General features: G+C 42.6%; 2 protein-coding genes across 5 annotated transcripts; one reads left to right on the top strand and one right to left on the bottom strand.

Moving 5' to 3' along the window:
- Positions 1-12,098: 12,098 nt before the first annotated feature.
- On the bottom strand, positions 12,099-39,866 carry URB2 (URB2 ribosome biogenesis homolog). 3 transcript variants are annotated; one of them, XM_055308787.1, is made up of 10 exons: positions 39,766-39,865; positions 37,127-37,265; positions 35,479-35,655; positions 30,005-33,326; positions 26,474-26,634; positions 24,497-24,607; positions 22,668-22,910; positions 19,672-19,759; positions 16,199-16,338; positions 12,099-12,574 (listed from the first exon to the last, which is right to left on the bottom strand). In XM_055308787.1, exons 2-10 carry the CDS (start codon positions 37,250-37,252, stop codon positions 12,377-12,379), a joined length of 4,566 nt encoding a protein of 1,521 aa, XP_055164762.1. In that variant the 5' UTR covers positions 37,253-37,265; positions 39,766-39,865; the 3' UTR covers positions 12,099-12,376. The 3 variants fall into 3 exon arrangements, with proteins under 3 accessions (XP_055164762.1, XP_055164763.1, XP_055164764.1); XM_055308788.1 differs by having other exon boundaries at positions 39,637-39,768; XM_055308789.1 differs by lacking the exon at positions 19,672-19,759 and having other exon boundaries at positions 12,424-12,574; positions 39,766-39,866.
- A 114-nt stretch (positions 39,867-39,980) lies between these two features.
- On the top strand, positions 39,981-68,329 carry TAF5L (TATA-box binding protein associated factor 5 like). Of its 2 annotated transcripts, none has more exons than XM_055308790.1 (5): positions 39,981-40,189; positions 50,790-50,934; positions 54,304-54,408; positions 59,449-60,173; positions 66,770-68,329. In XM_055308790.1, the coding sequence occupies exons 2-5, from the start codon at positions 50,793-50,795 to the stop codon at positions 67,565-67,567; spliced, it is 1,770 nt and encodes a 589-aa protein (XP_055164765.1). In that variant the 5' UTR covers positions 39,981-40,189; positions 50,790-50,792; the 3' UTR covers positions 67,568-68,329. The 2 variants fall into 2 exon arrangements, with proteins under 2 accessions (XP_055164765.1, XP_055164766.1); XM_055308791.1 differs by lacking the exon at positions 39,981-40,189 and adding an exon at positions 40,487-40,581.
- Positions 68,330-71,774: the final 3,445 nt, after the last annotated feature.

The raw sequence follows: 71,774 nt of genomic DNA, 5'->3' as shown, positions 1-71,774 counted from the left end.
CCATCACCCCATCACTGTATCCCCCCATTCCCTTCTGCAGCACTTAGGAGTTAGGAGTCTCTCATGGTTTGTCTTCTCTAATTTTTCCCCACTCAGTTTCCCTCCTGTCCCTTATAGTCCCTTTCACTTTTTCTTATATTCTGCATGTGAGTGAAACCATATGATGATTGTCCTTCTCCAATTGACTTAATTTCACTCAGCATAATACCCTCCAGTTCCATCCATGTCAAGGCAAATGGTAGATATTCATCCTTTCTGATGGCTGAGTAAGATTCCATTGCATATATATATACCATATCTTCTTTATCCATTCATCTGTCGATGGACACCGAGGCTCCTTCCACAGTTTGGCTATTGTGGACATTGCTGCTATGAACACTGGGGTGCAGATGTCTCCGCATTTCACTACATCAGTGTATTTGGGGTAAATACCTAGTAGTGCAATTTCTGGGTCATAGAGTAGTTCTATTTTTAGCTTCTTGAGGAACCTCCACACGGTTTTCCAGAGTGGCTGCACCAGTTTGCATTCCCACCAACAGTGTAAGAGGGTTCCTCCATCCCCACATCCTCTCCAGCATTTGTTGTTTCCTGTCTTGTTAATTTTAATTTAGCCTTACTGGTGTGAGGTGGTATCTCATTGTGGTTTTGATTTGTATTTCCCTGATGGCCAGTGATGTGGAACATTTTTTTAAGTACTTGTTGTAGGTCATGACACTGACTTTTTGAAGAATTTTACAAAATGCCCCAAAGACAGATGTCTCCATTCCTTGATTTTCTGGAAGTTAGGTCTAGAACAATGCTATCCAAGAGAAATATGATGTGTGTCACATATGTAATTTAAAAATTTTAGTGGCCACGTTTTAAAAACTTTTTTAAAAGTTAATTTTAATAACATATTTTATTTAACTCACTGTATCTAAAATCTTATTTCAATACTTAATCTGTATTTTAAATTATCGATGAAACATTTTACGTTATTTCTTCATAATAAGTCTTCTAAATGCGGAACATGTTTTTTATGTAGAACGCATCTCAGTGGGGACTAGTCACATTTCAAGTGTTCAGTAGCCACAAATAGCTAGCTAATGGCCATCACATTGAACAGTACAAATCTAGACACTTGATTAGATCACATGTAAGAATTTTGGTGGCAATATCTCTTAAGTGATGGTATGTGAGCAGACCACCACATAATGATGTTGATTATTAACATGGCCAGATCTTTCTATGATAAAGATACCTTCCTCCTTCTTTGTCTTCAGTAAGCAATCCTTGAGTTGATACTTTGGCATCAAACAAATATTCTTCTTGGGACAATTGGGAAATTTGCATGTAGACTAGACATAAGATGACTTTATAGAATTATTTTTATTTTTCTTAAGTATGATAAGGACATTGTGACTATGTAGGATAATGCCTTTATTACTAGGATCAGGATGAAGTTTTTAGGAATGAAGCATCATGATGTTGGCAACTTATTTTCACACTGTATTAGCAAAAATTTTATGTATATAAATGCAGATAAAAATCGGTATGTTTAAAAAGAGATAAAACAAATATATCAAATATTTACAATTTTTAAAAATCTAAGTACAGCATATATGGATATCTATCATGTTACATTTTCAATCTTTCTCCAATTTTGAAATTTCTTAAAATAAAAAGCTGAGGGCAAAATTTTTGAACTAATAAATACCAGCACTTTTTTTGTTCCAGGGACTATACAAAAAAAGTACTAAAGTCTTTCCTACATTATCATATTTAAACCCTGAAACAACCATATCATCCCACTTCTTCTGACAGAGAAAATAAGGAACAAAGAGGTTAGGTGATTTGCAAAAAGTTCCACAGAGTTTAATGAATGACAAGACTAAATTGAGTATGTGTGACTTGGAATCCAAATTTTGAATCATAAAGTATATTGCCCCCTTAGCATTCAAAAGAAAGAATTACAGTTCAAGAAAGTCATTTTTCTAGGTCTTTCCAAGCTCCATCTTTATTCTATTTTTTTAAAGATTTTATTTATTTATTTATTTGAGAGAATGAGAGAGAGAGAGAGAGAGAGAGAGAGAAAGCATGAGCAGGGGAAAGGGGAAGGGCAAAAGGAGAGGAAGAAGCAGACTTCCCACTAAGCAGGGAGCCCCATGTGAGGCTGGATGCTAGGACCTGAGACCATGACCTGAGCCGAAGGCAGACACTTAACCAACTAAGCCACCCAGGTGCCCCTCCATCTTTATTCTAAAAAGCCAGAAGCAATGGAATGTGAACTTAGAGAAACTATAATCTTGATTCAGGACCCTGCTAGTGAGGTCACCCACAATGACTTCAGCAAGGGGACTGATCTATTCCCAGGACCAGACCCACCGTGTCTTCTCACTTACGCAACAAACTTTTGCTCAGCCTAATGTCTCTAATAACCGTGATGATTTTCTCTAACCACCCACAGACAAGGGGCCCATGCAAGTCATTTCAAATACTACTGGCAAGGTTGGATTTCCACCTACTCCTCTCTAGTGGGGTACAGAATAGCAATGAGGGGAACTATAAGCTACTATGTATTGAACACCTGCTGTGTGCCAGACACTGTTCTGAGTGCTCTATACACCTAACTAAATTCTCCCACCAACTCTGTGAGGCATATTCTAGAAGGAAAATGAAGCACAGTAGCCATAGGTATTAAGTATAGCCTAGATAACATAATTCCTGATGGTAGGTGGCCTCCCCAGAGTTTGTTACGCTGGAACAGGGGTACAGGCAGGCCTGCCATGAGAAGCAGCAGCCACTATACCATACTACCCTCCAGGAGAGGGAGGGGAGGATTGGCAGAGAGAGCATTTATACCTGTTGAACTCTATGTGCTAGTATTGGGTGAAGCCCTTTAAAATCCATTATCTTGTTTAAAAGTACATGAACACTCTAGGGGTAATTAATGATTATCTCCATTTCGCAGATGAGAAAACAGAACTCAGGAAATTAAGTCACTTCCCCAGAGTCTCATAATTAAGAAGTGGTTCCTGCCACATAGTAAAAGTTAACAAATGTTTGCTAAATGAAAGCACAAATAGCTGCATGAGCTAAAAAAAATAAAAATACAGAGACTGTCATACATGCCATAAGCTAGATGTAGTTGCTTCTCAAAAGGAAAACTATGGCTCAGTGCCTGAGGTCCCACGTCATAAAGAGGCAGCCTTGACACTGGGGCATGCTGGGAGTTCCTGGCTGGAAGAAGGGACTGAGCTAAGGGAAGCAACGGAAAAAGAACCTAGGGCCAAATCCTCACATATGACCAGGCCCAAGAAACCCAAGGCAGCACCAACTACCTCCAAAAAATAAGACTCTGGAACAAATCTTGGGGGCAGATGGGGAAGGAAAGGGTCTGGTCCCATGAGCAGTGACTGCTCACAAGGAGGTATCTGAGCTGTACTTCAAGTGGCATAGGCGACCCCTGGCCACTTGGAAAAGCAGGTAAGCACAATTCCCCCAGAACTAAGAGAAAAAAGGTGCCTGCTCTGCGTGGACACAGGATCTGGGGTAGAGGGCTCTGCTAACAGAAGTCAGGCCAGATTCCAGCCCTGACTTATTCACTCAGCCAGGGACTTCTGGACATGATGCAAACTGCACAGCTGTACACACCAGCCAGGAAGTTAACCAGGTTTAATACAAGAATCTGACCAGATAGATACCCCTTTGTCCAACCACAGAGCTCTGTGTAGACTTCCCACTCTAGAAATTTTGAACTCTTGCAGACATGGCCTTGCCTCCTATGCCGCCCCTTCCCTTGATGGAGGCCTCCTCCTCATCCCCTACTTGATGCCCACAATGCAGATGTAGGCCAGAGGCCAAGAGGGGAACATGTCGTCCCATGAGCTCTCTCTCCTCTGCTTCAGGGCCTGGACCCTCACTCCTGCTCCCTGGGGTTGGGCTCCATAAGAAAATGAGATCACACACGTCTGCTTTCTGGGAAGCCCAGGCTAAGACAGAATAAATAGAAGCCACAGACCTACTCCTGAGAAAACTTAACATACGAACTGAGGCATGAAGGCTCAGTGGGTCTGGGCACCCCTGAAGGTCAGCTTAAGAACGTGACCTTACGGAGGAAAGTAGAGGTTATGGTTTCTAAATAGAAGCACATTTTCTTTTTCTTATTCTAGGACACACCCCAGGATTTCAGACTCTGGGAAAATTCAGGAGTTGGTCATGAAGAGGGAGCTCAACAGAGCCCTCAGCAGCCTCATAACATTCACCAGAAGCTAAAGTCAAGCAGGAGTGAAGCAGCTGTCAAAAATTACCAAAGAACTGGATGAGGGTTTAAAATGGATTTTGAGTCAGGAGAGGGTGCTTCTCTCCCACTGCTCTGGCTCTTGACCAGTATCCCAATCTCAGCATCCATAGTCTTTTCCCCAAACGCCCTTTGTGTTTTTAGCAAGAAATATCAAAACCGTTCAGTAAGATAAAAGGTTCATTATAAACCTTCCATAGTCCAGAAGCCCACAGGCAGAAAGAGCAACTCACCCAGATCAGAGCTCCTCCAGCCCTGCATGCAACCATCTGAACATCACACATGCTCTCCCAACCTCCCCCCACCCCCCACACAGAAGGAAAATGCCTCTGGGGATTTGGGGGGATTTCTATAAGGTATCCTGAAAGGAGAAACATTTGCTCTTCTAAAGACTTTGAAAGGAACCTTTACAGTTCTCCCTCCAATCCTTTAAGGAGGGAAGGAGAAGCCCCCTGGCCGCATGCCACATCTGTGATGAATATGCATTTAAGGGGCTAGAGGAAACCATTAGTGATCGCTGAATGCACAGCTAATGCAACAGTCTTGGACATGCATGCTAATCATTTTGACAACCTGTCAGCTGAAAAACAACAGCGGCATCCAAACGCCACCTAGAGAATCCTGAGAGACCAGTAGGCCTTTGGGTCCATCCCGTGCCCAGGCTCCATGCAAAGGCACGGCAGAGAGAGGGGAGGGCTGCTTTATATGCGCTCCAGCTCCTCTGAATACTCCTCCTCTCTTCAGGGCTCCTCTTGCAAAGGGAGCCACCGGTCCCCTCATTTCCAGCACCCCGCGCCAGAGCAGCAGAGGGACATGTTGCCCGAAGCCCCGTCAGAATATCAAATCTGGCGGAACTGTCTTCCACCTGCTCTCAAATCTGAGTGACAACCAAACAAGGTGCCTAGCAAACAGGTTCCAAAAAGCTCAGCCTCTGGGACTGAAAGCCGCCCTCCTGACATGTGCCAAATTAGGGATGATGCATCTGGAAATTGTGACAACCAGGAAACTAAAACACGAAGCAAAATGAAACACAATGCTAGTGCATTTCCCTGATTTTATCACGATGTAAGGTGTGGGTGTTGAGGGGAATGAGGACACAATTCAGTGTCAAGCTTCAGTCACATCCCCTGCAGTAATCAGCACCCGGAGGCCTCTGCAGATCCTGGCCGTGAGACTGCACACAAGGGATGCAAAACCTCCTTGGCCCCTTCACTTGTTCTTTCAAATATTTATTCTACAAAGATGCATTCGTTTGCACCCAGGTGGGTGCTGAGATACAGCAATGAGCAGCACAAACAATCCAGATTAAGACTCATGTGGATCTTAACTTCTAATGGGAGAGAGGACATCAGACAAATGTAACACGTGAAATACATAGTAAATTGGAAAGTAATAGTAATAATCAGCAGTAGTGATAATAATAGGAAAAAGCAATAAAGCAGAGAAAGGAGACAGAGTGGTCAAAGCAGAGAGGTTGGAACTTTATTTAGATTGGGTTCCTAGGGAAAGCTTCACAGAGAGACTTTTGAGTAAAGCTCTGAAAGAAAAGGAGACCCTGGTAAGTCCAGCAAAGCCAGGGAGGGAGGGAGGGGAGCAAAGGGGAAGGCAGAGCCAGGGAAGTGGGGGGGGGGGGGGGCCCGAGTGGGAGGAGGTAGGAGGTGGGGTAGGGAAGGCAGATCAGTGGGAGGACCCAGAGTGCTGTGCCAGGTGACCCATTTTTTTCAACTATGGTAGTCCTACTTTCATCCGTTCAAAACGCTGAGGTTCTACATTGATTTTTGTTTTAGAAAATCATCCACTGCTAAAAAGAGTAGGGGGTAGGAGGAGGGTTGAAAACAACCCACGTGGTGTACAAAGCCTTTGGAATAAGACAGTGCTGGGTTCAATTCCCAGGTTGGTCCCTTGTAGCCTGAGTTTTCTAGAGTCTCCCTTCTCACCCTGTGTGCTCCCAGCCTGGGGAGCCTTGGAGAATGAGCAGTTGGCATAAGGGTTTGGAACTTAGCAGAGGGCAGTGGATGGCTTCCCTGTCCCCACTATAGTTGGGGCTGCTCATGAGGGAAGTGCAGACGTGGGTGGGGTCTGCCTTTGAGGAACACACCAGCCAGTAAGAAAGCTGAGATGATGCACACGAAGGCAGCATCGGCCACAGCGAGCTCCACAGTTCATCTCCAAAAACCATTATTTTCAGCTACAGGGACCATGAGAAGGCAACCTCAGAATGAGGCCTGCGAGCAAGGGCAGCTTTTTAACATAGGATATGAGTCAAGGAACACACCGCAGGTGGGAGGGGACAGCACACACAAGGCATAGATTTAACAAGCAGGATGTGTTTGAGGGATGACAGAGAGACCACCTTGGTGAAGGTCCCTCCAGATGACACCTGGGAAGATTGTAGGTAGACTGCAGTGATCACAGTGCCGAGATGAAGGGTATGTCTTTAGAAGACAAAGCATCCCTGGGTCCTTGAAGATTTCCTAGCAAGGTGGAACCACAACCATTAAGGTGATTTGGAACAATACATGGGATGACCAGAGGCAGCAAGAAAAAGGAGGAAAGATGGGGGTTGGTGGAGCAACAGAGATGCTGGTAATGAGAGCTCAAACCAAAGAAATTAGATAGGAGTCTAGAGGACCAAATGTGAGAAATCTACTCTGTCCTCTCAGGCTGTCAACTCAAGAAATAAAGCAGGGTGATTCAGTGTAGAATTTGGGCAATGTGAGAGGGTCTTGCACAGAGGCAACTGGTGATATCAGAGGAATGGAGAGGGTGGAGGGGAAGGTCAACAGGGGACTGCCCAGAACTGATCCTGGGGGACACCAGCGTTTCAGGGTAGGAGAGAAAAAGGAGCCAGTGAAAGTAAGAACGCATCAGTGATACACGAGTCCCTAAAAACAGAAGAAGCCGATGGGGAGCCCAACAGGCCAAAGGTGCCTCAAGACCAACAAGATCAAGGACCAACCAAACAGCCATGACGTTGGATGGTTAAAATCGATCCCATTACCTTCCAGAAGGCAGTTTCAATGGGGAGGATTATCAAGATAAAAGGGTAGCAAGGTATAAACAATAAACGTAGGCTACTCCTTATATTTGTTTGGCAGTCAAGACTGTGATGGGGAGAATAACAGGAAAAATATTCAAAAATTTTAGATTGAGGGTATTCTATGTATGTCTATTAAACAGAAAGGAAAATGATAAGAGTTTCAAGAGACAGAAGGGATATGGCTAGAAGACTGGAAAAAGATTGTTTGGCTCATTTCATCAGTGATAAAAGCTCAAAGAGGGCTTAGAAAAATGCCAGCACACACACTGCATGTCCACAGAATACTGGACATTGAATACTGTGGGCATCTATACTCATGCATACAAGAGTAATCACCTCAGTCTTTAAAAGTGGCCACAGTTGATAAAAGTGAGTGTGGCCGGGCAGCCCCCGTGGCTTAGCAGTTTGGTGCCACCGTCAGCCCCCGGGGTGTGGTCCTGGGGACCTGGGGTCGAGTCCCGCATCGGGCTCCGTGCGTGGAGCCTGCTTCTCCCTCTGTCTGTGTCTCTGCCTCTCTCTCTCTCTGTCTCTATGAATAAATAAACAACAACAACAACACAAAATTAAAAAAAGTGAGTGTGGCCACGTCCTCTACCATGATGTTGGTATGTCCCCGCATATTTACCTGGGTGGCTTCCCTCAGTACTCTTCCTCTGGGTCCCATTTCTCTGAATGTGTCTCTCATTCCACACACCAGGTGAGCCTGGTCCCACTGTGTGTGGCATGGTTGGCGCTGAGTCACATCCCTCCATCCTCCTGTGTAATGAAAACCCTTTCCTACTCGTATCAGTTGTATCCATTATAGAGCATCTTGCAGACCTCTTTCTTGTCCATAAATTTATTTTCTACAATCAACCAGAACTTGATACTAAAACCACAATAATCCAACTACCACTAACTCTTAACATCTCAAAGCTATGTTGCCTCATGAATGAGGTTTCTTCCTCTGATTTAAAAAAAAAAAAAAAAAAAAGGTATTTTCTTCCAAAGAGGTGGACCCAGCTGAGGAGATAACAGGATTTTGTGCAGAATCATCACCAGGATTCTATTACCTTCTGCAACAGAGCTTGTCCCTCTGGAGTGGAGGTGAGGGGACATACAGTAGGATAACCAGGGGCATCTCCAGAGCTCGACAGAGTGACAACAGTCAAAGGAGGGAAACGCTAAATGCAGGGAGGTGAATGTGGGTATGGTGGCCATGGGGTGGCTACAGGGAATTAGCTGGATGGAGGGACAACAGGGAGACAGAGATGAGGTGGTACAGAGCGGGAGGGGACATTGGCTCCTGGAGAGAGAGACAGCTGAAGGGGAGCAGACATGGAGACCCCTGGAAAGGACATGGCTGGGAGCTGCAGGCAGAGATGTAGCCAGCTGGGGAGAGCGAGCCTGGAGCAGAAGCTGCTGAGTGCGGATGGCACAGTGTCTGGAATACTTCCACTGGGGACGACAGGTGCGTCATTCCCCACGGCCCAGGCGACAGAAGTCCCAGTTTTGGAGAGACAGTGGTTACCTACAGGCTGAGCAGGAAAGGAAGAGCTGAAGGAAAGAGAGGGACTTGAGCCCCTTAGAAAGGAAAGGGAGAATGTTGAGAAGACACCGAGAATCAATCCCTGCTAGGACCACTCTCTCTGCAGTGGACTTTACGAGACTAAAAATATAAAGATGTGAGCCTATTAGACAAAAGAGACAGGGCTGTAGCCTGGCACATGAGCGCCATCAATCGGCATAATCTCTGTGAACTACTTGGAAGATTCAACCCGAATCCCTTCCAGGTCTGCACATGCCCTCCTTGACGTGTCTTTTCTTCTTAAGCCTTTCTGTTCCTCCACAAAGCAGGGAGGAGTTGCAAGAAAGGAGTAAGCATGTGGAAGGTACACATTTCCGGAAGCTGAAGAGGAAGACAGGCTGTGAAGACCTACCCACGGTGGTCCAAGGGGAGTGGTCAAGGTCAAGGATGGGAACAGGCAGTTTGTGGTGTGTCTCCTCTGGGGCCACCTGCAGTTCTACATCTAGGACCTCCACAGTGGCTCCTGTAAAGTCACAGCCCAGGCAGAGGCCCCCACCGCCAAGCCTTCTCCCTTCCAACTTCCTCCACACCTGCCGCTCCCTTCTGGTGCCTTCTCTCTCCCCAAACCAATCTGACAAGTGAATTCAGAGCCAGCCTCCTTAAAAGCCCCTTCCCTTCCATCAGGCAGGTCTCAGCTCAAATGTCACCTCCCCAGGACAGCTTCCTCCCTGCCAGCCCCTGCCCCATTTTCTCTGTTTCCCATCCCTGTGACCACACCCTGCAATGATGGGCATATTGGATTGCTGGCCCCTTGTGGATATCCCTTGCCAGAAAGCAAGCTCTGTGAAGCCCAGGAGGATGGCCCCAGCCCTTGGCCGAATACAGAGGGAAGTGATGCCCACTTGTCATATGAATGTACAGCCGGGGCCTTCCAATTCAGAGGGAGTTTGGTACCCTGGCCAATCTGATGGGGTCCTGCTCAAGCCATCTTTCACTGTCACCCCCAAAGCTCCCCACTCTGCCATGCAGAGAGCTAGCCTGGGCAGACTTTCTTTGCCTGTAAGATCTACTCTAATCAAATAAAAACACACAGCACAGTTGCCCTTATTACCACCAAGAGAAATGTTTCCTCTTCCTCATTAATCAGCAAAAATAGAATTGAAAATTATTTCTTTCCTGAGGGAGGTTTAGAGCTCCTGGTGAGGAAAGGGGGACAGCATTTCTCAGGAACAGGCATACTGCAGAGGTAGCTTATTTGAACTGTGCAAGGAGGCCACAGGGTTGACAGCCTTCTCGTCCTCATTCCCTTTCTTCCAAGACAGCGAGCACTTTACACATAGGTGTCTCTGGGCATCTTCAAAGCAGGCAGGGCCTTCAGTTGCGGCCCGCAGTGCCACCGTGAGGACGCCTGAGCAACTGCTCCGTGTTGGTCTGCATTGCAAGCAGGAGAAAACCAATTACTGCTCATCTCTGGCCTTGGTGAACTCCTGGCAGAAAAAAATAGTTACAACTTCATGGGGGAATTCTGAGACCAGCAACCTTCCTGTTTGGGCACTTGACCAAAATGGTAAAACCAAGAACATGTTTTTAATTCTAGCTTTGTTCACAGCCTGTGTCCTTGAAAGGTCACCTGCTTGCTCCAACACACCATCTCCAGGTATGAACAAGAAATAACATCATCAACCTCTCAGAATTAGAGGATCCTGCAGGCAATTGGGTATAGAAACAAAATTTCATCAATACAGAGCATTAAGCAAAAAGATGCCAGACTACCTGAATTCCACCTGAATTTGGGTTACGTGAGCTTAGAAGCCTCTGCACACATACTATCTAGGCAGAGGGAAGGAAATGGATCAAGCATGTAATGTGCAAAGCAGAACCTCAACTCAGTCAGCCGATAAAAGACACAAAATCAAATTTGGGGCATAAAAAAATGAGCTATTTCTCTTAGCCAAAAAAAATCCATTTCATATTGTCTGTTCCAATCATAAGTGCTTGAAAAGGTAGGGTAAAAACCAAGCCTTTTGCTTAGGTATGATCCTTCAAATAATTTAAGTCTGTATTTCAGGAGAATTCCAACATAAATTCTACAAAGATAGTGTGTAAGAAAAAAAAGCAAATATCCCAACTGATAACCAGGCTAATGTTACATAAGAAATATAATTACATAAATGTAATTTATACAAGGAATAAAAATGGTAAATATGAAAAATGTATCATCTCTTGGTAACTAAGGAAATTCAAGACAAAATAACATTTCTCTACCAAGGAAACATAAAACCAAGAAAATCAATTATACTAAAGTTGATTCACTAGTGAGAAAATAAATTAGTACACTTTCTGGAGGGTAATCTAGCAATATTTATACAAATCCTTAAAACTGGATCGGATTTTTGACAAACTATATAATTATAATCATGGGAGTTCATCTTACAGAAGTAAAGATAGAAGGAAGAGTCAGCTGCAAGCAGCACGTGTAAGAGGACATTTGAAAAGATCCCAATGTCTAACCATGGCAGATTTATTAAGCAGCTATATCTATGCAACGGACTACTATACTGCCATTAAAAAGTATGTCAAATGTCTTTATAGACCCAAAAATGTTACTGAAATATTACATAGGAAAAGCTAGGTAACTAAAACTAAACAAAAATGCATTTATGATTCAATTTGGCAACTATATATTTATTTCTATGTACATCTAGATAGATACATAGCAAAGAAATGGAAACCAGGTATTTAAGATGACAGAGGCTGTCCGTGTACGTGTAGTTGATACTAGGAGTGGTTTTTTCAATTTTTTCTCTTTTATTAACTGAGGTTGCTAAAATAAAATCTATTGCTTAGGTAATTAAAAACAACAACAACAAAAAAAAAAACGAGTATTTCTTAGACTGAAAAGAAAAAAATTCCAAAATAAACTTCAGAGAGCTAAAGCAGGAAGAGCAGGCAGAACAGAGCACTGAAGGGGTCAACCCACGCATGCCACACAGGCTGCACGGCCTCCCACCTCTGTCCAGAGCAGGCACCTCAGCTAACACTGAGTCTCAAAGCTCTAACTGTCCCCAGGCCCCTTGAGGAGGTATACTCAGAAGGAAGGTAGAGAAAGTGGCATTTCAAGAATACTTCCCATGTTACTTGGGAGAATATAAAAGGCAAAGATATTTAAATGGGATTTAATTATACGGCCATGTACCTAGTTTCCCACAAGGAGAGGAAACACCAAACCACTGGAAGATAGAGACAAGAACCACATTTGGATGGCCACAAAAGAGGTTCAGTAATTTTTTATTAAATTCACCTTATTCCAAGGTCAGTGATCAGAATTCTATTGCAATACATACTGCATAAAAAGATCTGTTAAAAAATATTCAGTGTGGAAAACAGGGCTGTAAAATATAGTATATATATTACATAAACTCAAAAGTGTTTTCCACATATCTCAACAACAGAAATTAGAACACCTGAATTCTTTCCCTCTCCAACTCTTCCAGAACAGGTGGCCAAAGCCACTCCACGGTAACACCAGCAGCACTTCCAGAACGAGGCCTCAGGCTGTGTATCTTTTCTCTCCTTCATGTTTCGCCTTGTGGTATTTCACATAATCATTATACAGCTCCTTAAAGATGTCTCTCACCCCCGGCTGCAGGGAGACCCGCAGGAACTGGACATCTGGCTCAATGCAGAGATCCAGGATGAGGTAAATGCCTTCCTGTAGAAGGCCCTTCACCGTGGGGTACAAGGTGACCTGCAAAAGGAGGAAACACCCACCATAAGAGCAAACACAGACCATGCCCTCAGAGGACCGGACAACGAGTTTCAACTTCAGCCCCCAATTTGAGAAAAGATATTTCTTTTAAATTATAATTTTGCACATAAATAAATACTCATATCTTAAAGATTTGTGTCTTAGGTAAATAAAAGGCAACTCAAGTAACAAAAGCCTGGAATAAAGCCTCACAAAATTACAGAGTAGTTTTGCTATTCAGTAAATGATGCCTATCAGGGGCATTTAAACACTGGAATCTTTAAACTTACAAATCTTATGAGAGCCACCTGCACATTGTGCCAAATTCTTTGCCATGACGAATCGCACTGGAAGTCACACTAATGTGGCATAACGACAGTAACGTTCACTATGGGACTGACCCCACCTTCTCCCATAGCAAGGTGTGCTGGCAGGCTCCTACTCTGCAAATGGATCATTCATAGGCCTATATTAGTAGCCAGATCACATCATATCCAAACAAATCAGTTGTGATTTATGGTTACACTTCATACATCTTTTTATTTCTAACAACAATCGCTCAAGGGGGCCTGAATTTCTAACTGCCACAGGATGGCCGTATTGGTTCTTGAGCCTTCAGATGTCTTTCTTCCCTGAACTTCTGGGTTAGCTACAATCTGGGGCACAGCAGGAAGAACGGTCAGTCTGGCTCCAACTGTACTGGATATTGTGCACAAACTTTCAGATGAGAGATTCAGACTACTGCCTAGACAAAAAGGCTCTACTCAAGCAGGCTCTACTCACACCTGCCACAACCATTCAGGTTTCAGCTGAACCTGGCACTAAACCGTCTGAATATCCCAGGAGCTGAAACCAAAAAGCAACTGGAAGGTTCCAGCAGACTGGCCTCGGATTTGGTAAATTCTTCCTTAATGTCTTGTTGGCCTAAAAGAGTTAAAGCCCCTCTACAAACATGTAGCTAGCTTCTGGCAAGGATATATGGTATTCACTAGAAGTCTGATTCACCAAAGCAACCACTAGAAGGCACGTACCTAGAGGCCGTTTGTTTTCTGTTACCAAGATGCTGTTGTTCAAAGTTATGGTCATTTTCACGTGACAGCTCAAAAAATTTCTGACAATCATCTTAAGATTTACTGTTTATAGTTGGTAAGAACAGTCAAGGACTGGAGATAGAACTGTCTATGACTTCAGCAGAAGGCATCAGAGAAGGAAGGAAAAATAAAACAAAAAACCAAAAGAAGTCCTGAATCTTATTGGCTGGGTGAGGATCCTATAAGTCGACTGCTCATTAATTTGTCTAATCAGCACTCACTGAACAGGTATTTCTAATTCCAAAGGCAGTAGGTGAAGTAACTGTACCAGTGACAGAATTGAGAGCTGAAGCCCACCAGTTGGAGGCCAGGGCCCACACGCTCCCCCATCCCCTCATGCTGGGACTCCTTAGTCAAAGGATGGTGCCAAGCATGCAGCTCTGCTGGGTCACAGGGAGACAGGCAGCAGCCGGCCTGTACAACTGCTATGTATCTTTCTGTTTCCATCAACTTGTTTATAAAATGGGGGGGGAGGGGACGTCAGTTTCTATGACCTCAGTGAACATCACTGACCTATGAATGAAAAGATCGCTCAGTAGCCTAAAAGGACCTTACTTTTAAAAAAAAGGACCTTACACAGAATAGGCAGTACAAACTATTTACCCTAGACTGTCAACATAAACAGATGTAAATCTGATCTATGGATGAAAGAGACAAGTGACCAGATTTCCCTAGCACATCCCCACAGTGACACATTACTGTATGGAGGATACAAGGTCTATAGGAGTCACTGTGTATCCTGCCTGACAAGGTCTCACCAGCTCACCACCAGACCTTCACCCACACCCACTCCACAAGACTATGGGGGGAATGCAAAGGAGGTTCATTTAGCTGTCCTTGCTATCTAGCATTTAATTAAAATTACAAATGTCTTTCTGGTCTAGAAAGATTTCCAGTTTTCAGCAGAAGCCTCTAATACATATGGAATATTTTCTTCATTATTGAGTCAAAAAACAAATGAAAGATAAACCATAGACTCTTGCCAATGAATTCTGGGATGCTACAGCCTTAGATAATTCCCAAGGCCTTTGGCTTTCAAGATTAAAAATAAATAACTGAGAAGCATAAATTAGACATGAATAATGAGGCCTGGAAACCAGAGACTTTCATAAAGTAAATCTCAGAATAATAATTAGTGACTTAAGGGTTCAAATTATCACCTCCCTTCTTGGACCTTAGTTAAGTGATATTACTATCTCTCAGTTTATTTTTCACTGAATCAGAAAATAATGCTGGCTTTTCCTTCAGTAAAGACTTACATATCAATAACTTCAGTACCTGGAAAATATCAAGATTCTATAAAAAGGCTAAGCAATTCCAAGGAAACCAAACACGAAGCCCCTCTCTCATGTGAACGCTGACTTAGGGGTCCTCGCACATTGCCACCAATCCTCCACACACCATGCCTGGTGAAGACCCAGTGCGTACCCACAGGGCTGGGCTGCATCTTGCAGGGCACCCCCCCAACTCCCATCTCATTTCAAACCGAGCCAAGTGCCCACCCACATGACAGGCATCTCCACTGGCTAAGGCGAGCAGGGCCACTGTGTCTGAAAAGTATGTAATGTTATAGATTCATCATGAAACAGGGTCAGAATAAAAACGGATGTAACGCCAGATTTTCTGAGAAAGCTCATTCAGCCCCATCTCCCTTGAGGAAAACCTCTTACGTAACAAGTTTACCAGTGGTTTTAACATTATTCTTACAAGACTTACAAAGGGGGGCTATTCTACAGAGAGCAATATAAACAACACAGATGTATTATCTACACCTGCAAAAGTAGATATGCACAGAAACACACTGTACTCGAAGCCTCTGACATTCCATTTAAACAAAGTAAGGTACTAAGTCTTGTTGTGAGCTTCACTGCTTGGGTCACGGAGGGTCTTGTGGAATTTTAGATATAACATGCTGACCACATTCCAAAGTGAGACCACTACTGACATTGAATTAATTATCCAAAAAATATATTAAGTCAAAATGTCAGATTAAATAGGACAAAAGTATTTTTGTTTAAAGGAGCTGAACGAATCTGCCAGTATCTCCACTGTGTCATCTACTTTGAGCATTTGAGAGCAGCTGACTCAAATGCACGATGCATTCCAAGAGGATAAACTTTTAAACTCCTGCCGCTGGGGGGGTCCCAAGACCCTTCTCCCTGGTCACTGTTAACCCTAGCCCTAGGAGAGCTCCTGTTCTTGAACCTGGAAAGCATTTTATCTCACTCATTACTCAAGAGACTGACCAGAACAGACCCTGCAGCTTGTGCTGCAGCAAGAAGGGAGAACCAGTGGTCATGGACCACCTTCCAGGTTCTAGGCATTGCTAGCTTCAATCAGTCATCCCGGGGACCCTGTAGGGCTACTGCTGAACCCTTCAGATGGGCAGGACAGCTTGCTACAACACATGGTTTGGGACCGTCAGCTCAAAACATCACCCGCCACTATGGTTGAGAAGACCTGCCACGAAGGATAACAAATGAAAGCGCTTGGTGAGAGCGAAAGTGAGAGCGAGTGAGTGAGCTTGGTTTACCTTCTGCACCTCGGTGACATAGTGGGCCACCATAAAGGGAGAAAACACTGTGAACTCTTCGGCCTGAGCTGCGATGTGGCTGTACATCCTTTGCACCAGACAGGCACACTCGAGGACCACCGACAGGTCATCTGTGCCTCCTATGGAAGCAGAGTGTTTCCAAACTAATTAGTCCCTTCTAATTTCATACATTTAATACAGCTGAAAATTATTCAAGTCTTCCCTTTTTTCTAGATTTGTTAACTGGCTAATTTCACAGACAGAATGAGGGAGAGATAGTATATCCAAATATTTATCTATATTACAAAGGAAAGACCACTTAAAATACTCAAGAGTACATGGGGTTTTTCAGGAGTCTAGAATAATCAAAATTTTTAGGATGAAGTCTACTATTGCTATTGTATTTTAAAAAGAGGTGGAGATCTATAAGGAAGATTTAAATTGGAAAATTATCTTTAAAAAACATGATTTTTTACATCATATGATTTTAAAGATGAGACGGCCTAATTATACCTTTGCCTTCTATGTTTCAGAAATTGTATAGGCAGACAGATATAAGACTCAGCTATCACTATTAGATATCTTCCTGTCTTCCCAGATTGACTTCTGATTTCCTAGTTCTCCACCTTAAGGTGACAGGACCACCCAGGCCCTTCTTAACAAACTCCTCTCAAGGATTCTAATAGCCTACAATGTCCCTGAGGCCCTAGTCATACCCGCTCCCTTAGGCATACACAACAGAGCAAAGTGGGAAACCCCAGCACAGGCCAGAGTACCTTCCCCAGCTTTCATACAGCATAAAGAAATATACCCATTTCTGTAAAATTCTACAAACTGCAAACAAATCTATATTGAAAAAAAGCAGATCAGTGGTTGGCTGGGAATGGGGCCAGAACAAGAATAGCTGTAAGAGGACTCTTTTCGGAATGATGCGAATGTTGGGTATTTTGATTGTGGAGACAGTTTCCTGAATGAATTTACCTATCAACTCATTCACAATTGTACACTTTAAACAGATGCAGTTTGTTAACATATTTTATGACTCAATAAACTTCAGTTTTAGATGCACAATGTCTTTTTTAAAAACCCTGATTAGGGATCCCTGGGTGGCGCAGCGGTTTGGCGCCTGCCTTTGGCCCAGGGCGCGATCTGGAGACTCCGGATCGAATCCCACGTCAGGCTCCCGGTGCATGGAGCCTGCTTCTCCCTCTGCCTGTGTCTCTGCCTCTCTCTCTCTCTCTCTCTCTCTGTGTGTGTGTGACTATCATAAAATAAATAAAAATTAAAAAAAATAAAATAAAAACCCTGATTATACATACAAACATGTTACATATAAACCATTTTTCTAGACACCATGTAATTTTATGAAGTTATGTAAACTTCTAGCATTCACTGGACATTTCAACAGGCAAGAACTTTAGTGAAGCACTTGAATATCTACTATGTACCATTTCTTTCCTCTTTTCAGAATGCTCAGCACACATGTGCAGCTCAGTGAACACCTGAGCATTTCAGCCACACAATGTGTGGTTATTAAGAGTACACTAATAGGGGTGCCTAGAGGGCAGTTGGTTAAGCTTCTGCCTTCAGCTTGGGTCATGATCTCAGAGGCCTGGATCAAGCCCCGTGTCAGGCTCCCTGCTCAGTGGGGGGTCTGCTTCTCCATCTCCCTCTCCTCACCCCTGGCTTGTGCTGTCTCTCTCAAATAAATAAACAAAATCTTTTTTTAAAAAGAGTGCAGTGGGGCACCTGAGTGGCTCAGTCGGTTAAATGTCTGCCTTTGGATCAGGTCATGCCTCGGGGTCCTGGGATCAAGCCCCACATCAGGCTCCCTGCTCAGAGGGGAGCCTGCTTCTCCTTCTCCCTCTGCCTGCCACTCCCCCTGCTTGTGCTCTCTCTCAAATAAATACATAAAATCTTTAAAAATAATAAATAAATAATTTTTTTAAATTTTAAAAGATTTAAAAAATGCATTAGATACCAATAAGAAAAGAGTAATTAGTTAAAACTCCACTTAGTTAAGCTATGAACACATCAGAGAACTGAGTCTTGGCAGATGCGAGGCACCTGAGCTGCACCACATGGACACAGCAGTGTCACACTTGTGAAACATGCCCCTGCACTCCCTCAGAACAAATGACAAAGGACTCACAAATACACGCTGGACACTCCTGTGGCAGTGTGATGAGGGCTCTGTTCCCCTACTGCTCAGCAAGGGCTGAACCAGGGCCTCCACCACACTGCCACTTCCCATTTCCTGTCAAGGAAGAAATCACTAGTAACAACAAGGATTCTTCTTGCTGAGCTCAAACATGACCATGACCTTAAGGGCCTCAACACAGTGCCACAGTTAGCCACCACCAAATGACCAAGGATAGCTTGGGAGATGGAACCTGTTTCCCTACCCTGCTCCTAAACATATTCACAATTTGACACTGACACCGGTATTACATCGCTCTGCACTAGGCCTGGGAGAAAGCAAAAGATCTCACTGCCACTGACCTAATCTCAAAACGAGGCAGAATAATTTGGGAATTATAGCCCAGTGTTAACTATACCTTTTCTTTTTTCTCAAGAAAAATATGGTTTAAGTAGCTTAAATCTACAAGTCTGAACCCATTAAAGTGATTCACACAGGAAGGGGAGAAATTGAGTAGCACTCCTGCACTTCTGATTAGTCTAGAACTGCTGTCACAGGTTCTTCCCAGACACCCTTCAAGTTGAGTTATAAAATCCACCTTGTTGGTCCCAGAGCATCCCATCAGGTACCACGCTCTGCAAATTTGAAAAAGCATAATATAGACTGCCTCAATTTATATGCAAATTTTTAAATGAGAATCTCCCCCAAACTAGAAATTTAGCAGGAATCAACAACCTTCAAGGCTGAAAACAAACTGTACTGTAATTTATGCCATCACCATATGGCAGTTCACTTCATTGTAAACAAACACAACCTTGCCAAAATAAGGCTGAAATGATGACTTGCCAGACCTCATCCCTTTTGTAAAATGCAATAGCTCTATAACTGCTCATTCTTTTTTAACTTCCCCACCAAACTAGGAACTCCTTCAGGGCAAGAATGGAATTGCAGTCACTTTATATCCCCTCTACATGAGAGTAAATATTTCCTGAATCTAGATTTTCTTTCTTTCTCTCTCCTTCCTTCCTTCCTTCCTTCCTTCCTTCCTTCCTTCCTTCCTTCCTTCCTTCCTTCCCTTTTTTCCCTTTTTTCCAGGAAAAGAACTATTTCAATTAGGAGATCATAAATGCACTCATTGTTTTGGACATAGCAAAAAAGGGGGGGGGCAGTCTGAAATTTTTTAAAAAATTGTTTTGGGCATTCATTGAGTGATCTGAACATTTCTTACTTAAGCTCAACTGGGTGGTTTTATTTTCAGTAACATATGAGGCCAGAGACCTCACAAGATAAATACATTTGAAATCATGTATCTGATACTATTACTTCGAATTACCTTTGTCTTTCTGCCTCCCTTCGTGCATAACTGAAAACAGCAATCTATTAAAACAGTTCAAGAAAGAAGGAATGGCTTTCAGCATTACCTGTAATAAGAAGCAAAAGAATATAAAAACATGTAATTATTTATTTCAAGTTCTACTTTAAAAGAGCCCATGTTTATTTCCTTCTTAACCCCGTATCTATCAAGATGCTCAAAACAGCATTGGCAACTTCTTTTTTGCCTGAACTTTCCAGGGAACCACTCACCCACCCTACTTGACTCTTTAACATTTGTTTTAATGGTTTCGGATAGGGCTTCTAACTTTAGGAATCTAAATGAGTGATCTGAGTTTAGATTTTGCTTAATCTATACTGTAAGCTGTTACTCATACATTCTGGAAATGGGCAGAAATAAATAATAGAACAAACAATAGCCAATATATTCAAGTATAATGCATTAGAAAGAAGTTACATAAAGCAAATCCATTTAAAAGAAGGACCCAAACTTCTCATTTTTTTACTGATGAATAGGTCTGGCTGAGATTTTTATCTCAAAAAATTATATGAAAAAAAAAATTTTTTAAGATTTTATTTATTCATGAGAGACACAGAGAGAGAGGCAGAGACACAGGCAGAGGGAGAAGCAGGCTCCATGCAGGGAGGCCAACGTGGGACTTGATCCTGGGTCTCAGGATCAGGCCCTGGGCTGAAGGTGGTGCTAAACCACTGAGCCACCGGACTGCCCTATATGAAAATTCTAAAACATGCTTCTTTTATATTCAATCACCTTTAGGTCATGACCAAAACAACACACTATCCAATAAAGCAGCCATGAGCTACATGAGGCTACTTAAACTTAATTAAAATTCAGTTCCTAGTCATATGGCTCCTAGACCACATTTCAAGTGCTCAAGACACATGTGGCCTGTGGTTACTGTGCTGGACAATACAGACACAAAACACGTCCAACAGTGCTTTAAAGAATTACTGGACAGTTGTGCTCTTTTCTCAGAATTCTTAGAATGAACAAAGACTAAATCACGTGTTGACATTTTTTCTTTGGTACAATTTATCCAAACAAATTCTTGCTAGCATTAACATCCCATTCTTTACATCAAATTACTGACATCCACAGCATGCTCAGAAAGAGGTCATTTTTGCAAAAGTATTCCACAGCTTCATCAAATTTCCCAATGACCTTTTGTAAACCTCTGCTAGCATACTGATTAAAAGCACACAAATCCAGAGCCAAATTATTTGAATTCACACCCTGGCTTAATATGGCACCAGCTGCTGATCATTGTGCTGGGTACCCTGGCTTAGCTGACCTCATGCTATCCCCTTTAGATTTACCTAAGCAGATTCTAGCCTGGTGCTTTTATCAACTCAACTATGCACATGGCCAACAGTGTGATCACACACCACATGGAGCCCCCAACCCATGTGGGAGATAGTGAGTGGGAACTATTATTATTAGTCACATCATTCTTTACTTCAATACCATGTCATTATCCCTGTCAATTTTCTTTCATTAAATGGTCTAATTCTTCTAAATGGTCATTTGTCAATGGTTCTGCAGGAGATTCCCACAGCTTTCTATTATTACTTTTCATCAACTGCATGGAATCCTGCATCTTTTGCAAGATGGGCAAAAGGGTCATCCTACCTTTTCCCTTCAAAACAAAAATTAAAGGGTTATTTTAATACTTTGGATTCTTCCCCCTTTTTGAGAAATAAAGTTCTTATGAAAAGCCTGTGTGGATGGTTAAAAGTCTGCACCCTCAATTGTCCTGGCCCTCTTCCTCTGTTCTCAAAAAAAAAAAAAAAAAAAAAAAAAAATTAAATTAATTAAATTTAATTATAATTGATATGTTTTACATATCAGTTTATAATTGATATGTATTACATTTATTTGTATGGTCACATAAAAATCTAACAGTCAGCAGAGAGATTTAAAACAAAGATCCTGGGGCAGCCCGGGTGGCTCAGAGGTTTAAGCGCCGCCTTCGGCCCGGGGCCTGATCCTGGAGACCCAAGATCAAGTCCCACGTTGGGCTCCCTACATGGAGCCTGCTTCTCCCTCTGCCTATGTCTCTGCCTCTCTCTCTGTGTGTCTCTCATGAATAAATAAATAAATCTTTAACAAAATAAAAATTAAAAAAATAAAAATAAAACAAAGATCCTCAAAAGATAGGCAGGGTCAAAAGCACTGGAGTAAGGCCCAACATCATGAGTGCTTTAGTTTACGAGACAGTAAATTTTTTCAAAACTGTGCTGCTGTCAGGTCTCTAACTTGAGAACACGAAAACACTTAAAAATAGTTGAATGTGTCTGTGTGTATGTGTATACATCTTATTTATGAGTTTCTACATGTCACATGTACAGCAGTGGTGCAGTGGAATGAACCCAGGCCAAAGAATTAACAGTCCTGAATATAAAATTTAGCTTCGGCTAGGTCAAATCACTTAGCAGCTCTGAGCTTCAGTTTCTTTGTCAATAAAATGGACTACCATCTATTCTACAGACTTGCTGTAAGGGTGAAATGAGACACACAGCAAATATTCAATAGATGGTGGCTGAGCTGGAATCTTTTCTATGGAACATTTATTCCTACTGAGTTTAATTTCAAAGGCAGAGTACTACACAACTGGAACTTGGGAAGTCTTGCTCCCTACACCCATCTGAGTTATAAACCCATGAAGAGATCAAAGCAAGTGAGATTTAAATGTGGGGTCTGCAAAAAGAGAATAAACCTAACGAGCTTCCTTAAATAGCTAGTATACAAACACCATCAAGTGTCAGACCCAACAAAGATGAAACTCACTCAAACAGCCTGATGTGAAGATCAAACATTTTTGTGCTTAAGAAACCACTGTGACCCTGGAAATTACTGGAACCAAAAAGTTTGCTTGGCAAATTGATGTTCTTACCATCCTCCAACAGTTAAAGCTCTACTGCCGCTGTTTTGCAAGTTGAAATTATCCTGCCCTGTGCCCTGTTCCTCCTCCTCACCTTCGGATGACACTGCAGGATGGAGAAGAGCACATTGTGCACCCGCAAGAAGATGCGCCCATACTCAGGTGGCTTCAGATGGTCCAAAGGGACTGTCAGCAGGATACTGAAAGCCAGGCTGACATGGTGTGGATTGCTGATGGTCTCCTCCCCCTGTCGCAGCAGTCCTGCCAGCATGTCCAAAATAGGCCCCACCACTGCCAGGAGCACAGGCTGCTCTTGACAAGCCTCTCGGTTTTGCAGCTATAGAAAAAGAAGGCATAAAGGAAAGAAAATGAAGGTGATTCTCTAAAGAAAGAATACAAAAACTGAAATAGAGATAAGATCTGAAGTGACAGAGGTAAAAATGTCAAAGTGAACTAACGTGGTCAGAAAGCACTTTGAACAGACAAGGAGCCCAATGTTCAATCTCCGAGGGCAACCTACTGTGGATTTGGCCATTTCAGTCCACGCTTTTTGTTGGACTCATCATCCACAAAGAGAAATAACTTCTTACAAGAGTTTACTTGCCCAATTTCTCAGAACAAGTAAACTTCACATCAGACATACACTATATTTTCCCAAAAAGATCCTTTGTTGTACATATCTATAATTAAAGTTCATTTGTTGTATTTCTTAAAAATTAGCTCTAGTTAAGACGTTCACTTACTGTTCTAGAGAATAAAAAGAACAGGCTCAGTTTGAGGGCCAGTGCAAAGTCTTACCTACATAACCTGGGAGAACTCACTGTGACCCTCATCCTCAAGTTGCCAGGTGTAAATAGCAGCCCTATTGTAGCCTGCTGGGGCTTCTCACAGTGCTCCCTTTGCCTGGGGACTCCAACTGTGCTGACTTCATACTGTAAGATCTACTTTTAGATTTACCTGCATGGTTTCTAGCCTAGTGTGTCTATTAACACAGCCCAACTGTGCACCACCACCAATACTGACCATGCACCATACGAGTGTGTCTTCCTCCGCCCTACTCCCTGCACTCTTCCTCCTAACACCCATTACATACACCAGGTAAAGAGGAGATTCATCCACTAACACAAATTCCCAGAAAAACAACAAAGCAATCAAAGAGAACAGAAGGGAACATTCAGTCTACTCTAGATCCTCCTGCCCTGAGAATCTGCTAATCCAGGGCAATTCTCTCAGGTAGCACAAGAGAATTATGACTGATACTGATGGTAAAAGAGATGCTGATCTTTTGAACCCAAATGCAAGAATACTGACTAGAGACTCTCTAGAGGGCAGAAACAGAGCCGGTTCCAATCAAAACTCCGTTTTTGTGCTAATGAAACAAAGTCATGTGACTTCCACGTTATCTTCACCAGGTGCCAACATTTAATGACTGGGTGGGATCTATCTGCAACATTACTGTCCCATTCTATAAAGCCATTTTTTCCTCACTATATCATAGATTTAAATGTACACACCCCTCTACAAATGAATAAATGCACTAAACTGACCATAGAATTTTTGTGGGGACAACAGAAAGCCCCAGAATTCCTTCTCATCTCATCTACTTGAAACGAGCTTCCACAGGAGCCCCATCTTATGACTGCATGCCTCTATTACTGCCTGCCTAATGCTTCCTGGGGCTGCTCAACACCCCCTCACTCCACCTCTCCCCCACGTCTTGAGCAGACACCAATGTTTGCAGACACACAAATGCACACACAGCACACACACTGACAGAAAAGCATTCCACTGGCTGCTGTCTTCAGGACATAGTGCCCAGAAATATATTCTGCATAAAACCAGAGCTGGCAGAAGCCAAAATGCAGCCTTTTGTCTGTAGAGGGACAGGAGCGATGAGATGAAGGGAGAGGAAGGGGTACTCACAGTGAGAGCCGTGACTATCTGCGGGCATGCACTCCAGAACAGACGCGCTTTCTCTCCACTGAGTGGGGAGCTCAGGAGCACCTTGGTCAATGTAACAGCTGACAAAATGGCCTGAGAGAAAAGGAACAAAAACTTAACAGAAACAGCCAGTTTTCTCTTAAGAAGTCCATCTTGGGAAGAAACCTGGTCACGGGTGCTGGAGAGAGAGAGCAGAGCCCACCCACTAGAACCCTAGGGTCAGAGGCACGGACAAGACCCGGTTTGGGCTAAATACAGAGGATGAGGTGAGGTCCAATCCATCACCAAGCAGCCAGGAAATAAATGAATAAAATGAGGAGGACTGTGGCCAAGTGGAGGCCATTTCAGTAGCATCTCACTAAACCAAGCATGCAAATGTACCAGGATGATGAAATAAAAGGTGGCCACAAATGGGCACAGCAACCTAATTACAGGATCTTATTTTGTCAAGATAGTGTGGAAAGAGGCGACAAGCTGTAACTTACCCATGCAAGAACTGCATACGCTCATGGATAAAAGGAGGAGCCGGGGAAAACATGGACAAAGTAAAACTAGATTAGGTGCTATGACTACAGGTGGTTTTAAACCAGGAGCAGGGAACTATGTGGGAAGGCAACTCACTTTATTGAGTGCCTATGTCAATAAACGTCCAACCCTATGTTGGCATTTTACATCATCAATTTTAGCCTTCCATTAGCCCTTCCTCCCTAACAGTGCAGCCCCACAATCCATACAATTCTCACCTAGGTCCTTTGCTCTCACTTTCCATCTCTCCCGCCCTGAGTAGCCACAGCCCTATACACACTCCCTCCCACTAGGCAGCCCTGCCCTCTCTCCTAAGCTGGGGGCCCACTTTCTTAGCCACCTATAAGACATGTGTACCCACCAAGGGCCTGAACACTGGCATCTCCCTTGCTGTCCACCTCACACCTATACAACCTCTGCCCTGCTGTGCACATAACAACCTCCTCCTGTCTCCATGGCAACATCCCCCCATCCAAATCCTCTCCAGCTCTGAGCGCTCAGGCTCCAGTCTCGCCTTCTCCATAAACCTTCTCTGACTGGATTAAACAGAAATCTACAGTGAGGCCTTCTCAAAGCTGGGGCCCAAATCATGCCACAAATGCACACAGTGAAAACTTCCAGAGAAAGGAGGGCAAGTGTCATAAGCAACAAGGAGGGGCTGGTGCAGAGCAGCGGCCCTGGTCCAGCCTGGCCCTCTTCCTCACGTACAGAAATGTGATTTCTCCCTGCTGTCCCTCTGTGACCTCAATTACCCTCTCCACCCATCCAAATCAAAACCCAAGTCTTTGTGCTGATTATAACTGCAAGTTAAGAAGCCACTCATGAGGCAAAGAAAGCTCAGAACCAGAATACATGGGCTGCATTGCTGGCTCCAAGATACTTGGCTCTGGGGCATTCTTCCTCCTGTGCAAGCAGGGACATCTGACCAGTCCAGAGCACAGAGCTGTTCAGCAGACCAAATTCCAGCAAGTAAACTTCATAGAGAGGCTCTCCTAAATATGCAATGCCAAATGCAAATGCAGGGCTTTATTAGCAACTACCAAATACCCTAAGGTGCAAAGGACTGCAGGGCAGCTTGCTAATCAGAGTGATTCTCAAATAGGATCAGGGCTATGTGACCAAGTAAAATTTTTAAAAAGTATGATGGCAGATGTCTTACACATAGGATGAGTGGAATTTAGCTTTTTTACATGTCACTATCAGTATGCAATACTTAGTATTTCACATAATAAGTATACACAGTTGTAATTTGAAAAAGTTGCCCTTTGAAAAATAAGTTCCTCTTACACTAAAGCCCCAGGCTTCTCCATAAACATCCCCTGGGGTTTGATTTGGTGTGTTTAACTTTAGGGATGACATCGCATCTCAAATAAGTTTTCCCATTTGAGCTATCATTTGTGTGCCTTCCACCCACGGGAAAAAAGGAGTACCCACCTGCAGATCTGCTTTCCACATGTTACTAACATCTAAACCTTGGAGAATACACTGCATCACCATCCTGAAGTCCTCTGTTGTACCAACTTCTAACATCTGGGTGAACAAAGCTCCCAAATGAGGTTCAATGTCCTGAATTACTTGAACTGGAATTGTAGGATCTGTGTGGAAAAGAAACCAGTACTGCTAAAATAAGATAGGAAAGGGGCAGGTGAAATACTAGAATAATCACATGACAAATAGGGCCCCAGCCCTTAAAAGTCACAATTTGAGAGGCATGGAAATACTCATAGTGCGAAAAAGGTGTGCCGCCTGTTGCAGAGTGACAGTGCTCTGCACACAGCTGACCTATGTAGACTGCATCCACAGCACAGAGGAGAGCCAGAAGGATGACAGCAGCTGTCAACAGTGCTTAACTCTGGACTACTGGACACAAGTGATTGCTAATTTCACTACACTTTTTTCTACTTTCCTTGTTCAGCTGTACCTCAGAGATGGGACAGGTTTGGTTCCAGACCACTGTGATAAAGCAAATGTTGCAATAAAGTAAATCAAATAAATTTTGGGGGTTATCCAGAGCAGATAAAAGCTATGTTTACACTATGCTGTGCTCTATTGAGTGTACAATAGCGTTATGTTTAAAAATCAATGCACACACCTTAATATAAAAATACTTTCTTGCTGAAAAATCAACCATCTGAGTTTTCAATGAGTCGCAATCACTGACCACTGATCATCGTAATAAATGTAATAAATAAAAAGTCAGAGATATTGCAAGATTCACCAAAATGTGACAGAGACATGAAGTGAGCAAATCCTGCTGGAGAAATGGTGCCAACAGACTGCTCGAGCAAGATTGCCACAAACCTTCAAACTGTAAAAAAGCGGAGTATCTGTGAAGCTCAATAAAGAAAAGTCCAATAAAATGAGGTATGCCTGTATTCTTTTATAACACCAGTAGGGACACAGGTGTGGTGTGGTACATTGGGAGAGACAGGAATGTTGAAGACATTAAAAGAACCCCACACTTCAGGGACCCTCCTGCTGCAGTCATCCAGCTGTTACTCACTTGATGCAGGAAAGTCTTCTAATGGCCCCAGGGCGCTCTAGCCCAGGGTTTCATTCTAGAGCCCAAAGTCAGGGTATTCAAGGCCCTTTATCATCTGATGCCAGCTTACCTTCCCAGCCATATTTCAGCCTGCAGACTGTTCCATGTTGCCAGAATACCTTCCAACATCCCAGTCTTTGCTCACTACATAAGCTTTGGGGATGAAGGGGACGACAGGCTTTGAGAGATAAAGACCTCGGTCCAAGTGTCCCACAAGCTAGAAGATCCTAGATTCATGAGTTCTCTGAGCCTCCATTCCCTCATCAGTGAAATGCATATAACAGCACCAACTCCTGTGGTTGGCAAATAAAAGGAGCACTGCAGAATGTCTGCCACATGGAAGGCTCAACGTTAGCACTCCCCATGACGTCTACCCATTTGACCTATCCCTCAAAGGCCACTGCCTACTAATGCTTTCCACACACTCTCAACCCACAGTCTCCTAGTTCTAGTATACCTGACAGCATTTCACTGTTTTGCGATTTGTACGATTTGTATGAATGTCTATTTACTTGATTAGACAGATCAAAATCCACACTGTATTCATCTCTACAGTAGGACATGGTTCCCCCTATATATGAAATATTTGTAAAAGTAATGGTTTTTTATGATTGAATTGAGGAAGCCTATTCTACAGTCAGAAAGCATTCCTTACAAATGCTCACTTTCATGAGCTGCAATCTACCTGAAACAACCTCTGAGAACACAGAGGGCCACACTTTGGTTATTCATAGCCACCTTAACCCTCCCTCTCCCCACTCAAAACTTTGGACCCTCCTCAGTAGGCATTTCTTTCAGACCTCTCACCCTGGTCCCTTTTCTAGACAAGTCTAGTAGCTCAAGAGTATGAGGCCTGGACCCAACAGCAGCACCTCAGCCCATGATCTGAGGAGCAGTGGGGCAGGGGGGCCTTGGCCCCCTGAAACTGCCATAACTAAGGCTCTTTCCCTGGAGTTGGAGGCACCTCAAGTCCAGGGACACATAGTTAAGCCCTAGAGGCCACCTCAAGTCAAGAGGAGTAGAGGGAAAAAGGAAGACACAGTATTCTGTTTAACAAAGAGGAAGAGGGGACAGAGCTTCAGACCACCAGCTGCTATTTAGATCACTCATTTAGGACTATAACTAGTGTTAATAAAAGACTAAATTCTAGCCTCCACTAAGGTGAAAACCATTCCCTAAAAGAGTCGCTGACAGTACAGGATAGAACATGTGACACCAAAGCCTTTTTAGTCAATCCACAATCAAGGCAGGGATAGAAAGGCTATTGAAAGGGAGACAACAGCAGTGTTATTCTGGCCTCAACATTTCAGTTCTGGTGCTGGCCCGGGGAGCCCGGGCAGCTTTGCTTCCTACAAGGCTCTACTTTACGCTTTTGTATCTGAGCACGCAGCCCCATCTGCGGCTCTGCCTGTCACAGCTTCTTCACTGGGAAACAGAAGTCGGCATGTGTCCTGGGGGCTAGGTTTAGCTGACAGACTCCTCAATCTCACCTCAAAGGACTATTCTAATTAACCTCAACCCCTCAAGAACAACAAAACAAAAAGAAAACAAACCCGCACCAACTTGAAACACTGCTATCTTGAAACAGGAACAGATCTGGCTCATTGGCCTTTGAGCTAGGGGACAGCAGATACTGAATGCTTCTGTACACTGGCTGGGTTTGGCTGGTCTAAAAGGATGACATCAGAGTAAAAGACTTGAGACAACAGCTAAACCTCTGTCCTGTTAGCACTCACAGCCTAATGACGGCCAGGCACCACCCTGAGACCTAGGCAGTGCGAGTCTGGCCCTCAAGGAATTTTATGAGGTTCCCTAAGTATTAAATCAGTTGCATTTTTTAAGTTGGCAGGTTTTAGATCTTTCTTAAATCGCTGAAGATGGCACTAGAGATAGGACACAAAAAAGGCCACTAAAAAGGAAGAAATTATGCATGCTGACCATCCTGGGCCAGGACAGATATAAGCTAAAAAAGAGTAGAAGACTTTAAAACTATAAACTAGAACAATCTCCAAAATAAATGAAAAACCAGTGCCAAACAATATACCAAGACGGTTACTATTTGTGTAAACAGCAGAACTGTGAGGGTCACCGCTTATCCTTGCAGAGAATGCAAATACTGGGAACGAGTTCCTGGGAGCGGACAGGAGGGGATTTTCTCTTGGCCTGCCGGCCTGTGCCTTCTAAAATGAATACCTTTTCCAAAGGGGCTTGGGGGCAGGGGGCACTCACCTTGCCAGTGGCTTACTAGCTTTTACCAAAAGCCTAGCATGATGCTGAGTAAGAAATGCAACTGGCACAGGTTTCTTATAGAACAAGGCAGATTTTTCTTTAAAGGTTTTATTTATTTATTTGAAATGGAGAGAGCGTGAGAGAGAGAGCACAAACAAGGGGTTGGGGGTGGGGGCAGCACAAAAATATCTTACCTGCAAGAACTTTTCTCATAGAATGAAACATGGAGGTAAAAACAGAGTCCTTCTTGGGATGTAGCTCTGGGGTCAAAATGAATAGAGTTAAAAACCGCATGGCTGCTTGGAAACACTGACTGTCTTCTGCAAAAGCCGGCAACTCTGACAGTAGTTGAGAGTAAACACTCTGGTAGAAGGTAGTATGTGAGCATGTCATTTCATCTGTCATTTGGGAAGTCTCTGTCCTGTGCCTAGGGTGCTGGCCTACATCTGCCTCCAAGAGTGTGCTGGCTGATGAGATAAAGATAGAGGGAAGGCGGTGATCCTGGGCACCCTGGGCCCAGTAGAGCTGCAGCACAGCTCCTGTGTGGAGAACAGCCTTCTGCAGCAGCTCACACAGTGCTTCTGGGGCCTCGTGGTGCTGCTTCCGCTCTTTGACAAAAGGCCCTAGGACTTGGCACAACTTGGTTAAAGACACCAGAATGAGCTGCTGGCCCCGACAATTCTGATTTTCCACCTGTTTGCCTGCAGTCGCTTCAGTGTAAAGTTTGTGGAGGAATCTAGAGATTTTCCCAAAATTAAGTACCAAGCTGAGCTTCATCTGGATAAGCATCTGCATTAGCTGTTCTAAGAACGCCCCTATCACTTGGAGGAATTCCAACCAAGAAGGGTCATCCATGTTAATAGAAAACCTACTACTGGCTTTGAACAGCGAGGTCAATATGATCTCAAAAATATCACTAACATACATAATCTTGAGCACTGAGCGAGCACTTTTCCCTCTCTGCAGGTAACCAAGAAGCCGATAGCAAGTCATCAAAAACTTGAGGGTCAGTGAGGAGGAGCAAGAGCTCCCCAGCTTGATCATGGCCATGGACAATAATAGAAGGAAATAATGCACATGATAGGGAGTCAAGAGGCTGTCCAGCTGCAGAGTAGAAATAACTTCCAGAAGTCCCAGGATGCTCTCTAATTGTTCTCCCTCCAGCTGAATGGGGAAGTCACTCTTGACCAAGGATAATAAGTTTTGGGCAATTTCTCCTTTTGGTTCTACACCTTCAGGTCCAACTTTTGCAAATCTGTTTTCCCAAAGAGCCACCATCATGTGGTCCTTTTCAAAAAGCCAGGGCAGCTGTTGATTGAGAAGACTTGGGTCACACTGGGCCCCAGAACACAGGATGCTAGTACATCCTTCAGTCAGGCACATTAAGAAAGCAGAATGAAGGGATTGCATTTCTGGAAAGAGAGGGCTGTGAAGGATAGAGTTGGATATTTTTTCAAGTGTGATGCTTGGCTCTTCATCTGCTGAAACTTCTTGGGCTTTACTCATTGGTAAAGTTCTTAGCAGCACGCTAGCCAGGGATCTCACATCATCTGGACAAAGATAGGATATCAAAATTGTGAGATTTGACACAATCAAGTGCCAGTGGGCTACAGGGTATGTGAGTGCACTCACTGTCCCAACCTGGGCATCCCAGGAAGCTCTTGTCCTTTGATTCAAGCTTTCTCTGCCAGAATCAAGAATGTAGGCAGCATCACACCGCAAAGTTCGGAGGGCTTCTTCAGACTGGAAGTTAGTTTGCATTAAAGTCCTTTTCATTTTCTGCAAGTAGAGCTGTTCTAAGCAATACCTGCCAAGAGAGTCAAACTGAGCTGTAAATTTTTCTATCTTCTTCCATTGGTGTGTTTCAACACCTGGGAGCAACAAGGGGAGGTTTGAGATCTCTGTAGCAACATCTGTTAGAGCCACAGACACAGAGTGATACTGGCTACAGTTTATACTGAGCATGGCATCAACCTGGGCCCAAGTGTAAGAGAGCAGGAGTGCAGAGTCACTGACCTTCTGCAGCCAGAGCTCAAGCTCTGGGACCTGGAGGTCCAGGAGAAGGTCCAGCAGGGGCCTTACAAGCTCTCGGAGCATCCTCTCCATTGTGCACTGCATCCGTCTGATGATGGGCAGAGGTGTGCTGCTGTCTAGGCTCCTCATATTGAACATGATACAGTGAAGCAGTGAGCTCAGGGACAGTGATTTCAAGGCCATGTCGACATCATCCTGCAAATATGGCAAGACCAAAGACTGGAACTTCTCCAACAAGAGGGACCATGTGTCCAAGATCTGACTTGGAGGCAACTCCAGGAGGCACTCACAGAGCACCCTGGAGGGGCCCGAGGCCAGCACAGGCTGCCTTAGCTCCTCAGCAGCTGGACGACAGATCACCCCCAAAATCTCCTCAAACAACCGCGGCACTTGTCGGAGTTTGACATATGTCTGGAAGAGAGTATGAAGAAGCGCCTCCTGTGCTTTTTTGGTTCGAAAGTCTGTCACTTCTGCATCGATCCAAGCTGAAGCCAACAGGTCATCCAGGTCTGGCTCCAAAATCAAATGATTCAGAGACATCAAAGCCTTGAGGCAGCGGAACCAGGCCGGCACAGATGCTTGAGAATGGTTTATCAGCAGCTCAGCCAAACGGCGGTAAAAATGGAACTGAGCCTCTTCATGTCGGATCCTATCAGCAGCAATGTTGTAGATATTGTTGCTGGCCACTGAATTTAACAGCTGTTCTACAACCAGGAGTTCTGTAGTCCAATCTGATGTGGCCAGGGCTTTTATCTGTTCCTCCTGCAGATGTGAAATCCTCAAGCAGGCAAACAGCCTGGAGAGTACCCGGAAGCAGAGAAGCTGGTTCCCCTCCTTGAAATAAGAATCTAAAAAGAGCTTATACAGCAAAGCCACTGAGTTGGCTATAACAGCAGAACGAAGGGATGGCTCACAGTAACCAACATCTAACAGCCTAGCAATCAAAGTGTCCATGGGAGCTAAAAGATTCTTCATGGTCCCTATCTTCGTGTCACCTTGCTGCTGGTCCAAGAGCTCCTCTTTGTAGGACGAGAGCAACTCGGGCTGAAAAGCTCCACCTTGAAGTAAAGCCTCAATCTGACTCCTTATATCCCGGCTCAGCCCCTGTCGCAGCTGGCCCTGACCAGCCTGTGTCCACATGCCCCCGGAAAGTAAGTGCCTCAGGACCAGGCAGGGCTGGAGCAAGTGCCCAGTCATCTCCCCAAAGGCACGTCTTGGGTTGACTTGCTGTTGCTGGATCGAGAGGTAGTGGCCAAGTGCCAGGTGAATGACTTCAAATAACTGGGCCACCATGGCTCCTTCTGGCTGTCTACAGGCCAACCAGCACAGCTGGCTCAGCAACACCACTATCAGCTCCTGTCTAGCTGTGTAGATAACAGCAAGGGCAGGTGTTGAGAGGATGCCCTGGCAGCAGCTCAGCACGGCACACATACTTCTTTGGGATTCCAAAAGAGAGAATTCAGCTATTCTCTCATTTATGATCTGAGCATTAAGAGAGAAAGAAAACTCATTACTGACCCTACACATACACAAGAAAAATACAAGAGAATCAATGAACTCACTCTTTGCCCTTATCTTGACGAGAAAGAAATCCCCATATCATCACATCTAAATGAACTTGATGTTTGCTTAATGTCCCAAAGGAAGGCAAAGTACCTCCTTCACATATCCATCTCCTACCAACATGATTTCAGAAAAGGGATGAGTGCCTTTGTAATTCTGCTGTCCCTTTTTAAAGAGCTGGGTTTTTATAAGACTTAAACTGCAAAGATTACTTTTGCTCACATCCTAAACCTGCAATTCAGCTTAAGATGCTACTTAAGGTGGATGGATGGTAGCCCTGGGCTATGATCCTTTGTCCCAAAATACATTTTTATAGTTGATTACACTGTTTTTCTATTTAAAACACCAAAGCAAAAGGTACTCTTGAAAGAGGAAAGCATGGGCAGCCTGGGTGGCTCAGCAGTTTAGTGCCACCTTCAGTCCAGGGCGTGATCCTGGAGACCCGGGATCGAGTCCCCATCGGATTCCCTGCATGGAACCTACTTCTTCCACTGCCTATATCTCTGCCTCTCTGTTGCTCTCATGAATAAATAAATAAAATCTTTAAAAAAAAAAAAAAATGAAAGAGGAAAGCAAATGTCAGCAATTACTGCATATCACACAGCAAAAACCAGTGTCTTCTGCTTCCAAAATTCTGAAATTCAAAAACACCAGAAATTAATGAGGCCCAGGCAGATTCCAAAATTTACTTATAGGCTGAGTGGTCTGCTCCCAGCCCTACAGCATCAAAGAACCATATTCATCCTGAGTGCTAAATCACTAGCAGCCCAATGACACAGGTGTGATTGTCTCCATTCAAGTAACTGCTGGCTCTGGAAAAACTGAAAAATGTAAATACTTATATGCCAATGCACTGCTACAGTGACATTCAATATTTCTGATCATACATACAACTTATCTACCAAACTTTTTTCACATTTGTACCCAATAAAAATAATCTATTTTCCAAATCATGGGTATATACTATACTACTACTATCTCAACATAAATATAAAACGTATACGAATTGAAATACGACATTTAAAAACAGAAGATTTTTTCCCCCATACTCCCAAAGGACAAATCAGAATAACCCACTTTGGTGCCCAGTCTATTATTTTAAAAAGTAACATACAATTTAGAACATAATCTCAAGAACCACTAAAATCTATGAACCATCAGACAGCTCAGCTATTTAATTTTCTTATTATCAGCCTTTACTGATTTTCTTTTGGCTTACACACTCATGTGGGTAGTGCAGAATGATGGTTAAGAGCACAGGCTTTGCAATCAGGTAGATCTATGTTCAAATCCTAGCTATGCCACTTACTAGCTGAGTGACTTTTAACAAATTACCAAACCTCTTTGAGCCCAGCACACATTAAGTATCCATTATTAGTGCTTTCTATTGTCACCAACTATTCTCACAGTATTTCAGAACACTCGGTTTTGATAATGAAGTTCATAATTCTAATCTGAGACTTCAAAATCACTTTGATTCAAGAGCAAATTCCTATTCAGATTTTGGCCTTTGATCTTCCTCCAGACTAATGGAAAAGTGTGGGGGTGGGGGCAAGGATCACAAAGTAGCATTATTTGCTGGCAACATTTCCAATTAAAAGGTAATCAGCAACCACTTTATGAAATAGTTCTAAGCTTTCCTTGAACATTAAACAACATAAAGTGCTTCACACAGCGTTTAAACAACATAAAGTGCTTCATATAGCATAGAGCATACCATATACATTCTTTTGTAAAGATGTTATTTATTTGAGAGAGTAAGAGAGAGATCATGAGCAGGGTGGAGAAGGATAGAGGGAGAAGCAGACTCCCCACTGAGCAGGGAGCCCAATGCAGGACTTGATCCCAGGACCCCAGGATCATGACCTGAGCCAAACGCAGACACTTAATCGACTGAGTCACCCAGGCACCCCTACCATACGCATTCAATAAATACCAGTCATCACTATAATTCTAATATCATTTCCTTCTCTTCCTCCACCTTGATACGTCCTGCCTCTTCAATAATTAACAGGAAATCAACAGAGATGCATGTCGCACATACAGGACAACAAGGTAAACAGAGAATTACCTTGACCAGGGAAATCTGAAGGTTAATTGTCTTTCCATTCTTGAGGAGATCCTGCAGTTTCTTGCTGTGTAGAATGTTATCTATATAGATCCAAAGCCTTTCAACAATATCTTCCTTCAGTTCAAGTTTTTTCTTATAAAATGCAATCAATGACTGTCTTGCCCAATCAAGTAGTACCTGAATTTGGAAGAAATATGCTCTAAAAACAAATGAATTTCTTTATTAAGGAAGAAAGATGCTGGACGTTTAAAAGGACATCTCATACATAACCAAACCCAACTGCCAGGGAAAAAAGCTGTCCTTTAAAACTTATCTTTGGTAATATTATATTATACAAATGTTCCAGTATCTTAAAATGTTTATGATCAAAGAATCAATAAAATGAAAGAAAAATTTTGTCATCATCTGGGGCCAATAAAAAGTTTCCAATGAAATTCTTAACAGTTTCTTCTAACTTTTCTGAAGTTATACTAAATTTCAAAAGTTAGAGCAACAATTGCTCAAAATCGCCACAAAATTAAGTATGCACAAAAGCAAAAATGCAGAGTCCAAAGACAGAGCTCTGTGCCCTGGCTTCCCATGTTACTGGTAAAACCTCTAGGTCTACTTACCTCATCAGAAGACAGAGACAGTCTTCTGTGAAAGTGCTTTATGAAAAAGAGAGGTGGACATAGTTTCTATTACTGTGACATGTTTCCTTATTCGTAACATGAGGAAAGGTGGTGAGGCCTCATTTCATGATACCAAAACTGTCAATAACAGTATAAACAGTGACAGATGCTCAAAGGGGGAAAAAAAAAAAAAAGAATCTCAGCATAAGACTAGGTGAGACCTTAATCAAACTGCCACCACCACTTCCCCCTTTCATCTCATTCTGAATAGCACTTGTTAGTTGACTATCAAGCTGCTAAAACAAATATCAAGGCCAGCCAGGTTTAGAAATCACTGAATGTAAGAGTGTTCTATGTACTGTACCTCTCATCATCATTTTAATAGATGTAATCCATCTTTGACAGACACATTTTGTGCTGTCTCCTTTAATACTAGCATTAATCCAATTTCATGAGCTCAACATCCGGGGGTCTCTAGTGTTCTACAGTACTTTTATTTTTTTTATTTTTATTTATTTATTTTTTTTTTTGCCAGATAATGGCATTGAAAATGTTAACAAAGAAAAAAGCCTTTCTCGGTTCCTAATCTATTTCTAGAACAGCCTGCTACAAATACTAAAGCTTCTCTACTTCTCTCCCTGTCGACTTACCAAATTCCAAAGATGTTTAATAAAGCACCAACAAGCAGTTGCTTATGAAGCATCACCTTGGATTTACAAACAAATGGAGCTACCCATAGACTCAGATTCTAATTTCTATAACTCAATTCCCAATTTGTTCACTGATGCATATACTTGATTTGAAACAGAAGAGATGTTTCCAAACATAAAACACTGAGACTTTGTAACAGAAAAACTTGGTTACCGAGATATTTGACTCAGAATTTTTTTCAATGACTCTACTTTTACCTCCAACCATGCTTCCTTCCCCAACCTTTCCTTTAATCTTTTCAAATTTTAACTAAATATCAATGTACAATTTATATAAGTGACCATTCTTTTCGGTTATAAAAACTGTAAATTTCACATTAAACTTACTTGCTCTTTATTTGGAAGAACGCATTGGTGGGAAATCCAAGCAAAGTGAGCTAGTTTTAGTTTATCTTCCCAAGAAGTTGTCTTGCTTTTAAGCTTAAAGGAAATTCCAGAATAAACAGCAGCCATTGCTACACTTTATCTATAATTTAAAATGAAAAAAAAATATTATGGTCAAACTCAATAAGTACCAAAATATGAACACCATGTATCTTATTATCTACATGACATATACTCCTTTAAAAAAAAATTTTAGTGAATTAAAATACATCAACAAAATTGTTGGGTATAAATCTATACATAAAATGTTGCAGCCCATAATCGGGGAAACACACATCAAAACCACAATGAGATACCACTTTGCGCTGGTCAGAATGCCTAAAATGAACTCAGGAAACAGCATACGTTGGCAAGGATGCAGAGAAAGGGAAACCTTCTTATATTGTTGGTGGGAATGCAAGCTGGTACAGCCACTTTGGAAAACAGTACGGCGGTTCCTTAAAAAATTAAAAATGGAGCTACTGCACAACCCATCAAATGCATTACTAGATATTTATCCAAAAGATACAGTGATTCAAAGGGGCACAAGCACCCTGACGTTTATAGCAACAATGTCCACAGTAGCCAAACTATGGGAAGAGCCCAGACGTCCATCAACAGGTGAATGGATAAAGATGTGGTATATATACACAATAGAATATTACTCGGCCATCAAAAAGCATGAAATCTTGCCATTTACAACGACATGCATGGAACTAGAGGGTATTACGCTAAGCAAGTTAAGTCAGAGAAAGACATACCATCTGATTTCACTCACATGTGTAATTTCAGAAACAAAACAGATGAACAAAGGAGAAGGGAAGGAAAAAATAAGACAAAAATAAAAAGGAAAGCCAACCATAAGAGACTCTTAACTATAGGAAACAAACTGAGGGTTGCTGGAGGGGAGGTGGATGGAGGGATGGGGTAAGTGGATGATGGGCATTGAGGAGGGCACTTGATAACATCGCAGATAACACCCAGTGTTATCTGACGAATGGCTAAATTTTATCTCTGAAACTAATAATACAATATGTATTGATTGAATTGAAATTCTTAAAAAATTTAAATGCTTTAGCCCATGAATTTCCTGGGGGAAGTTCAGACAAAAGCAGGTAGAAGAATTAAACACACACGTATAAGTATTCCTCCTGTGATCAAACATCACATCCTCAGAGGCGACTGTGTAGGAATACAATCCGGCAAAACCCAAAGTGTTCAAACGATCTGTGAGAGAAGATTCACACGTGGCTTCAGACCGAAAATTACTGCACAGATCATCTGAAATATACGATGTATTAAGACAAGCTCCATCAAATAGTTGAGAGATATAAGCAGTATTTGGAGAAAGTAATGTTTCACTAAGTAAAAAAGAAATACAGTATAAACCTAGTCCCAATAGAAATACTGTTATTTAAACTGCAACAGTAACTTCCCACTCTAACTTTATTTCCTTTACATAGAAACCTAGGGACAGGCACAGCATCCAAAAAAAAAAAACAAAAACAAAAAACAAAACTCTACAAAACACAGTTACACAACTGAGACCATCAAAAACAGAGCACAATAAAATCATGAATAAAGGAAAGCGAGCATACCAACCAGCTATAATCCTAAAAACCTGAAGTAAACATAGCTTTGAGTTTCCTAAAAGGCTAATAAAAAGGGGAAATAATATTAAGTCATTCTCGTTATATAAAACAAAAATCTGTTCCTCAAAAGTGAACATTTTTCATAATACTGAAGTTGAAATATCGTATATAAAAAGCAAAACTGGGCAACACCAATGATTCTAATATACCGCGTCCCGCGGTCCTGATACACACTACGGAAGCAAGAGAGTCTGCTGTACACCAAGGCTGGACCACTTCCATCTCTTCCATCTGCGGGGCCTGAAGCCTCACAGACCCACCCTCGGAACTTCTCCTCCACAGGGCAACGCCGCCTGGAGGACGCTAACGTGCAGGAGCTTCCTCCACTCGGTCACAGGGAACAGGAACGGTCAAGAGCTGGGAGTGTCCCCGTTCTGCCAAATCGTCCAAGAGGCACCACTGCACAACTTCCTAGACCCCTAAAGTCAGGGTGTCACAGAGTCACCGCGCCAGCTACAAAGTGCTTGAAAAGCGTCGGCCTCACTGGCTACGAAGGCGCCCCAGACGCCCCCGCGACGGCTACGAGCGTCCTGCTCTCGGCGCCCTCCAGGTCCCCTGGGTACGCAGAAAGCCCCGAGCGGAACGCAGAACCGGGTTAGCGCTGCCGCGAGGGCCGGCCAGAGCCGCCGCAACCAGAACCGCGCGGAGCGGCACGAAACCAAGTAACCAGGACACGAGGGGGTCCCGAGGGGCGACACGAGAGGCCGCCCGAGGAGCGCGGCCTGGGGGCTCCCCCCGGCGCCGGCGCCGGCGCCTGCTAGCATAGGCTGCGGGGTCCTCCCCGGTTAGGGAGCAGGGGCCGCGGCGCGGGACCGTGCTCACCTCGGGGGCGGCCTCCGGGGGGGGCGCTTGCCCGGACGCCGCCCTCGGGTAGGGCGCTCCCCGCAGGCCCCGCCCCGAAGAGCGGCGGCGGGCGCGGACGGCAGGCAGGCCCCGGGTTAAGCAGCTCACCTGGCGGCCCGCCCCGCTGGGGACCGCGGGTGCGGGCGCGGGACGGCGGCGGCTCGGGGCTCCCGCGCGGCCCCACCACGTGAGACCGGCCCCCGCGCTCCTTCCGCCCGACGCCGGCGGCGCGGAGGGGCGGGGCGGCGCGCACGCCAGGCATCGCCAGCAGAGCGCCGAGGCGCCTCGCCCATTGGTGGAGACGGTTGCGCGTTGGAGGCCCGAGCGGCCCAGCCCGCGGCCCGCTCCGTGTCAGTCAGTCATGGAGCGGCCGCCCAGAGCCGCCGCCGCGGGGGCGGCAGGGCGCGGGGCGCGGGGGCCCGGCTGAGCCGGCCGTCGGAGCGAGACCCTGCGGCAGAGACGACGGAGGCGGAAGCAACCCGATCCTGGAGGCGGCGGCGGCGGGAGGAGCCGGAGCCGCCTGGGATGTTCAGTGAGTGCGGGGCGCGCGGGCGGGGAGGGCCGGGGGAGGGGGTCGCGAGCCGAGCGCGCGCGGGCGGGCGGGGGCCGGGAGGGAGGGAGCGCGGGCGGCGGCGCGGCGGCGCGGCGGCGCGCGGCGAGGCCTAGGCGGGGCGCGCGCCCGCAGCTCCCGCCGGCGGGGCGGTGGGGGCGGGGCGGGCGGGCGGGGCCGGCTGTGCGCGGGCGCGGCGGCCGCGCCTCCGCCCTCGGCCTCCGAGTCCCAGCGGCCGCGGGCGGCGTGGCCTGCAGTCGGCAGCTACACCTGGAGGGCTCCGCGTTCCTGCTCGGGGTGGGTCCTGCCGGGGCGGCTGCCGGGCGCCCGCCGGGAAGGGGTCCTGAGCGCCGGACAGCCGAGCAGGAGCGCAGGTCCGTGTCTCCCCTTCCTTTAAGGGAAAAGGAAATGCCTTTTGGCCGAACTCAAGATTAAACTTCGCACATGGTGATTGCGGGTGGCCGGCTGTGAAGTCGACCTCTGCGTGTGACAGGGGAGATCTCGAGTGAGACTCGTTGTTGCTAGAGGATACCGACCTGCAAGGTGGCCTTTGGGGTTGGTTCGACTCTTGACAGCAAGAGGTTTGTGCGCGCAGGCTGCACCCGCGAAGCTCCGGGGTTTTTGAAAATTATTAGGGGAGGCGTTGGTCCGAAGTCAGTTGATGGTTAGAAATAGTGGTGTCATTTTAGACTTAGCGGAAGTGGAGCGCTCGAAAGCTTCGTGCAGTTCTCCCATCAGTTGTGGAAGTGTCGTTGTGCTGCGGATCTCGCAGCTTGTATGGTTCTGGGATCAGGAGGTAAGTCTGCCAATCCCATGCGGCGTTCGTCTTGAATTACCCCAACTCTGACCTTGCAGATTGAGATCTTGGAATGGTGACTCCCGCGAACAGCAGTTGGGTGCTGTGTTGGGAGGAACGGTGAGGGCGGAGTTTGTCTTCTCTTAGGTGATACAAGTGTGTGTGTGACATACCTGAATTGTGGGGTGGGAGGAGGGCAAGGCGGCAGTTCCCAGCCCTGCTCACAGCCCTGCTTGAAAGTGAGAGTGGGAAGGGGGGTCTGTGCCGCATCTTTAAACTCCGAGAAACTTAATGTACTGAGTGGATGGGGCTTCACGACTATGGAGACCTAAAGCTGAAACCACGTAACTAACGATCATTGTAACTTTGGTGAGCCTTAGTTTCCTCTTCTGTAAAACGTGGTGATGACTGATAACTTAAAACTGGATCTTTTAAAGGACACCGAAAAAAACGGAATAATGAATGTGAAAATGCCTGACATATACAAAACATTCTAAATATCAGCTGTTGTAATTTCTTTTTGGGGAAAATACCTTTTAGATTCCTTGTAGGCCTAAATTTTGTGTGTTAAATGGGAAGCATACTGACATTGATTTGTTTTATGAATTACAAATTCTTCTTGCCTGGAAAATCAGTGTTAAACTACGAAACCGAAGGGTGGGCTTGCCTTGAGTTTTTTTTTTTTTCTTTGTCATCAAACAACAAATCAGGTTGTTGTGTCTTGGAATAGTTTTATTGTTTCTGCCTATCAATGTGAGGCTTATATGTGCTTCTGTCACTGGTAAGCTGAGTGAAGGCCTCACTAAACTGCTCAGCAACTGGTTTGGGGGGTTTTGTTTTTGCAAACGGATGTCCTTCATGACACCTGTGAAGGACATCTTTGGAGAAAGGAAAAGGGTTTTGGCTTTGATGATTGATTTTTGCTGGAAGGGAACCCTAGGGATCATCTGTTAAACCCACATTACTCGGCGGCGGACAGGCAGAAGTTGTTTCCAGCCTCCCCGCATCTTCTCAGGTAGTAATTGTTCTACTTGTAATTGTTCTGATCATTCTCTCAACAAGCAACTGGTGAGCCTTCACTATTGTGAAGAAGCCTCTGATTTAACATAGAACCCTTTGGGCAAGCAGGACATTGTAAACGGTAAGAGTTCAGACCCTGAAGCCAGGTGACCTGAGTTTCCATCTGAGCACTATGGAACCTTGGGACAGTGACTTCTATGGGCTTCTGCTTTCCTATCCAAAGAGTGTTATCTAGCTCATAAAGCTGTTGAGATATATACAAGAGATAATCTGTGCACTTAAAATAGTGCGTACCAGTGGCATACACTCAGCAAGTATTAGGTATTAGCAGTGATAGAGTACGAGGCAAATATTATGGTAAGCAATGAGACAGAAGTGTTCCCAGATTCAGTGGTGGAGAAGGCTTGAGCGGAGCTGTGAAAAAAAGAGCAGGATTTAACCAAGTTGGAGCAACAGTGTAAGGGGTGCCTCCACTTAATGGAGAGGTCTTGGCCAAAGCTCCTGAGATGAGAAAGTGGGATAGTACCTACCAGGTGAGTGAACAAAGGTGAATCAGAGTAACCCCGGAATGACATAGAGGAGATTGAATTTTTTTATCCTCCACACTGGTGGAGGCAATAGAAAGTTTTTAAACTGAGCAGATGCCATCAGATTAGTTTTGGGAAGATTGTGCCTGCAGTAGTGTGGGATTGAATTAAAAGTAGGGAAGGGGGACGCCTGGGTGGCTCAGCGGTTGAGCTTCTGCCTTTGGCTCAGGGTGTGGTCCCGGAGTTCCAGGATCGAGTCCCACATTGGGCTCCCTGCAAGGACCCTGCTTTTCCCTCTGTCTGTGTCTCACTTTCTGTGCCTCTCATGAATAAATAAATAAAATCTTTAAAAAAAAAAAAAAAAAAGGTAGGGAAGGCCCATCCATTCACTTGTCCTGGCAGCTTTGTATCTTCCTGTGACTCAAAAAGGAAAATGACTGCTTAGCAGAGACCGGCATTTCATTCCAAATCTGGAAGCTTGGAGAGCATTTACAGAAGGCATGAAGAAAGCCTTAGATCATCCCAGGCAGCCTTCCCTCTTAAAAGTCGACTGCAGGGCCCTACTGTATACACCTGATTACAAGGCAAAGTTCCTCCCAAAATACCCCTCTGTAAAGAGCGTATCACCACATCTTCAAGTCTCTCAGGGCACTCTCAGTCTCTCTATTTTGAACAAATAGGATGCTGTTTGGGAAATATGTATTGGGCTAAAATAACTTCAGTTGATGCTAGTCTGATATATTTTTTCAGTCAATCAGTATAGTCACTGATGACTGAAAAAATGTTCCGCCTTCCTGAATAGGTGTTGATGGCTTTGGCTGGTTGAGATTTCCAATGAGAGCATCATGTGTGGATTCAAGAAGCACTCTATCACAGCTCATTTGGTAAATGTGAAGGTGATGTGCTCTAGAAAATGGAATTTGATAATTCAGAGTAGCTTGAGTGACCACAGAGACACTGATATGTGGAAGATGAAAATGAATAGAGTAAAATTATTTCATGAATTAATATATTGTGCTATATAATGTATTTTCAAATATATGTGAGTTAATAAATGAAAGATTATAAGCAGACATTTGTTTCTTTTTTTTTTCAGACATTTGTTTCATCTATAATCATCATAGATTTTTTTTTAATTAACCCTAAAAAGTTCTTACTAATTTTCTCATTGCAAGGGTATCATTGTCTTAGGTTTGAACTTAACCTTTTATTTGGATTTTCACAGAAATTGACCACTGATCTTTATCTTTACTGAGACAAATTCCCTTTCCTCATTTTTTTAAACTTTTAGGTTTAAAGAACATTGTGTACTGGCAAGGTTTAGAAAACACTGTGGAGAACTTCCATTCATAATTCTTTGTTCAGCAGTCAAATAAGATATTCTTCTGATAAAATGTATTGAAATGTATCTTAGTCACCTTACAGTGATTGGTTGTCTTAAAGGAGAGTTCTGTTTTACTAGCATAATACAGCTCACCCTTGAGCAACACAGGTATAACTGTATGGGTCCACTTCTAGGCAGATTTTTTTTCCTGTGAGGGCAAAACAGTACTGTAAATCCTATTCTCTGGCTTACCTTATTGTAAGAATACAGTATGTGATTTTTTATTTAAAGATTTTATTTATTCATGAGAGACAAAGAGAAAGAGAGAAGCAGAGACATAGGCAGAGGGAGAAGCAGACTCTGTGCAGGGAGCCTGATGCAGGACTCAGTCCCGGGACTCCAGGATCACACCCTGGGCTGAAGGCAGGCACTAAACCAATGAGCCACCCAGGGATCCCCCAGTATATGATTTAATGTGAAACGTACTAATTAACTTTATGTTATCAGTAAAGCTTTCAGTCAACAGTAGGCTATCAGTAATGAAGTTTGGGGAGAGTCAAAAGTTCTGTGCCAACTTTTTTTTAATATTGTATTTATTGATTTATTTATGAGATACACAGAGAGAAGGCAGAGACATAGGCAGAGGGAGAAGCAGGCTCCTTGCATAGAGCCTGATGCTGGACTCAATCCTGGAACTCCGTGATCATGCCCTGAGCCAGAGGCAAATGCCCAACCCCTGAGCCACCCAGGCATCCCATATGCATATTTTTGACTGGGAAGGAGCAGAGAGGGTCACTTACATTGTTCAGGGTCAGCTGTACTCCCTTTTGGATATTTGGTAATCTAGTTAATCAGACGTGTTGTGCAAAACTTTGTCAATCAGCATTTTAAGGCTAAGGTGCTGATACATTAGTTTCACAAAGTAATACCATGCTCTAAAACTGTGTTGTCCAGTACAGTAATAACCATTAGCCACTTGTGTTTGCTTAAATTTAATTAAAATAAAAATTTAGCACTAGCTACAATTTAATTGCTCAATAGCTGTATGTGGCTGGTGGCTATCATACTGAACAGTGCAGACTTAGAATAGTTTTATTATTAAGGAAAGTCTTATGGGACAGTACTGCTCTAGAATGCAAAAATGAATATCGTTCTACTTTGAGACACATACATAAGTGATTTAATGTCATTAAGCTGTTTCTGAAACCTGGCTGCATTTGAATTCAGTTTCACAGAGAATGATTAACATTTATTCTGAGAGCAAAACATCCTGTTTTTTCCATCTACAACATTGTTTGCAAATAGAGCATATATGAAAGTTTTCTTTCTGAAGTCATAGTAAATAATGTAGATCTCCATTCTTGTGCTATACTCTTCCGTGTTAATGAAGTTTTGTATAGGAATATTTTTTCTGTGCTGTAAAACAGTATTAAAGGAGGAATCAAATATTTGTGGCTCATAAAAATTCAGAAAGATTATGAACCTAAAGTAAACCGTCAAAAATTCCAAACAGAAACTAGACAACACTCACTTTATTTTTAATGTGAGTTTTAAAGATAAGAAAAGCTGTATCCTCCAGGAATTCTCCATCTGTCTGAGCAAACTAAGGAACAGTGATGGCAGGATTGGACAGCCTGCATTGGGGCAGGGTTGGGGAGCAATTTTAAGCTTGGGAGTAGCATAATCAGATTTGTCTACTCTGGCTGCATTCTAGAGAGTGGTTTGAGGTAGGGCTGGAGGTGGGAGGATGTTGGAATATTCCAGTTGAGAAGTGATTTGTGCTGTCATATAGCAGCAGTGAGGATGCGGTGGCAGCAATGGCTGCAAGAAAGAATTCTATGTAGAATAGAAGGAGTTAGAATTCAGTGAATTCAGTGAGAGAGAGAGAAAAAAAATCTTAAGATGATGACTGAGGTTTTTGCTTTAGTGGTAGATGATGACACCATCAAACTGGCTAGGAACAGTAGAAAAAGGAAGAGGTTTTGAAGGAAGATAATATATTTGAGCATGTTGAATTTCAAATGTTTGCAGGTAGAGATGTTCCTCATAATTGAGCTCAGGAAGGTACTCTCACCATAGACAGTATAAGTCTTGTGTAAGTAGCATGATGATGTAGGGAATGTGAAGAATGAGAAACAGACCAAGAATGGGAAGCAGACCAAGAATGGGAGAGGGGAAGCGACCAAGGAAGAGGGAATTTCAAGGGAGGAGGGACCTGTTCAGCAGCCAAGAGACCCTGTGGGATAGTGTAGAAAAGCGACTGTTTCATTTGGCAAGAGTTGAGGAGTCTTAAGTCTTAGTAAGTAGCCCACTGAGGTAGGGAGCACGGTCAGCTGGCTGGATAAGGAGACTGGTATAGTTTTAGAATAGCCAGGTAGGAAGCTACAGGGAAAGAAACTAATTGTCGAAAAAATACTGGAACATCAGAGAGGTCCCAGCTGATAGAGAAAATTAATTCCTAGTGGCATCTGTCAGTTGTGTGAGTTCTGCATGCCCAAAACAAAACAAAACAAAAAACTCCAGGTGCTATGTTACATCCTGACTGCCCAGTTCTGAGCATTATTCTCATGTTGTTTATTTCTTGGGACAACATAAGAAAGAATACAGCTTCTAGTTCAAGTATGTATGTCAGTCTGTGAGCAAAGATCAAATATAAAAGGCCATCATAATGTTAAAATTGTACGAGGTATTACTAAAACTGAGAGACGTAGAGCTCATTTGTCACCTGTGACTTATATTTTCACAAAGATAATTGAATACACTTTACCATGATGATTAATGCAAAAGCTAGCTTTTTAGGTTCTCCTTAGAATGACCTCTTGATAGATATTACATTTAGACTTTTTCAAGTAAAGAGAACTAATGTATTTGAATACCTAGTATGCACTGTACCTGGCATCTTGTTGAACAAAAAGTACGCAGTCATTTTTGTTTTTGTTTTTTTAATTTTTATTTATTTATGATAGTCACAAAGAGAGAGGCAGAGACATAGGCAGAGGGAGAAGCAGGCTCCATGCACCAGGAGCCCGGCGTGGGATTCGATCCCGGGTCTCTAGGATCACGCCCTGGGCCAAAGGCAGGGGCCAAACCACTGCGCCACCCAGGGATCCCTCATTTTTGTTTCTAAGCATAAATTTATAATTGCTTTAAAGCGCACACACACATCCTTAGCTGCCTGTCAGTAGACTCATTTGGGGAGCTGATTTGAGAATGGTAATGGTGAGTTTGACTAGATTTTTTTTTTTTTGAGACTTTATTTATTCATGAGAGACACAGAAAGAGAGGCAGAGACACAGAGAGAGGCAGGCTCCATGCAGGGAGCCCAATGCAGGACTTGATCCCAGGACTCCGGGATCACACCCAGGGTGGAAGGCAGGTGCCCAACCACTGAGCCACCCAGGCGTCCCTGCCTGGATTTACTTTGAACTCACCCGTGCTCAAAGCTGCTACCTTAAGGGGTGTTGTCCATACAGTATTCCACTAGCATTTAATAGAATTGTGTAGTATTTCACCCACTTAGCCCTTCATGTGGTGGGCTGGGGGTGTCTCTCCTAGCACCCTCCAGCAGCACATATATTTGAACATAAGTGGGTGGGATGCAGTCTGTAACAAGTAAGAAATTTACTTGGCTGCAGTCCTATATTATCATCATCTTAAGAATATGTCTTTGCCTTCCCATATTTCTGGGATATCAAGAGTGTGGCTGTGGTTTTTCCTGCACAGTTGTTAACTTTGAGACAGGAAGATGATCCTGTCTTGATTTTATGTAGCAATTTTGTTAAAGTATTAAACAGTAGGTAGCTATTGATGTTTGAGAAAAATATACATATTGTGTCAGAATCTTTATTTTAATTTCCAGAAATACTATTCGTATCACATGAAAAGAAAGATATGTGATCATCTATTTTTACCATTAAGTAAGTTGAAAAATCATTGGAAATCCTGAAATTTTAACAAGGATGCAATTATATACAAACAATTTAAATTCAAAAGATTTTATAATTATGAGAAAAGCTAAGCAAGTAACGTGAAATTGCAGTGTTAGTGTTATGTTTAAGTCCCTCGAAAGACAGGTCTATTTTAAGGAAGTTTGTTTTTTTTCCCCCCAATGTGTCCATTTATGGATATTAGTATTACAGAGATCAGTAGGGGGAGGAGTACTGGTTTCTCCACAGAACTCTTCGTTATTTATTTCATTTGAAATATGTGTGCATTGGAATCAAATCCAGTTAAGTCTATTGGATCATGTCTCTGGTATTTCAGTTGAGTGTGGTTGTAAAAGAGAGTTAGTTAATTCCAGGATTCCTGATCTTAAGATCCTTGGCCCTACAGTTGGCTCACTGCCCACTCTCAAGGAAGGTCCCTTGTCATAAAAAGTGGTTTGGGTTCAGAGAAACTGCCAGTTGGGGCAGCTAACTTGGACACATTCATTAGAATCAGTATTTATAGACTAATTTCTAGCAATCCCAAATATGGCCAGTTTTCGCTGTTCATTCTCATTCCTGTTTACTCTTCCCTACCTTTCATATCTTTTCCCCTCCTCCTCTGATGTGCATAAACATTGCCCCACTGTGAGGACAGTGTGTCATTGCAGGGTCTATTCTGTCAATTTTTCTGTGTCTTTCCCGTGCATGGTTTCTTCCTGTTGGAGAGGCGATCTCTTATTCCCATTTTATTTGGAGCACTGAGGGATACATATTGATACAAGCATGTATTCCCATAGCAACAAGAGATTGGCAGCAGAAAATCTGAAAAAGTGTTAGTCTCAGCTAAAATACAAGGAATTGGGCTACTTTGGAAGACTTTGGAGACTAGGAGCTCTTGAAGTTAGATTAAAAGCAGCGTTAGTAAACATCAAGGAGGGGTGCCGGTGGGGGGGCAGTGGGAGCTGGGTGGTTGGATTTAACTAGTCCTGATTTGGGGCCAAACTGGGAGAGGGCAGTATTGTCACAGTCCTGTGCATTTCATTGTTTTTCTCTAATTATAACATTGAATCAGAATTCCAGGGCTGAAATTATTTACACACACAGTTACAGGAGGTTCTCAGGTGCAACCTTGTTAGAGAACTAGAATCACTGATACAGTCAAAATGATACACAGTAAGGCCTCTTAGTAACCACCAAAAAACAATTATCTGCTTTCATTGATGGACAGATCAGTGCTTGGAGCAGGGATTCTCAAAGTATCAAAACTCTTGTGTTGGCAATAAAAAAAAATTTAATTTAAAAAATAATCTAAGCAATATAGTGAAAGACTAATACACCGAAACTGAGTGAGACAAATTCCACAGTAAAACGGTGGTTCAGTCTTGGGAAATTTATTAGTAGTTTTCATTGTATCGCTGTCAACCATATCACACCCAGTGCCCTTCCTTTTTAGCAAATGATTTTATGCTTTTTTGATAATCCAAAGCTGAAATGCATAGAGAAATATAATTTTTCTAAGTAAATAGTTTAGAAGAACATATTTATGATATCCTAACATTTATATACTTATATAGATATGTATGTTTTAATGTGTGTGTCTCCAGCCTTCATTGTTTGCTCTATGGTAGGATTTGTAGGGAATTAAAAGTATATTTCAAAAGGGCTACCACAGATCGATTTAGAAAAAGATTATTTGCAAATGATTGTAGCTGCTACAGTATTTGTGTAAAACATTTGGCTATTCGCCACAGTCATACACTAAAAGAAATGGCAGATGAATAAAAATTAAATAGAAATAAAAATTTTTTAAATGTTTAGAGGAAAAAAGGCAGATCTCTGGAATGGGGAAATTTCACATCTTCAAAGGGAATGGAGGAAATGACAAAGGAGAAGGCCAGTTCATGTCATTGAAACAGAAAACTCAGACACACCCAACCAAGTAAACTGCCAAAAGCAGATCTCCCACACCCAAAACATTGGGAACCATTGATTTAAGGAGGTTACTTTGATGGGGACAATCATGTGTATGGATAATGTTGCATGCGTTCCATTTTTACATGACAGAAGTGAACATAGAAAATTCATCCAGCTGTCTTGGGTCACTTGGACTGCAGTGTCCTTTACTTCTGGCAAAGTAATGTGTGAGATTCATGGCACCTTCGGGAGTTCCTCTTATTCTTGATAATCAATTTAGTTGTCAAGGAAAATAGTCCTTTTTGAAGGGAACCCTCAAATTAGCTTGAATTATCAAAAGTAATTTAGCCCCAGCTGGTACACTTCCTACCATTTTTGTTTTCTTTCTTGTAAGAATTCGTGAGACACATTCTAATGCATATACATATTCTTACGTTTTGATGCTTTGCTGTGCCAGAGGTTGAAGGAGTGAAAGAGGTAAATAATGGGATTAAAATTAAAACACATTGCTCAAATCTCTGACGCAGTGCTACCAGCCTTCTCCTGACTATTAGGAAAAGCATAGCATTCCTTACCTCATTATTAAATGCTCACTTTCTCAACATCTGTTTATCCAGTTTCTGAATTTCTCAGATTTTTGATTTTGTATTGCTTCCTGCCTGCTTTGTTTGGCTGGTTCATTGCCAATTAACACCTCTCTCTCAGAGTAGATGGGAGAAATAAAAGGCTCTAGAATTGACCTTGTCCTGTTTGCTCATTGTTTAGCAGTTCTAATGAAAAGTTCTACCAGAAAGATTGAAATCATGGTAGTAAATGAAATTTGGGGGTGGTCTGTAGGGTCTTATTCTCCATCATATTCCTATTTTCCATAATTGAAGTGGACCATATCACTATTGAGAAAATAGGTAAATGGGAGAGTGCACCAGGCTGGTAACTAAGGCATTCTGCTTTGCATCTTAACTAGGTCACTTGACTAGCCACAAGGCTAGTCTTTCTCTACTTATTTTACTAATGCAATGTCCTCTTGGATTGGGTAATCTCCAAATGCCTTCGTGTTCTGTGGTTCCCTCTAAAGGTCATGAAACGAGTGCGCACCGAGCAGATTCAGATGGCAGTGTCCTGCTACCTCAAACGCCGGCAGTACGTGGACTCCGATGGTCCCCTGAAGCAAGGACTGCGGCTGTCACAGACTGCTGAGGAGATGGCGGCCAACCTCACAGGTAACCAGTGGGGCCGCCCTCGGCAGGCTGGAGCAGGAGAATCCCTGCTCCTACTTCCCTCCTGTTCTGGAGAGACTGCAGCAGCCTCAGCAGGCAACACTGCATAATGGTGCTGGCCTTCAGAGATGCTATCTGCCCTTCAAAGCCACTTCTAGAAGCCCCTGTCATAATCCATCCTGCTTCAGAATTCTCAGTGCTTTTCTCCATATCTGATGTTACATGCAACTTTTTCCCTCTGTGAACTATTACACTGAAAGATCTGGAGGGCCAGGGTTCCCGTCCCTATCTTGCACATGGCCCTCCCTGTAGCCTGGAGCCTTGCCCACGGAAGTCAGGTTTGCTGGGCAAACCAGTACTTTGGGATCAATGGTCGAAAAGATTGGTGTCCTAGATAGGTTCCTGAGGTTTTTAAAATTTGTTTTGGGTTTTAGTTTTGCAATCAGATTCTTTTTTAGAAAAATGTGTTTTAAATCTATCTAGAATTGCAAATAGTTATTACTTAGCTATGTTGTGAGTTCAGTTTTTATGTGATATAATTTTCTTCTATTGGATCTGGGTACTGGAGACTTTGCAAACAAACAAATGGCTGCGGTGCTTTTCAGGTGATTTTGAGCTGCTTTAATGGCTATGTGTGAGTTCAACATTGCAGTGCTTTCTCCAGCTCAGCCCTGGAGAAAGGTTCCTCTTACCTGCTCGGACTAGACTCTTCTTTCTTTTTTATTCCTGTACTTCTTTCTGCTCTTGTTAGTATCTGTTACCACCTACTTCATCCCTTAATGGTTTCAATCCCCACACTGGTAGCAGCAGCTCCCTCTGTTCCCTCTTACTATCTTCAGAGTCATGTCAGAGCCTTCATGCTTAAAGGTGTATTGCTATTGCTAGAGGAAAAGAATGATGGGACAGTAAAAACCTGAGGACATCCTCAAACAGGTGGTTCCTGACCCCCTGAGATAGTAGAAGTAGCACAGTTAGGCATCTGCCTTCTTATTCTTTAGCATCACATCCACCTCCATTGTTCCTTTCTTTCAGACTGGGTTACCCTTGACAAGAACAGAACCAGAGGACGGACTTGAATAGATTACTAAAGCTATATTGTTTCTAGTAGGATGACCAATATATAGAGCCAGAGTAATTCCTTCTCAGCCCACCAGCACAGCCTTTAATGTGCACACATAATCTCCTGCTGCCCCCTGTTCATTACAACCTGAGAACAGTAATTCAGTTGCAGTTGTTGATAGAAAATAGAAGCAAGCACTCTTAAACAGATTTACAGAACATGACTCTTCTTTGTTGTCTGAAGTCAGACATAATGGCTTATTAGGAAGGTTCCTGGAAAACCACCAGGAAATGTGTGTATCATAAGATTTTGTTCTAGGTCATTCTGTCAGTTGAGTAATCTGAATAATTGTGTCTTCATTCAGCAGACCACCTATTCAACACCTGCTGTAGGTCAGGTGCTGAAAAGTCCTAGAGATAGCTAAGATTTGATCCTAGCTCCGGGAGAACTTCACATCATAGCCAGGAAATGAGGTGGATAAGTCAGTGATGACAAGAGAGCACAATGTAGTAAGTTCTATGGTGGGAGAATGTTTCAGGTTCTGTACAATGAAGATGGTCATCTTGGCAGGTCAAGGATTGTTCCCCAAAAGGTCTCATGATCTCCAGCATATAGTCAGGGGTTGGTAAATAGAAGGAGTGAGCTGAGTCTCAAAAGAACCATTAGGAACTTACCAGGGGACAAGTTGGAGGAGAGTTTCCAAGTTCTCAGGTGTGAATTATGGAAGGATCATTCGGGGCTGCACTGACTGGGGAAGGCCCAGAGTAGAAGAACCACAGTAGTTAGTTAGAAGGCCATAAGGGGATCCCAGTGAGAAGGGAGGACAACCTGAATTGAGGAGGTGCTAATAGGAGTAGATAGATTGAAGAATCTGTAGGATTTGGTGACAGATTAACTCCAGATGGGAGCCACATAAAGGAGATCCTGCTCCAAGCTGTTGCTTTGCATTCTTGTAGGGCACATGGACATCCCCCTTCCTGTACATTTTATGCTGTAGCTGCCTCCGTCCTGCTGCATTGATTTCGTTCCTCTGTAATCTATCTTCTGAAATGTGTTAATGTTTCATCCAGATTATTAAAGATGGATCCCTCAGTCCCCAGCCACCTTTCCCCAGTGTCCCTTTATCCCTGTAGAAAGAGTAAGGAAGTATTGTTCTTCTTTTTAGAAAGCATAAACTCACAGGAAACTAACTGCATGTTTACATACTGAATATATGAATATTGAGACTCCAGCTTTCTTCCCCATGTTCTTCTGCCCAGAACCCTAGCAGTCAGTCACATATCCCTCAGCAGGGTGATTACAGAATCTCCCCTGGTGAATCTGACCTGCCTAAGAGAGAAGACCAACACAGACATTGACATTGGGAGATTGCCCATCTGGGTCATGCTGGGTGATAAACAGAGTTCTCGTCAGCTCTCTAGTACCTCACCTTCAGCCACAAAAGAACCTAACATACTAGGGAAAAAGAGAGGTGGAAAGAAAAAGGGAGAACCAATTGAGTGAAGCAAACCTCAAAAATACCATCATTGATAGCCTTGAAACAAAAAGAGAATGCTATTTTTTAAAAACAAAGATCATTCAGAGAACAGCAAGAAATGTGGTAAATTTATGTAAATGGTAGTAAAGATGAAAAATCAGTAGAAAGGTTGATAGTTGAGGCAGCAGATCAGTTCAGGAGATCTAACCTTGGAATAGTAGGGGTCCCCGGGGTACATGGCTGGTTCAGTCAGTAAACCATGTGACTCTTGATCTCAGTGTTGTGGGTTTGAGCTCCACATTGGGCCTAGAGCTTACTTTAAAAAAAAAAAAAAGAAGAAGAAGAAGAAAATAGAGACATAGTAGGGGGTCTCAAGAAAGAGAAAACAGAATCAACAAATTTCTCAAAACCGAGAGACATGAATTTTTATTGAAATTCATGTATTGAAACCCTACTAGGGGTCCATCATGATGATTGAAAACAGATCCATACCAAGGAATGTTATTGTAGGATGTCAGAACATGGGGTCAAATGCTTTCAGATATGTCTCTCACAAACTTATATACCTGTCCTCTTTCAGTCAACTTATCCTGTGCTTTATATCTTCTCATTTTCCACTGTCATTTTATTTTGGGTAACAGGAGAGAGGGAGAAAGATATAGTTACATGTGATCACTCGGCCTTATTTAGCCAGAAGCCTCAACAAATTTTGGAAATCTGCTGAAATGTCCATTGGTATGGATGCATACTCAACACCCTCTTCGATCCATCCTTCCACATATTGGATTAATAATCATGTTTCCCATCCCCACTTTGTGTGTCTTTTCCTCCTTAGTTCAATCAGAATCCGGTTGTGCCAACATAGTGTCTGCAGCCCCTTGCCAGGCAGAGCCCCAGCAATATGAAGTACAGTTTGGACGACTACGAAATTTTCTCACTGGTAAGTGCTAGAACTTCTTATTAAGAAAGAATCATGCAAGTGTCCCTCAGAACCTACTATATTTCCAGGTATGGAGTAGGGATTCAGAGGTGGTTGAACATAGTACTTGCATTCAATCTTGTGATCTGTTGGAATTCCTAGGAGAGTTAAATCACAAGGTAAAAGTTTGCAAGGGCTAGGGCTCCAGGTGTTTTTTCACTGTTTTTTTGTCCATGGCTGTCAGCAGGGTAACTGGAACTTACATTTGAAAAAAATGAGGTTATTTTGGTTTTCTTTTTTTATTTCAAAAATCCTCAGGTTAATAATTTTTAATGGTAAAGATGCATATAAGGCACCAAAAAAAAAAAAAAAAAAAGATGCATATAAGGCAATCAACTTCTAAACCAAAATAATATATCTAGTTTTACATTACTTAGGGTTATCCTGATTTACTTGACCCTCCTAATGATTTGTGCTTTAAAGGAAAGAGTCCAGATTTTTTATATTCTGGGGAAAATGGCCAAAATGTTATAGGAAATAAAGGTTACAAAACAAAACCATGGAGAGGGTAATCTTATCAGCCTTAGAGTTATTGAGTGATGGAATTCATAAGTATAATCTGTTGTTACAAAAATGAAAAAGTCATGAAGCTTAAAGGTTTAGTAAAAAGAGTCTATTATGTTTATATTGAAAAGAAAGAAGTTCCATTAAGATCCTCATATCATGAATGTTAAATATCTCAGAACAGTGATCAGTCTCCAGTAGGATAAAAAAAGAAAAATTAAATTTATAAGAAGGCTTTCATTCAGAGGTGAGCAAGAACTTGAAGATAATGCATTATGTAATCACTGGCATTGATTAAAACCTCAAAGGTTTTAAGCAATTTAAAAAAAAAAATTTTAGAAAGTGATTTTACTCATTTTTTTTTAATATAGCCATATTTCTTCCCCATGATCCATTTCTCTCTCCATGCTAGTGGTGGGGAAGCTGGTTTAAAAAGGAATGCCTGGCTTCTCTCAGCATTTCTCTTTCACTCATTCAGCCAATATTTATGTTAGGCACTGACTACTTGCTGGGCTAAACGTCGCAATAGAGCATATTGATGTGGAGCCTACTGCCTAATGAGGGAAACAGACAAAAGCATAAAACCCCAATGTATCATTATAATAGTGATACCCACCATGTACTCATGCCGTGAGATGGCATTTGTCATAGACATGACTTATTTCCGTTATGAATGACATTCATGACTGTAGTGACATTATGTAGATTTTTGTTTATATTTTTTAATCACTGAAGCATAGCTGTAATAAAATAGACTCGTTGGAATAATTTTATTACAGAACTGTGATTACTTTTTATAATGAGGAATTAATACATTTTATTGATCACTAACGTGATTTATTCTGGTGCAAAGTTTTCTGCTTAAATTTATTTCTTTCGGCTATTGCTGTTTTTCTTTAATATTTGCTAGAACTCTTAACTCTTTTGGTTCTTGTATCTGATGATGCTGGTTTTTTTTCTAATATGTGCTACCTTCTTTATTCTCCTCTTGTCATTTCCTTCCCCCAGAATTTTAAATTTCAATAAACTATAATCTATTAACTCTTCCATATGTCTTGTTTCAAAACTGAAGAAGTTATCTGTTATTGTACCTATAATTCCTTTATCTGCTGAGCACAGGTTATTTGAAGGGAGTGAATATATATTTTGTGGGGTTTGTTTTTTTGTTTTTTTTACAGACTGCTTTTCCTGGGACATTTTTCCCTACCTCAGGTCTCTGATGAGCAGTCAACCAAGTCAAATGAGCAAGTATTTCCTGAGCACCAAGATAAAGTCATTAATCTAAATAGGAAGCAATCTTAACATAAGAAGGCTAAAAGTAAAAGTTTTTAAATAAAGTTCAAATATAGTGGAAGAGTTTTCACAGGCCAGGATGAAATCAGTGCTAAAGTTTGTACATAGAGGACCTGTATTAGAATGAAAGGAGAAAATCATTTGGACAGCATAGTTGGAGAAGGTCTTACCAAGTAGGGGGTGGAATTTAAGTTAGCTTTTGGAAGATGGGTTGGATTTCAGTAAGCTGTGGAAGAGAAGTAGGAGGATTCAGGGTATGTGAGGAGACATGAGCAAAAGGGAAGAGATGGCCTTTATGGTACTCTGCACTTTGTGCAGAACAATGAACCAGGGATCCCTGGGTGGCGCAGTGGTTTGGCGCCTGCCTTTGGCCCAGGGCGCGATCCTGGAGACCCGGGATCGAATCCCACGTCGGGCTCCCGGTGCATGGAGCCTGCTTCTCCCTCTTCCTGTGTCTCTGCTTCTCTCTCTCTCTCTCTCTCTCTCTCTCTCTCTCTCTCTGACTATCATAAATTAAAAAATAAAAAAAAAAAAGAACAGTGAACCAACTGGCTTGTTGAGAATCAGGCTTTCAGATTGGAGAGGAAGCCAGCCACACGAGCCAGATTGAGGAGAGACCTGACCACCAAGCCTAGGAGACAAAAGTCTGAAAGCAGTTTCTGAAAGGGTTTGTGAGTGGGATGACTAGGAGGCCAGCCTAAAGCTCACTGTGGTACTGGAGAAGTGAGAAAGGACCACAACTCACCAGTGTTGTGCAAGTGGAAAGCAAGAGCTTGATTTCATAGTTAAAATTCCCAAGGTAGAATCTCCAAGGCTCGGGATTAAAAGAGGAAGAGTTGAGGATGACTCACACTCTGTGACAAACGGGGGCTCGAGCTATATCGAGTAGAAATACATCAGTTTGGGTTTTTTACATCTATGATGGTGGCCTCTTACTATATAGCTTGCAGTAAGAAATTGGAGGCTAGTATTTAAGAGAAAGATACAGACTTGTGATAAAGAATTCAGTACCAGTTTCATGGAGGTGCAAATGCCATTTTTAGGAGATGATAAGTCTCAAAGGAAGATACAAGGAAAGTAAGAGCATCTCAGGCCGTAGCACCATATGTGTATTTTCCCTCTGTAAGTTTTCTATGGGTGAGAGATTCTGTGAGCTCACCTGTTGCTGTGGGCCATTTTCTTCAGGAAGCATAGAAGAAAGAGCATAGATTTTGGAATCAAGCCATCTGGGTGTGAATCTGGGGCCAGCTGTGACAGGAGACTTGAGGATGGATGTCTAGTGCCTGAATCACGGAAAGCACACACTCAGTGTTCATCCTTGAAAGCAAAATGAGCATTTGAGAAATGAGGAGAGGAAGAGGAGCCCAAAAGGAAGGGAGGTGAAGAGTCAAGCTGACTAGTGTGGTATTTCTGAGCAAAGACCAGGGGTGTGAGGTCAATGGGGTCAAACCCTATAGAGACAGGTGAGAGAACAAGGACTAACAAGCTCAGTTTTCATTTAACTTAGCGTCCTTTTCACTACTAATTTCTGTAAACTCGTGAAAAACTTCCTCTTATACCACCATCAGAGTGTGGCAGCAAATAGGTATTTGTTACATGGCCAGTGGATGGATAGATGGATGGAAGGAAGGAAAAGCATACTTTTCAGAGGATATGTTACTTTTGAAATTAGAAAAAATATATTTCAAGGAATACATTTTCAGTAAAGTATAAAGTGTATATTATGAATTGCAAGGAAACAAGATTAAAAAAAAGAGTTAAGATTTATGCAAGTCGTACCTTGTTCCACATAATGAATATATTGATCAAAATTTTATTTTATACCTGACATACTGTTCTCTTCAGACAAAAGAGAACAATTAGGCAATTTTGAAAGTGAGCTGAAACAGCAATGAATTTCAGTAAGTTTTTAAGTCACGCAGCCCTATCTCTTGATGGCTGGGGTTTTTTTCCCCTAAATTTATTAAACTAAAATGCCTCTCAGTTTGAAAAATAAGCCTGAAACTAAGAGTTTAAGGAACTGCAAATGGTGCTTTGTCCCAGTAGAATATATTGGAAGTCTGATTGGTAAGGGTTGAGTTCTCTTGGTTTTGTTTTTTTCATTAGTATTTTGGGGAAAAATACAAGCAAAACCACAAAAGCGATAAAATTCAAATTAGCAGCAAGTGAATATGATGGATAGATTTTGCCAGAATTAACCTGCTGCTCCACATGGGCATAAAGCCAGTACTGACAGCTATGACACAGACAACTCTGTACACAGGTTCTTGAGGTGCCCCAAGTCAGTTGTGGTCCTGCTGCCCGCCCTCACCTCCGGCTGAATGGCTGCAGAACCTCTGCACCATCACAGATCACTCTGCCCCCACTTATGTGGGTGTCAGATACACCTCTATGCTTTTCTCATTCACCTGTGGTGATTAAAGCTGGACACTTTTTTGAGCATCGCATGGTGTTAAAGTCTCAAAATAATAAAAACGTCTCATCTGTAAATCATCACTGTAAAAGGGTAATTTTACTTTTTAGCCAACATAATCAAAATGATTACACTGGCAGATATGGGACAATTTTGGGTGAGTGTTGTCATCTTTGTGTTCAGGCGTGCCAGCCTGGGTAGCTATTCATGTTAATGAACTCACTAAAATAAGTTCTTGGATAATACTGTTGGATGATGGAGGCCAAAAGTGATCACAAAACAAAACAGAGCCCTAAAATAGTATGTCAGTACTTGCTTAATGGCCAGCCAGATAATTCTGAATATGCCTGTATTTGTTTTTAAAAATTACCAAACTAAAATGTTTCTGTGAAGAACTTACAGTCTCCCAGAGTATATCTAAGGACCCTCAGAGGTCTGTGCTCCCCATTTTGGGAAACACTAAGGTATTGTGGAAAAACAGTGAACCTAGAAGACCAGGGTACAAGCTCCTGAAGTATTTTGAGAACTTAGTCAAGTCACTTAACATCTGGGGGATCAAATTCCTGACTTGTGGCTGACTTGAGACCCAGGTTTGCTAGACTTCAGAATCCCTGCTCTTCCCTCTTCAGTCAAAAGGCTTGGACTTTGAGTTTCCATAATTCTGTGTCTGGTTTCTATTTCAGTCAGCAGTCCTGACCAGAAAGTGTTGTATGATAGTGGGCTCCCTGGGAGGGCCACATTATTCTTTGAAGTTATACTAATTATAAAGCCCTTACTTTTTGTCATTGTAGATTCTGATTCCCAGCATAGCCACGAAGTGATGCCTCTCCTCTATCCTCTCTTTGTCTACCTCCACCTCAACCTGGTCCAGAACAGTCCGAAGAGCACAGTGGAAAGTTTTTACAGTCGCTTCCATGGAATGTTTCTGCAGAACGCTAGCCAGAAGGATGTCATTGAGCAGCTACAGACCACTCAAACCATCCAGGACATCCTGTCTAACTTTAAGCTTCGAGCATTCCTAGATAACAAGTACGTGGTCCGTCTCCAGGAAGACAGCTACAACTACCTTATCCGCTACCTCCAAAGTGACAACAACACCGCCCTGTGCAAAGTACTCACCTTGCATATCCATCTTGACGTGCAGCCTGCCAAGAGAACAGATTACCAGCTCTATGCCAGCGGCAGCTCCTCTCGAAGCGAGGGCAACGGCTTAGAGCCCACTGATATGCCTGCCCCTATTCTGCAGAATGAGGCTGCCCTGGAGGTCTTGCAGGAGAGCATTAAGCGCGTCAAGGATGGCCCTCCCTCCCTCACTACCATCTGTTTCTATGCCTTCTATAACACAGAGCAGCTGTTGAACACTGCAGAAATCTCCCCAGATAGCAAGCTGCTTGCTGCTGGGTTTGACAACTCCTGTATAAAACTGTGGAGTTTACGATCCAAGAAGTTAAAATCAGAACCCCATCAAGTAGACGTGTCTCGCATCCACTTGGCTTGTGACATTCTGGAGGAGGAGGTATGAGTATCATTTTTCTTCCCTACACCTGCCTTACTAATTTGCTTAGAATTCTTACCAAATATGACAGCTCTTGTGGAGAATGGACTTCATTATTTCCTCCATCATATAGCTAAAGCCAGACCAATACCCATGTAACCTATAGCTATTGAATTCCTGCTCGTGTCTAACCTCAGAAGAGATGAGAGCTATTTTTAACAACGTTACCTGAACATTTTTAATGATTGGTCAGAATTTATTACTGTCTGAATAAGGATAACATTGCTAAGCCTAATTAAAGACCTTTAGCTAATGTTGAAATTTACAGTAAGTGTGTGTGTGTGTGTGGTGTATGTTTGTGTACATTTGTGCAAATATGAACACTTAGAAGTAGGATTACTGGGTCAAAGGCGTCTGCATTTTAAATTGTGATGAATGGTCTCTCTTTTTTTTTTTTATGATAGTCATACAGAGAGAGAGACAGAGACAGAGACATAGGCAGAGAGAGAGGCAGGCTCCATGCACCGGGAGCCCGATGCGGGACTCGATCCCGGGTCTCCAGGATCGCGCCCTGGGCCAAAGGCAGGTGCCAAACCACTGCGCCACCCAGGGATCCCCAATGGTCTCATTTTCTAATCTCATCAAAAGTAAATGAGAACACTGGTTTCTCTTCCCCCTCCCCAACCCTGGGTGTTACTGGCCTCTCTGAGGCCAGTGCACATCCTCTGGCTCCATGTGCTCTGGGTGTTCCCAAACCCCATCTTGAAAAGTGCACAGGCAGTATAGTTGATATTTTATCCATCAGTCAATGTAATGATCTTGCTGGGTTTGTTTGGGGATGGTTAGGGAGAAGGGCAGGGCAAGTCGCCTGAGTCTCAGGTCACTGAGATCTCTGCCTTAGAAGACATGTGGGCAAAGAGAGAGAAATTGAACTTCACAAAGGTAACTTGCCCTGAGAGTGAGAGCTAGAATATTTTTGTCATCACACCACTGAAATTCAGGTAGCTCTGCCTCACTTTACTTGCAATGGAAGATTCTTTGCACAGGATTGAAAAATTGAGGAATAAAAACAAAAAAAACACGTTCAAGTTAATTTCCACAGGTGATAAGGATATCAAGAATATCGGGTACACAAAATAAGCCCTTTTTTCCTATTCTTGTTTCCTTAGTCACCTTCCAGTTAGCATGGGCTGTGAATTTTTGTTTCTTGCAACTGAGACAATATAATTAGGGGAGTTGTGATGAGTAAAAGGTATACACTCCAGCTTACATGCTTTGATTTCTAGGATTTTATAATACCTTCCAAAATGTTTTCTATTGCACATGTATTTGAATTTTAAAATTCCTTTTCCTAGGAGACAATTCTAGCCTTTTGAGTATTCTTCACATACAACTGAAGGATGCTGCTGTCATTTGTTTACAGCTCTCTGTAGATACAGGCGTCGTGTTTGGAGATTATTCTCAGTATTACCAATTAAAAGAAGAAAGCAAAGATAGATACAAAGAAGAAAGGAACATTAGACTAAAATGTTTAAGATTTTACCCTGGCTGCCACTAAAAATTAGCTCTGTGACTTAATCTGTGAAGACGTCCAGGCTTTGGAAGGTGCACACTTGAAAACCTAGAAATAAAGAATAACATGATGAATTCCAGGCAGTGAAAGAAATTCCATCTGGCTGGAGTTGGGAGGGGTATGACAGGCAGCAGCACGACTCCACAGGCTACGCTAAGGATCATGGTGTCCTGAGCCAGGGCAGTGGCAGCAGGAAAGGAACGTGGTTGCCCACTCAGATGAGAACCTGTGACTGGATTCAGTGGAGGGGCCAGAGGGGAAGGAGTGGAGGATGACTTCTGTGTCTCAGACCTGACCACCCAGGTAGATGGTGGGAGGTGCTGTTCAACTCCAAGAGAAGAAAGGATGTCAGAGGAGCACTTGTTTTAAATATCTCTCTGATTTATTCACCATTATCCATATTGAAAGTACTGTGGATGCTGCCACAGTGTAAAGGTACTGCTTTCCTTGTGAATGGATTTAAATTTTAGAACTAAAGTTGAGGTCTTCCTATTATGTTGTCGAGAGGTTTCCTGTTTAGGATTTCTGCATCCCTTGCCCATTTTGTTATAGCAGTTTAGGGACGTTTTTTTGTTGTTAATGGGTTTTGTTGTGGGGGGAGGGGTGGTGGGTTTTTTTTGTTCCTGACAAGGAACATTTTGGGGGAAAAGCAAGGTATAAATCAGTTGTGGTAGTTTGTTTTTGGTGCGTGTGTGTGTGTTTTAAGATTTTATTTATTTATTTATTTGTTTGTTTGTTTGTTTATTTATGAAAGACACACAGAGAGGAAGGCAGAGACCTAGGCAGAGGGAGAAGCAGGCTCCCTGCAAGAAGCCTGATGCGGGACTCAATCCCAGACCCCAGGATAATGTCCTGGGCTGAAGGCAGACGCTCAGCCACTGAGCCACCCAGGCACCCCTCTGGTAGTTAGTTTTTAATATTTCTTCAATGAGAACTTGGACTTTTTTTTTTCCTTCTAGAATTCACAATTAAAATAGAAACTCTTAAAAAAAAAAAAAATAGAAGCTCTTAATGCAAGGATCAGAAATTCACATGCCTGTAGAAGCCAAGCAGGGAAACATAAATGGTAAAGCTAGTAGGACCAAAGAGATGGTAGGAACTACAAAAGCACATGGAAACCCAATTAAAAAGCCAATTTGCGGCCTGTGTCTTAATTTTTGTGAACCAATAGCCATTGCATAAATTAGCAGATTAAATGTTTTAATAGTAGGTATTTAAAATACTGATAAGACCCAGCAATTCCATTTCTAGGTATATACCCAAGAGAATTGAAAACATATGTCCCCACAAAAGGCTTGTACATGAATGTTCGTAACATCATTATTCATAATTGCCAAAAAGTGGGAACACCCCAAATGTTATTAACCATCTGGTTAATTGATAAACAGTGTGGTGGATCTGTGTGATGGAATATTATTTGGCCATAAAAAGGAATGAAACTACAGGAGACATGAGACTTGCTATATTGTGGATGAACCTTGTAAACATTATGCTGAATAAAAGAAGCCAGTCACAAAGGACCAAATGCTCTATGATTCCAAATACAGTCATATCCATAGAAACAGAAAGTAGATTGGTGGGGACCAGAAGCCAAGGGGCTGGGGACAGGTAAATAGGCAGTGACTGCTAATGGATATAGGGGTTCTTTTTTGAGGTGATGAAAAAATGTTCTGGAGTAGATAGTGGTGGTAGTTGTACAACTCTGTGAGTATACTAAAAGCTATTGAATTATACTTTTTAAAAGAGTGAATTTTATAGTATATGAATTATATCTCAGTTTTTTAAAAGTCAAAACCAGTAATCAAAAGCTCTTATGAGGGCATAAAATTTTCTCTATTAATTAAGCCAAATAAAACAGGATTTACAGCACTGCCGTGTAGTTTCTGGTATCTCCAATGTAGAGATATTCTAGATTAACCTCTGAAAAGCTATTAACTGGCATAGCGGTGCCCCTCTTCCCACCAGTACCAGTAGCCCCCATCCTTTCTGAGACCCTCTATCCTCTGTTCCACAGTAAATGGAGTTAGAAATGAGGTCCAACTTTTACCCTTGTTGATTGGTAACTATGTATTTTTAATAATTTGGACAACATGGCAAAGCCACAGATACCAAATCAAGGATTTGCTCTTCGTTTCAGGTATGTGTAGATGATCACCCTCGTCACTGCCAGCTTCCCGCCCTCCTAGCCCAGCACTACAGCACCAGTATTCGGTTCATGTACTGTCTAGTGAGCCTTCCCCCAATCCAGCAATCTTTAAGTTTGAAAAGTAAAGAAGTCAGTATTGTCAAATATTCAGTTCTGTAATTTGTATATAAAACGGTCATGTAGGTCTATGTTGGCCTATATAACAATATAATGTGAGCCATGTTTGTAATTTTGATTTTCTAGTAGCCACTTAAAAAAGTAAAAAGAAATAGTCAATTAATTTTAATAATGTATTTTATTCAATCTAATATGGCCAAAATATCATTTCAACATGTAAGAAATATTAAAAAATTATTAATGAAATCCGTTACATTCTCCTTTTTTGTCCTAAGTCTTGGAAATCTGGCGTGTTTTACACATACAGTACATGTTCAGTTCAACTAGCCAATAGCCACCTCTTCTATTCTAGTTCAGGTTACTGTCATTTTTCCTGGGGAGAGCAGTCCATCCCATACCCCTCCCTCACACACACTTGATTCCATGTCTTAACCCAATCCCAAGCCAGCCATATTTAATTTCATTCCATTTCATTGGCAGCTCATGTTGGGGAAACAGCCCAGGGCTAAATTTCAGACCCCAGAAAGTACCCTCGGAGCTGGGAAAAATTGTGAGCTGAGGCACTTTGAACCTCCTAGTACAGGAGCAGACATCCATAACAAGTCTGAAAGTTGTAGGGCCTCCATGGTCTAAAGCAGGGCTTAGCAAACTATGGCACAGGGGTACATAAGGTCATGTTTGAAAATCTTTTTATACTTTCCTATTATTTTTTAATTTCTCATTTTATGCATTTTTATAATGTACATAGTGTGATTTATTATTACATGAATATACCTTAAAAATTAAAGATTCCTATTTGGGATGCATGCCCATTTACTGTAGGGTGTTCATTCAATTGTAGGGAGTTTGGGTTTTGTCCCATAAGCATGAAAGGAAGGAAAGGGAGAATCTGGGGCTGGGCATGTGTGAATCAGCTGCTTGTTCAGAATTTTAGCTCGACTTTGCTGAGGCCCTTGTGGGACTTGGTTGAGCCACAGAAGAAAATGTGGCTGGGTTATTTTAAGCTGTGGTCCTGGCAAAGAGCTGATAGTGATAGCCAGCAGGAATGCTCTGGTTTTCCCATCTCTTAGTCTATAGTCAACCAGGCACTTTTCCACGTGCTCAGGACAATCATTGAGACCCCTGGGAAGTGCCACCTTGACCCCTGGTGCACCCTCCTCTCTCCATCTCTGAGCATGCTGTTTGGGTCCCCACTAAGGAGCTGAAGACCCACTTTCCTAACTTCCTGCCCCAAGAGAAGACCACTTAAGCCTCAGAGATGGTAACGTGCCCTTTAATCTACCACTCACTTTCAGATACTCTCTGTGTAATTTATCTGGGGTCGTTTTTTGCTCCCACAGTTTTTATATAAAGTTTCTGGTGTACAGCAATGAGTCACTCTTGAAATTTTAAAGTGTTGCTGTAACCTCTTTTGAAAGGAAAATTGCTAATATTCTTGGTAAACTCAGTAGACTGTTAGGCTCCTGAATGCTTATGTATTTTTAATGTGGAGTGTCTAGAATAGCCATTTTGAATATTCATGGACATCAGTGTTTATTTTCTCTTAAATTTTTCTGAAATCCGTACACATTGAAGGCATTTGTTTTATTTTGAATTTAATAGTTTTCAAATAGAGATTAAAAAGATGCCCTTTTCCTGTACAAGAACCTAAGACCCACAGACCTATTTATTTCTAAGCTAACAAAGCCAATTGGTTCAAAACTCCTTCTTACTCCTCATTCTTCTGGTGTTTAATGGAAACCATTTTAATTTGTGAATTCCTGGATAGAGACAGCTGTGGTGTTAGGGAGCTTGTCCATGAGGGAATGAAGGCAAAATGGATTTTGAACAGAGATGCTGTCCTTGAGGGGAAGAGGGTGAGAAAGGGACTTTCTCCCTCAGTACCATGAGTAGCTATCTTCTTTGCTGTCCCCCCACACAGAAATTTATTTCCAAGAATCCCGTAAGTTGGCTTTGTTTGAAGCCATTCTGAACCCATGCCTCATTGGGGAAGATGTTTCAGACCATTCAGAAAGTCACGGTTTAAAAACTTCATCTTTATTCCTCTTTGGACATTGGCAGTTTCTGCTGGTCACAAGCTGTGAGGGTCCTTTATTGATAACTGGACCTTTCTGGTTTCCTCTCAGCTTCGATATGTTTGGGCTTTATTTTGACTAACCTTCTACAGTGGTTCTGTATTATTTTGAAGTGAGACGGTGCCTGCCTTCATCATTGATCCCACTCATGGGAGTAATGAACATGCCAGGAAGTTTCTTAGTGGAGTAGAAACGGAGCAATGTGGCTTCCAAAGCAGCTAAAACCGGCAGATAAAGACAGGCCCTCAGAATAAAAGAATCTGAGAACTTAATGTAAATTCAGAAGTCAGTCTTTCCAAATGATGTCTATCAGAATTAACAGTGGAAGTTACTGTGGGCAGCCTTTTAAGCAGGCTTTGAAATCTGTTATTCTCAGCCTCACTGTAAGGTCCACAGTCAACACTGTATAATAATGGCCTTGCATTTGTGCACTTTTAATACAGTATTAGCTGCAAGATATATTTCAGGAAAACAATTTGCAAGTTGCAAGAGACCTTTTATTCATTTGTGCAATTATGAGTTTTCCTGGGGTCACCCTTAAGGGCAAGACCACTGTCATTTGTCAGGTAGATGCTATTTCCCAAGTAGTGGCTTGTGTTTTTTTTTTTTCTTTTTGTTGGACTGTTTGGTTTTCATGGCAGACCACTAAACATTTTCTCCTTGTGTGTCTCTCTGCCACCTGCCCCCCCCCCCCCGCTGTCCCCAGGATGATGAGGATGACAATGCGGGCACAGAGATGAAGATACTACGGGGACACTGTGGACCAGTGTACAGCACAAGGTTCCTCGCAGACAGCTCAGGGTTGCTCTCTTGTTCTGAAGACATGTCCATTAGGTACTGGGACCTCGGGAGTTTCACCAACACTGTGTTGTACCAAGGACATGCCTACCCTGTGTGGGACCTGGACATTAGCCCATATAGCCTGTACTTTGCCAGCGGGTCCCATGACCGCACCGCGAGGCTGTGGTCATTTGATCGGACGTACCCGCTGAGAATATATGCTGGACACCTGGCAGATGTGGACTGTGTCAAATTCCACCCTAATTCAAACTACTTAGCCACAGGCTCGACTGACAAGACTGTCCGGCTATGGAGTGCTCAACAGGGGAACTCCGTGAGGCTCTTCACGGGCCACCGTGGCCCCGTGCTCTCTCTTGCCTTTTCTCCCAATGGTAAGTACTTGGCATCAGCTGGTGAGGACCAGCGGCTGAAGCTATGGGACTTGGCCTCTGGGACCCTTTATAAAGAACTGAGAGGCCACACGGACAATATCACCAGCCTCACCTTCAGTCCGGACAGTAGTCTGATCGCCTCTGCATCCATGGACAACTCTGTGCGTGTCTGGGACATCAGGAACACTTACTGCAGCACACCTGCCGATGGTTCCTCTGGGGAACTCGTGGGTGTGTACACCGGGCAGATGAGCAATGTACTGAGCGTGCAGTTCATGGCCTGCAACCTTCTCCTAGTGACTGGAATCACACAAGAAAATCAGGAACATTAATTTTTTTTTTTTTTATCTTTGTTGTAATGGACTGGGGCAGTAGTGGAAAGCCTCCAGGTTGCAAGTCTTAGGACAAATTAAGATTGAATCACTGACTGACTGTGAAAGACTCCCTGCTTCTCCCCCTTCTCCCTTGCAGACATCCTGAGCTCATCACCCCTTCACTCTCCCCCAAATGTCGAAGGACTGGAGGGGGAAGGTGCTGGGATTGGACATGAGATGGAGAATTAAGAGGCTCTGGAGGTCAGATTGCAAGTTCTTCAGAGATCCCACCTGTGTCCTCACGCGAGCACCTTCGTGTCTGTCTCCTTTTCCCGTCTGTAAACCCGAGATGCTGCTTACCTCGCTGCTGGGTGCTGCATTTGGTCCGAAGATGGTTGCGGGGCGCCCTCACAAGGAGCGGCGCCACAGGGTCACATGTGCCCAGGTGCTCGGGTGGAAGGGATCTTTACTGGTCTAGGAATGCAGGGGTGGGAACTAGAAATGGGGGGCGGGGGTCATCCTGGCATAAAGTCTTTCCTTTTCCGTAATTACAGAGAACCAGGATTTTTTATTATTATAATTATAATTATTATTATTATTGAGAAGAGGAAACCTAGCACTGGCAGAGGGGCCTTCTCTGCTCTCATCTTTCAGGTTTTACTCCTGGCACTGGCTGTGATACTTGGAATCTTGAGGTTCAGGGAATTCAGAGAATTTGGTAGCAGAGTGTTTTGGGAGAAAGGGAAAATTTCTGGGTGATGGATTGATCACTCCGGCTGACATGTGTCTAGAGGTGGGTGGGTGGGTCTGTTTGAGAAAGTCCTGGCTCTTGCAGTGATGGTGGGAGAGGAAGAGTCTCCTCATGGCTGCACTTCTATGAACAGTTCTCTCCCCTGAAAGGACAGATTGTGGTAAAGAAATGAAAATAATTTAAAGTGATAAGTCAAAAAAATAGAATTAGAAGATGTTAAATTTTCCAAATGCCCATTTATTCCGAGGTGTGGCTTTCTCAATGTGTTTTTCTCCTGCGATCATTTGCTCCCACCTCCTGCATTGCAATAGCGGTTTAATGAACACTTTGTGAAACAAAACGTAAGTACATACACACATCTAAAACTGTGCTTTGAGGATAAAGCAAGTTCGAATTCGTGAAAAAAGGATTAAATATTTCTGTTTTCTGAAGAGAGTTATTTTGTATTTTGTTTTCTATTAAAATGTATTTAGTTTCAAAAAAAAAAGTGTTGTCATCTCATTTAAACTGTGAGGACAGGTGGGTGTGTGGCCTGTCCAGGGGTGACGTGCAGCCCACCTCTCTTCAGAATAATAGTCACTCATGTGGGCCAGACAAGCCATGACTAGGTATACTCTACTTGTTCCTATATTCTGTTACTTTGAATCATGATACCTCTCTGCATTCACAGGAATTATTGGTAACATTTATTACTGTTTGTACATCCAAGATTGCCAGTTGCTAACAAGAGACAACATACATTTTACCATCTAGAGTAATTTGGGAAGATCCCACTTCCAGTTTTCTTTAATGACCCCATTATAAAATTTCTAAGGGGCACAACAACTGTGCTATTTAATTTAACTTAAACTATTTATAGTACAATTCCAGATAAATTTAAATGATGCAAGAATTTTTTAAATGTACTGTAAAGCAATTTCCTGGCAAGAACACCAAGAATTATCAGGAAATTAAATGAAGACACTGGAATTCTATGCCAAAATGTTTTTTCTTGAGCCTAAGATGCTAATTAATAGGAAATGTTTCTTATTCATAAAAACTTAGATATTTGAAACATTGTAGGAAGGATCCTTTAGTGCCTCAGCCAGCATCCCCTTCCGCATAGTGTGAGTGAAGAAGCCCAGAGAGAATTCAAATGTGTTCGTATCTGTAATAAGTGAACTCTTAAGTTAAATTATATGATATATTGCTAGAAACAATAAAATCCCTAAATTGGGCCAAATCATTCTCAGAAGTGAAAATGCCACTGTTTAGCAATGATTTGGAAAGGTTTTGTGTTTGTTTTTAATGCAAAAAATTTTTAATTAAACACAAAAATGTATTAGGTTGGTCAGTCTTCAAATTACCAATCATGTATATACTTTGTAATTTCATTTTTTTTAAAGATTTTCTTTATTTATTCATGAGAGAGAGAAGCAGAGGCACAGAAGTAGGCTCTCCACAGGGAGCCGGATACAGGACTCAATCCCTGGACCCGGGATCATGCCCTGAGCCAAAGGTGGATGCTCAACTGCTGAGCCACCCAGGCATCCCCACTTTGTAATTTCTTTTTTTTTTTTTTTTTTTTAATTTTTATTTATTTATGATAGTCACAGAGAGAGAGAGGCAGAGACACAGGCAGAGGGAGAAGCAGGCTCCATGCACCGGAAGCCCGATGTGGGATTCGATCCCGGGTCTCCAGGATCGCGCCCTGGGCCAAAGGCAGGCGCCAAACCGCTGCGCCACCCAGGGATCCCCCCACTTTGTAATTTCAATTCAAGCTCTTAATGATCTGTATGTTTGGCCTCTTTTTTCAAAATGATTTTAATGTGGGATGATTTAACTTTATAGACTGCCCCTCACAACTTTCCCAGAATCATAGAAATGTCGATCAGAGGTATGGATGTATGTTTATGGCCACAAGGTACATAAGAACATAGTTCTAATCTTCAGGTTACTCTCTTGCATTGTTTTATTTTCTCTTCAGGGCAATTTCATTAGGCAGACAGGACGGGTGATACTACTATTTTGTAGATGAAGTATCTAAAGCCCAGAGGAGCTATATTATCTATACCCAACATGGAATGGTTATGTCTTGGATTTGTTACATAAAGGATCTATATTCGGTATGCTCAAGTTCTAGCTGGAAGAAATAGCCCTGATGATAGAAAAGCCTTAAAACAACAACAACAAAACAAAGAAAAACCTTCCACAAAGGAAATGTGAATATTTAACAAATGTATATATTAATGCTTACTATCTACCAGAAATCATTCCATGAGCTTTATGAAAATTAACTTTTTTATCTCTGTAACAACCCCGTGATATAAGTACCATTTTTATCCATATTTCACAATGAGGATCCTGAGGCCATATTGGATTAAGTTACTTTGCCAGAGAGTCACATAGCTAGTAACCAATGAAGCCAGAATTTGCACCTGGGCAGTCTGGCTCCAAAGTTCGTGCTCTTCCCCAGGCTCTTATCTCGCTTCATTCCCCTGGTACCAGGTAAAGAGTGACCTGAGGTTACTAGTAACTAAATGTTCCTGGCAACAGTCCTAAGACTCATGCTTCCCTTTGCCAAATAAATCAGCAGCATCAGGCAGAATCAGGACCAGACAATAAAAACAAACTTAATATATAGCTAAAGGAAACCTGAAAATATCCAATTATTTTGAACCACAATGATAAATCTCTGCAGTGTATAAGAGGCAGAAAAAAAAAAACAGCTGAAATTTCTTAGACTGATAGGCTCAGAAAAATCTGACTGTAATTTCAAATTAACAGTAGACTGGCCAAAAGAAAGAAAAAGTTGAGATAAAGGAAAGTAAGAAGTAGACATGAAATGGGAACCAATTTGAAGTTTTTATATTCAAGATCAAGCTTCTAAGGATAACTGTGATTAGCCTTTCATTTGTTTTATTCATATTATTAAAAATGTCTTGGTTGTATTAAAAAAATCCATTGAATATTTTACTATTGCCCAGATTGGTATTTAAGTATATGGATTAAAAGATTAGTCTGTACTTCAACTTGTCTTTCAGTTGCATGTTTTAGAAAAGTGTCCATTACATCTATGCCCAGCCCACAATGAGGATTCATATTATAGACCCCTACATAGCAACCAAATGAATCTTTATGATAAATGGAAAATCTTCATTATAGAATTTGAGGAATGCAAATGTTCCTTGTCAGTTTGTCTCTAAGGACAACTTAGATACTTTCCCATAATTGAAATTCCTAAAAGAAATATTTTTATATTAAATATGGGAGTATCTATTATGATCAGATGTTGTGTTAGTGCACAAAAATGCAACAATAAGCAAAACTGATACAGGTCCTGGCTTGAGTTTAAAGAGGGAGGCAGTTATTGACCAAATAGTACCATAAATAAATATGTAATTTCAAACAGTAGGGAGGGCTATACAGGGAGTAATGAAAAAGTAAGCCCAGGAATCTAATTTAGATTTAAGCATTCAAGGAAGGCCTCCCTGA

This window comes from Nyctereutes procyonoides, unplaced genomic scaffold (assembly GCF_905146905.1).
Source record: "Nyctereutes procyonoides isolate TBG_1078 unplaced genomic scaffold, NYPRO_anot_genome, whole genome shotgun sequence".
Lineage (NCBI taxonomy): Eukaryota > Metazoa > Chordata > Mammalia > Carnivora > Canidae > Nyctereutes > Nyctereutes procyonoides.
The sequence above is the reverse complement of the archived record's forward strand: the minus strand, read 5'-3'. Positions and strand labels throughout refer to the sequence as shown.

Bases quoted from the DNA above. Each gene is read 5' to 3' on its own strand.
- URB2 (XM_055308787.1), bottom strand. From the start codon at position 37,252: ATGGCTGCTGTTTATTCTGGAATTTCCTTTAAGCTTAAAAGCAAGACA. The intron at 24,608-26,473 runs GTGGGTACTCCT...CTTTTCTCTCAG, and splicing joins TGTGGAAAGCAGATCTGCAG to GCCATTTTGTCAGCTGTTAC. The intron at 12,575-16,198 runs GTAAACCAAGCT...CTCCTTTTGCAG, and splicing joins ATGTCACCGAGGTGCAGAAG to GTCACCTTGTACCCCACGGT.
- TAF5L (XM_055308790.1), top strand. From the start codon at position 50,793: ATGAAACGAGTGCGCACCGAGCAGATTCAGATGGCAGTGTCCTGCTAC. The intron at 50,935-54,303 runs GTAACCAGTGGG...TTTCCTCCTTAG, and splicing joins GATGGCGGCCAACCTCACAG to TTCAATCAGAATCCGGTTGT. The intron at 54,409-59,448 runs GTAAGTGCTAGA...TTGTCATTGTAG, and splicing joins ACTACGAAATTTTCTCACTG to ATTCTGATTCCCAGCATAGC.